This window comes from Pecten maximus, chromosome 13 (assembly GCF_902652985.1).
Source record: "Pecten maximus chromosome 13, xPecMax1.1, whole genome shotgun sequence".
Lineage (NCBI taxonomy): Eukaryota > Metazoa > Mollusca > Bivalvia > Pectinida > Pectinidae > Pecten > Pecten maximus.
The window spans coordinates 19,716,467-19,788,555 of NC_047027.1; the positions used below are offsets into that span (position 1 = coordinate 19,716,467).

Below are 72,089 nucleotides of genomic sequence, written 5' to 3' on the forward strand. Positions count from 1 at the left end.
CAGGTACAATGACAATATTTCTGAATGTTTTTTATTTTTTGTATGTTTATACAACAGAAATGTCATGTTCTCCTTCCCAAAAAGAGTTGATGTCATTTCCATGGTTACTTGGCATAAATAACACAGTAAACAGAATCTGTATCGGAAGATTCAGATTAAACAGAGAAGCCAAAAAAGTATAAAATACCTCAACACAGACTAGACTTGATACCAAATTTCGCCTGACAAAACAAATTTGTCAGAAGATAAAATTGGCCTAAAAGACCAGGCTTGGCTTGTGGCACCCTTTATCTGTCATATTAAATGGCCGTCTCTTTCTAAACGCAGACCATGTCCGTGAGCACATCACCGTAGACCATAGAAAATGATAATTTGGTGTATTCTCCATGTCTTGCTTAGTGACAATTACCACTGGTGGACAACCTACTTTATATTGTCACTGAAATGATAGATTGTCTCTGTCCCCGCTTGTCAAGACAACAGAGTACACGGAATCCTCATTAGTCTGGACACTTAGTTCTACATTAGTGGGGTCCAAACCAAAGTGTCCACACTAACAAGGTTCTACTGTACTATTACAAATCAAGTGTCCACACTAACAAGGTTCAACTGTACTATTACAAACCAAGTGTCCATACTAACAAGGTTCTACTGTACACAAACAAATCAAGTGTCCACACTAACAAGGTTCTACTGTACACACAAACCAAAGTGTCCTGACTAACAAGGTTCTACTGTACACACAAACCAGTGTCCAGACTGACAAGGTTCTACTGTACACACAAACCCCAGTGTCCACACTAACAAGGTTCTACTGTACACAAACAAACCAAAGTGTCCAGACTAACAAGGTTCCACTGTACACACAAACCAAAGTATCCACACTAACAAGGTTCCACTGTACACACAAACCAAAGTGTCCTGACTAACAAGGTTCTACTGTACACACAAACCAAAGTGTCCAGACTAACAAGGTTCTACTGTACACACAAACCAAAGTGTCAACACTAACAAGGTTCCACTGTACACACAAACCAAAGTGTCCACACTAACAAGGTTCTACTGTACACATAAACCAAAGTGTCCAGACTGACAAGGTTCTACTGTACACACAAACCACAGTGTCCAGACTGACAAGGTTCTACTGTACACACAAACCACAGTGTCCAGACTAACAAGGTTCCACTGTACACAAACAAACCAGTGTCCTGACTAACAAGGTTCTACTGTACACACAAACCACAGTGTCCAGACTAACAAGGTTCTACTGTACACACAAACCAAAGTGTCCACACTAACAAGGTTCTACTGTACACACAAACCCCAGTTTCCTGACTAACAAGGTTCTACTGTACACACAAACCAAAGTGTCCATACTAACAAGGTTCTACTGTACACACAAACCAAAGTGTCCAGACTAACAAGGTTCTACTGTACACACAAACCAGTGTCCAGACTGACAAGGTTCTACTGTACACACAAACCCCAGTGTCCACACTAACAAGGTTCTACTGTACACAAACAAACCAAAGTGTCCAGACTAACAAGGTTCCACTGTACACACAAACCAAAGTATCCACACTAACAAGGTTCCACTGTACACACAAACCAAAGTGTCCAGACTAACAAGGTTCTACTGTACACACAAACCAAAGTGTCCAGACTAACAAGGTTCTACTGTACACACAAACCAAAGTGTCCTGACTAACAAGGTTCTACTGTACACACAAACCAAAGTGTCCAGACTAACAAGGTTCTACTGTACACACAAACCAAAGTGTCCATACTAACAAGGTTCTACTGTACACACAAACCAAAGTGTCCACACTAACAAGGTTCCACTGTACACACAAACCAAAGTGTCCACACTAACAAGGTTCTACTGTACACACAAACCACAGTGTCCAGACTGACAAGGTTCTACTGTACACACAAACCACAGTGTCCAGACTAACAAGGTTCTACTGTACACAGAAACCAAAGTGTCCAGACTAACAAGGTTCCACTGTACACAAACAAACCAAAGTGTCCTGACTAACAAGGTTCTACTGTACACACAAACCACAGTGTCCAGACTAACAAGGTTCTACTGTACACACAAACCAAAGTGGCCACACTAACAAGGTTCTACTGTACACACAAACCACAGTGTCCAGACTAACAAGGTTCTACTGTACACACAAACCAAAGTGTCCATACTAACAAGGTTCTACTGTACACACAAACCAAAGTGTCCACACTAACAAGGTTCTACTGTACACACAAACCAAAGTGTCCATACTAACAAGGTTCTACTGTACACACAAACCCCAGTGTCCACACTAACAAGGTTCTTCTGTACACACAAACCAAAGTGTCCACACTAACAAGGTTCCACTGTAAACACAAACCAAAGTGTCCATACTAACAAGGTTCTACTGTACACACAAACCACAGTGTCCATACTAACAAGGTTCTTCTGTACACACAAACCAGTGTCCAGACTGACAAGGTTCTACTGTACACACAAACCACAGTGTCCAGACTGACAAGGTTCTACTGTACACACAAACCACAGTGTCCATACTAACAAGGTTCTACTGTACGCACAAACCAAAGTGTCCAGACTAACAAGGTTCTACTGTACACAAACAAACCAAAGTGTCCAGACTAACAAGGTTCTACTGTACACAAACAAACCAAAGTGTCCAGACTAACAAGGTTCTACTGTACAAACAAACCAACCTGTCCACACTAACAAGGTTCTACTGTACAATAAATGTAATGACAATCCAAATGCATTTCTCACACAATATTCACAGTATAGAAAGTTTCTTATACTTTTTTTAGTACCCATAATATAATATCACTTAAAACAAAACTTTGTGGTGATATTTGTTTTCATTGTTTTAAGGGCCAACCGTGAGAATTATGACGCAAGACATAATCCTAATTAATAGCCGATGGCTTTATATCACTTCATTAACCAAAAGGTATTAGTGGAAGAGAAACAAGAATACACAAATAACAATACAAAAATTGCATCCATGACATAAAATATGATTCAACAAAGTTAACTTGATACACTGGTGGCAAAATACAGCTAACTACAAGATAGCAAAGTGACTCTAGTCCTGTAATGAGAGTCATTACGCTACACATCAAGGCACTGTTCTAAGTGTGAAGATATCACTGTCAAACAGTCAACATTTTGTAAATGTCCTCAAATTATGGAGAGTATATAATTCTATTAGCCCAAAAAAGAGAGTGAAAAAGAAAAAAAAACACAGCTGCACTGCCAAAAACCACTCACTTTTGATGCCTATTTGAAAGTTAAAGAAAAGATATTTCTATTTTCAAATTATATTAACTGTTGAAATATACTGATTAACTTGACGGGTGTCAAGGAGATACCAACAGCCAGGGTCATATAAGGATGGGTGTCAAGGAGACACCAGCAACCAGACTAATTGCAGTGTAATTAAAACTGAAATTCAGATTCACAATAGATGATCAAATACAGTCTTAAGATTATAAAATTAGATTATTGTAATTTGGCATTGGTTGTATAGCTGCAACTGCAACTCTAAAAATTCCATCCTGATGTAAGTTACCCTAGTAAATTCTAGCCGCAATATACCTCTTGGAGAAGAGACCTTCAGCCCGATTGGTAGTCATCTAGAGGTCCTCAGTTTGATCATAAGTAAAGATTTATTTTGCATTCTCTGTTGCACTTAATGGCCATAACAATACAAAATAAAGGTATCTAAATTGTTCATGCTGATAATGCTCAAAAGAATTTGAATATAAACCTTCAAAAAATTCGTCATTTTTACCGTAGTTTGGTGATGTTGGGCGTTAAAAGCCCCTCGCAGTGACAGTGACCCCCCATTTCCTGTGCTACCCTATCTGTTACAGTATAGATTTATAAAACAAATGTCCAATCATCACACCGCACTTGTTGGGATGTTAGTAACATTGTCATAGCAACCGTTCAATTATCAGACTGGCATTACCACAAGAAACCTTACCAAAGATGAAAGGTCAAAGTATTCCAAAAGAAGGCTCAAACAAAGACTAGCCTCAAGGAATTCTTTCTTGGAAAGAGCACTGTGGTTAAAAAGAACACATATTTACGAAACCTTTGGGTCTTACAAACATTTGAATAACCTTGAGGCTTTATTTGTAGCAGAGTACATAGTTACACAGCATCGAGTCAGAGTGTAGTAATATAAGGCTCTGAACTCCCAACAAAACAGAAACGCCAAAGCATCTCTACCAGTAAGACAGAAATAATGTTATAGACAGATCACAGTGCCACCTGGTGTTAGAAATCTTAGATTAGGGACCACCTTCATAAAAACCAGGAGTCTCCAAAGTGCCACCTAGTGCTTATAGAGAAGAGGTTGGACTCAGGACTACTATCATACAGAACAGGGATATCCACAGCGCCACCTGGTGTTAGAGAGAAGAGGTTGGACTCAGGACCACTATCATACAGAACAGGGATATCCACAGCGCCACCTGGTGTTAGAGAGAAGAGGTTGGACTTGAGACCACTATCATACAGAACAGGGATATCCACAGCGCCACCTGGCGTTAGAGAGAAGAGGTTGGACTTGAGACCATCATCATACAGAACAGGGATATCCGCAGCGCCACCTGGTGTTAGAGAGAAGAGGTTGGACTTGAGACCACTATCATACAGAACAGGGATATCCACAGCGCCACCTGGTGTTAGAGAGAAGAGGTTGGAATTGAGACCATCATCATACAGAACAGGGATATCCACAGCGCCACCTGGTGTTAGAGAGAAGAGGTTGGACATGAGACCACTATCATACAGAACAGGGATATCCACAGCGCCACCTGGTGTTAGAGAGAAGAGGTTGGACTTGAGACCATCATCATACAGAACAGGGATATCCACAGCGCCACCTGGTGTTAGAGAGAAGAGGATGGACTTGAGAACATCATCATACAGAACAGGGATATCCACAGCGCCATCTAGAGTTGGAGAGAAATGGTAGGACCCAGTACCACTATCATACAGGGAAAAGTTATTAACTCAGGACCAAATGTTTAAGATCTAAGTATGATTTAGATAATAATAAGAGACAAAAGGTAATAAAGGAAAGAGAAGAAACTGATGAAAAAGGAAACGAGTGTTTGGATGATTAATGATGGTGATAGAACTATTATTAGATGATTATAAATGAAGAAATAATTAAGATCCTGACAGTGTAGAGGACTCTAGGGACAGTGAAATCGTCCCCAACCTTGGGACAGTGATATCGTCCCCAACCTTGGGACAGTGATATCGTCCCCAACCTTGGGACGGTGATATTGTCCCAACTCTAGGGACAGTAATACTGTCCCCATTCTAGGGACAGTGATATTGGGAGTTAATGATGCGGTCGGCCGTACATGTATCAGAGATGAAGCTATATCTTTTTGTGTCTGTGACCGTATAACCACAAGCTTATGGCAACAGATTTCTGCCTTCTCTGTCTTCCCTTCAAAGTAGCTCATCTCTGGATTAATTGCAATATACTGGCATGGCCAGTGCTAGGAAGGAGTAGGCCCGATTTGATTGGGCGACAAACAGAACTGCATTTGATTACAGACCAATGTAGGGCAATCACTACTTTACTGGTGTTTTATCCGATGAATGTTTGCTTGATAAGAGAGGTATGAATGGTTGTGATGGAAACACACAATTGGGAGAGGATTGAGGATGGGATAAAGTCTCGACAGATGAACGGGTCATGCTGGACCAGAGTGACCGGAGCGTGCTGACATTGCCACGTGAGGCGATAGATGACATTGTCAAGGTCACACATCCTTCATAGCAACGAATTATTCATTAGTGAGATTGACCCAAACTGTCTCCTACTCCGTCACTGTATATATCAAGTAGTCAGTTACTATTGATTCCAAAACACGCTAATTCTTCGTATACTGAAGGGCTAAGTCTCCGTATACTGAAGGGCTAACTCTTTGTATATTGATGGACTAATTGTTTGTATACTGAAGGGGGTTAAGTCTTTGTATATTGATGGACTAACTCTCTGTACATACTGAAGGGCTAAGTCTCCGTATACTGAAGGGCTAAGTCTCCGTATACTGAAGGGCTAAGTCTCCGTATACTGAAGGGCTAATTCTCCGTATACTGAAGGGCTAAGTCTCCGTATACTGAAGGGCTAAGTCTCCGTATATTGATTGGCTAAGTCTCCGTATACTGAAGGGCTAAGTCTCCGTACTGAAGGGCTACGTCTCCGTATATTGATGGGCTAATTCTCTGTATACTGAAGGGCTAAGTCTCCGTATACTGATGGGCTCATAATTCTCTGTATACTGAAGGGCTAAGTCTCCGTATACTGAAGGGCTAAGTCTCTGTATACTGAAGGGCTAAGTCTCCGTATATTGATGGGATCATAATTCTCTGTATACTGAAGGGCTAAATCTTTGTATATTCATGGGCTAATTCTCTGTATACTGACCCAACGAATTATATGCAAGTACTTACACACCAATTAACTAACCACTTTTTCTCCAAGAATGCCCATCAAATCTTTTCCATTTTTTTTAATTAGGGTAGGCAGCAGTTAGCTGTTCATACCATAATTGACCAAATGCTAATTTGGATGACCAGTTGATTGTTGAAATATAAATTGTATGATTGGGTTACTTCCCTTACATTAATATACATCCACATATTAGGGCTTCCAGTAAAACATCTACCCCACCCCCAGGACTCCAGGTTTGGTTAAGGGATTTTCCAGTAAAACATCTACCCCACCCCAGGAATCCAGGTGTGGTTAAGGGCTTCCAGTAAAACATCTACCCCACCCCAGGACTCCAGGTTTGGTTAAGGGATTTTCCAGTAAAACATCTACCCCACCCCAGGAATCCAGGTGTGGTTAAGGGCTTCCAGTAAAACATCTACCCAACCCCAGGACTCCAGGTTTGGTTAAGGGATTTTCCAGTAAAACATCTACCCCACCCCAGGAATCCAGGTGTGGTTAAGGGCTTCCAGTAAAACATCTACCAAACCCCAGGACTCCAGTAAAACATCTACCCCACCCCAGGATTCCAGGTTTGTTAAGGGCTTCCAGTAAAACATCTACCCCACCCCAGGACTCCAGGTTTGTTAAGAGCTTTTCCAGTAAAACATCTACCCCACCCCAGGACTCCAGGTTTGTTAAGGGCTTCCAGTAAAACATCTACCCCACCCCAGGACTCCAGGTCTGGTTAAGGGGTACCATCTATAGAATGTATTTAATAAATTACACAGGAAGGCAATTCAACCATGTATAGAAGTCATTTAATGTGGATTCCTGGGGTCAGGTAGATATTTTATTGGAATAGCCCTAATGAAGTATAGGTAAATCATGCAGGAAATTTCTGTTTGGACTGGACAATACTCATTACCCAAACTAACAATACATTTGCTTTGAAAACTAATCCCAATTTTTATTCCTTTGTCTGTGCTTATTTCGAGATTTGTCAAGCTACATGCAGTAGCTGTGCACCTGCAACATATTCAAAGGCTTCGACATATTTCCTTCCAAGGAAATTTTCCCAGTCGCTGGTCTAATTTATAAGTTAACTAACTATACACAACTGACTTTCTCCTGACTTAATTGATTAAAAGTGAAATTATCTCCTGACTTAATTGATTATAAGTGAAATCATATTTATGAATGAAAATCATATCCTGTCACATGTAATTATGGAACAAGAATCAATCTGATAATTAGAATGCATTTCATGTGTTAAGTATGTATTCTGTAATTTTGTGTACCATCTCTATGACAGTATCAATATATGCATCACAAGAAAAATACCAGGATTTCATCACCATAGAGACTGGGTTACCATAGTTGTCTCCCTTACACTGTTACAATGGTCTGTACTACCACAGAATCTAAAGAGGTTTGAAGCAATATTTAGAATCATGGCAGGATTTAGAGATGTAGACACTCCAGGGCAACACTTTTAATTAGAGAATTGGATTTTCATAAATGATGCTATTTCACTATACTCCCAGAATATTCACAGCAATTGGGCATTTAAAAAAAAAAAAATTGTAATTCTTAAAAATGATTTTCAAAAATGATGCTATTTCACTATACTGTATATGATATTGTTCAATGATTAAATTTTTAGAGTCAGCATTCATTTCTTGCCACTTTCATCCAATTAATGATGATTTCTATTTTTTCATTTCTTATATATTATAAAGGACATAATTTAGATTTAGCTGTAGGCTAATTTGATCTGACATAAACATATTTAATTACATCTCAAAATACTATAGAGGTACCATGGCCATATCTGCAGTTTTTTATCAATAAATATTGAATGGAAATGTGTAAATAGAGGTTACACAACGAGTGGTTGTTGGATATGGAATTTATTTCACACGAGTAAGTTATTTTTTAAAAGTTACAAAAGACACGAGCTTTAGCGAGTGTTTTTTGCAACTTTTAAAAAATAACTTACTCGTGTGAAATAAATTCCATATCCAACAATTTCGAGTCGTGTGACCTGTTTTCTACCACAATAATATCGGCTTGAATCAAAGGGAAACGTGGCCAAGTATAATTTCGCGTATGCAAATAAAGTGTACCGGTGACGTCCGGGACCCGGTGATGTGACGTCATTAGATTATTGATGACGTCAATAACAATTGCAGCTTGGGTCAAAGTTCACCGTGTTAGCCAATCGAAATGCGTACAGAGTTTATACCAAGTGTGGTATAAACAGATTGTTAATCAACAGCTGTAATGATTAACTGATGGTCTGAGAGTTGAATAACACGGCGTATTGTGGTAGAAAAACTATTTACGTACAATATTTTGGCATCATTATTAACTTCAATATTATGATATATTCCCTCAAGTGAATTATTTTGGCATACTGTAAAGCCAGTTGACTGTATTTGTTACCATGACAATTCATTAGCGACATTTTATTAGCGACAATTTATTTATCACCAGTGGACTCAAGAGTTCATGACCAGGTCACTTGTACAGGCAAGATTTCACACATCTCAATTAGAAAACAAAATTAGTAAAATCTCCTACAGCGCTTGTGCTGTTCCATAAGGTTTGCCGTTAGTGCAATTAGTTCAGTAAGTTCAATTAAAATGTGGTTATGGTAAACCTCAGATTAGTTCGAACATGCAGATAGATCGAACACACATTTTTTTCTAGAAAAACAATATTTTTTAGCTAGTAATAGTTCGAACTCTGGCTGTTTATAATTGACACTATTTCGGATAGTTCAAACTTCGAACTAAAGAATGTAAAGTAGGAGTTTTTTCGGCAAACTCCATTGAAAGATCGCGACGACCCGGCCCCGACAACCAGCCAAGAAAAAATGCAAATTTAGGCCCGACAATGTATAAATAACATTCAATGTTTGTTTTCGCGCTATATGGCAAACTAAGAAATCATCCCTGTATTTTCACCTATAACTAGTGTTAACTTAGCATTATGATTATTTAATTGTGACTGGACATCTCTTAAGTATTGCCAATCAAGGTGTTACCTGAAAACCTGCGACCTCACGCTAGGTAAGCAGGCCACGCGAGGTGTCGGTTGCAGTAAAGTTGAAAGGATCGGCTGCCCGATCGTGCTGAGTTACGTGAAAAGCATTCATATCCAGTCAAAACAATCGACAGGTATCCCAATTAGTGGTGGATAATTTTGCAGGTATCAAATATGTTTGGTAGATAATACGACTGGGCATATTTAAAAGCAGACATATTGATGTTAATTCTGACCTAATTCTATCAACATATATCGCCTATTTTTACAGTGGTGCTTTCGTAAACACAACAGGTTATGTAGACTATGCTTTTGATGTATTAAAGAGACCATTTGTTACAATAATATAGATAGTTTCTGATTCAGATAAAAAATATAACCATGCGAAGATTATACTGTACAAATGTTTTACTTTTGTGTCACAAATGAAACGTGTACTGTACTGTTTTGGGGCCTACTGTAGCTACGCATTGCCAGAGTGGCTTCAGGCAATAACCATCATAATTATCGCGAAATGAAGAACATTTAACGATCAATTAACATTGAATTAAATCAAATACTATCATTTTACTTACTTATAAATGTGCCATAATTCAGGCCGCCGTTGTTACGCATCAGATTTAGGATGGATGTGTTTGTGTCTAATGATTTTACTCTGCTGAGATTTTCGCCGATATCGACTCGGATAGTTCGAACTCGCGCTTATTTTCTGAAGCATAATTTCGAATAATTCGAACAGGTTCTTCAATATTTATTTTATTTTGTTTGAACTAACCGGAGGTTTACCGTATACCTTTAGAATCTGAATGATTCTGTAGAAAACCTACATTTTTGACGGACCTATCACTCAAATGTTGACTATCATGTGTTTTGTCAATATTAAACATGTGACAATTAACCTGATCAGGAAAATGATGAATGAAAATAATAATTTTATGTCAAAATTCAGTTGGACATCTCAAATTATTTACTTGATAGCATACTTGGTGCCTCCGGAAATAGTTCGTTGTAAACCCAATTGTTGTAATATCTGCTGTCATACTGATTTATTTGCGATTTAAGATTTTTTTTATTATTATTATTATTATATATTTGATTCATGTACATATATATTATTGAGCATGGTGACAAACATTCTTATCGACAAATTAGACAATCATGATAATGTGACATATGTATGGATATGTAGAAAATAAATTGTTTCTGCATATTTGTATACTGTTAATGTGTTGTTTTCCTATCTCTTTCACAGTTAGTCTGAAGTCTAACAATCACCATTGTAATGGGTTAAATTCCCGTTCAAGGGGGCCTACAATTGCTTGTACAATAGAATGATATCCAGTTATTATAACATTTTCTCTGGAAAGTGGAATATTATCCGACCCAAACAATGTAGACTAGCTTATCAACGAGAATCTCCCTCGTCCTAGCTTTTTGGACGGATGAGGAGGATTCTTGAGGTTGATCTATCGCTTAAAAGGAAGAGAATATTTCCAAACGTAAAGATTCTATGAAAGATATGTGCTGTGGTTCCTATACTAGCAAATACTAACCTAACCCAAAAAGCCGGAGGCTATCCGTAAAGAACAAAAATTCCATTAATTAAATTGCATATGCATGAAAATATTTTCTTCAAAGGTCACATATCTCACTCACCTTGGCTGTATTCAGAGGTCTTAGACAACAGGATTTCTGCCTTAGGCATGTGTTGAATTGTCATGGTAGCCAACAGGGTGTTCTTTATATATCTGTGACAAGCCTACAAATCAGATAAATAGTGTTGATATTAATAAAAACACCAATAAAAATTTCTCGATTCATGACGTAGCTTGATTATGCTGAATGGTTTTGACGCAAGTATCTACGTCATCATATATGTAGGAATAACAGTTCGAAAGTGTGAAAAACAATTAAACAAGTTCATTTAGGCAAAAGAAAAAAACAAATCCTTGGTTCTCTTAGACAATCTTGATGTAGTTCTACTATATTTGACATTTTATGTGTAATATGTGACGTTTTCATTCATCAAGAAATTCTGGGTGTAATTAAATGACATTTTCATTCATCAAGAAATTCTGGGTGTAATTATGTGACGTTCTCATTATTTAAGAAATTCTGGGTGTAATTATGCGACGATTTCATTAATCAAGAAATTCTGGGTGTATTCATTCATCAAGAAATTCTGGGTGTAATTATGTGACGTTCTCATTATTTAAGAAATTCTGGGTGTAATTATGTGACGTTTTCATTAATCAAGAAATTCTGGGTGTAATTATGTGACGTTCTCATTATTTAAGAAATTCTGGGTGTAATTATGTGACGTTCTCATTATTTAAGAAATTCTGGGTGTAATTATGTGACGTTTTCATTAATCAAGAAATTCTGGGTGTAATTATGTGATGTTTTCAATAATTAAGACATTCTTGGTGTACATAATTATGTTTGTTTTTGTTTTGTTTTTTGTTTTTTTTGTTTAAAGACATTTCTGGATTTTAGTATGACATAGTTATATACTATATAATTTATATTTGGATATCTAATAACATAATCAAACATAACATTTTGAATATGTGATGAAATACCTAGATGCCAATGTGGTCATGTTGTGTATATTTCTATTAAACACATCAACTGAATTTGACATTTCCTGTATTACTGAGTTTGGTATTTTAATTAAAAGTTAAAATCACACTTACATAAAACCGAAAAAAAGCTTTGTTCTGGTAAAAAATATTGTTTTTAAATGCTGCAGGTAAAAGTTGAATCAACTGTAAAATGATGAATAGCAAGAAATATTGAGTGTAACGGCATTATTTATAAATGAACAGAAAAAATTATAACCATCTTTTTTCCAAACATTAAATGTCTGTATTTATAAATAAACAAAAATATCAACAAGTGTTTCCAAATACCAAAAGCCTGAATTTATAATTGAACAGGAAAATATGAAACATATTTTTCCAAAAATTAAATTCCTACATTTATAAAAGAACAGAAAAAAAATATGGGGGGGGGGAATCGTGATAATGACAGTACAACAATGTAGATTACTTATTTTTTGTCAACATCTTTAAACAGTTCATTACCATATGTTTTAATTCATTACTTCAACGTTGCATATAATAAAAATTCAGTTGAGAGGCCTTCACTACCAAAACTGCAAATATATTGTAGAGTTATCTCCCCTTAGACCATCATGTCTGCTGTCTGCCACCACTTCAATGGCTTGGGAATATTCGGAGATATTTCAACAGGTTTGTAAGAAGACACCAAAATATTTATCATGCAGGACATAATTTAAGTAACCTAATACATGTTTACAATCTAAGGTAAATGCTTAGTATACCGCTAAATATTAAAATAGCACTTTCTCCAATTCTTCAAAGAATGCATATAATTATCATAAGAAAATCTAAAATTTTACTTCAGATATTCTTATCAATGAACATTTCAAAGTTATTAATCCTTCTAATCTATAGTCAGTTGATTCCTAATGATACTGTAGGTGAATGAGAAATTTTAAACACTATGAGGGTTGGATGTTATTTACGTAGACATATCCAGCACATTTCCTGGTCCCCTTTGTGTGGGGAGTCAGTGTTGGGTCAGTTTGACCCAGGCTTCACTAGTAAGTTACCACTACATAGCTGCCCTATGGCCTTTAGCTGATGAGTCCTCTATCACCAGTAGATCAATCTGACCACTTTACATTTACACACAAGGTCACAACGTAATGGGCCTGTATGATATCACTGTATAGACTGTAGACTGTATATATCTAAGATGTATGTTTTCAAATTTTTAACTTATGACTGCTTTTTATTTAAATCAGGATTCGAGAAATTAGAGATATTTATTTATCTGTTCACCTTATAATAGAGGATAACACATATTAATGAACCATTATGTTATCAAAGACAGTATATATAAGATGTCTTTCTTCCAAATTTTTAACTTTAACTTATAATCACTTTTATTCAAATCAGGATTTGAGAAATTAGAAATATACAGAAGACTTTCTTACTAACTACATTTTATTTGAATCCAGATACAAGAAATTAGAGAGATATTAATTAGTCTGACCACTTTATAATACAGAATAACACAGTGATGGATCTTTATGTTATCAAAGACTGTATATATTGAAGATGTCTTTCTTCTAAATTTTTTATTTTTAACTAATAATAACTTTTATTTAAATCCAGATTTGAGAAATTAGAGATATAAATTAATGTGACTAGAGGATGATACAGTAATGGACCTATATAATTATTACGATCAAAGGCTCTCTTCAACAAATATTATACATACCTATCATTACTTTCATGTAGGATTCAAGAAAACATTACTTGAAGCTGAATTTAATTTCTCTAATAGATATGTTTTACAGCTTTTTATCCAAAAAGGTTATGTAATTTTCATACCATTATTATTTCATTTTTTCCCTCACCTTCTCCCCATCAAAAAATAAAATGTTCTTGCTTATATCAGCATTCTTGTCATAAAACCTGTTTGTTTTAGAAAGGTTTAAATCATGTTTTTCATTTGATAAGATAATGTCAGATACAATGGCCAGATTTGTCTAATGTAAGGTACAGGATGAGGTTTGTGTCTGAGAACAAAGAGGTTATCCCACAGGGGGTCAAGACTCCCCACACCTTTGGCAAGCTTCTGACATCAACCCCTTGGGCTACATGGACTAGTCCACTTTTACTTGTGGGTGGTGACTAATGTACAACCCTTATATTGTTGGTGGACTTTGCTAGATCATTAGTGAATGGATCGGTCTAATCCAATTTAGGGAGTTAAGGGTGTTATTTTGCAATACCTATCTGTTATCTAATGGACTCTACCTAATAGGTCCAAATTTCAAAACACAGTTAACCTGGTCAGTGGTTTTTGTTGATGGAGTCTTGCAGATGATAACCAGTTACTAATCTAGAATTTTGCAGCAGATGGATGAAGTTTGAGTTTAATTTCAATTTAATTATCATTGTGAATTTTAATGTAATTTAAATCATACTCCATTTATCTAATGGACTGTATCTAAGACATAATCTGGGCAAATAATCTGAAGATGTGAATGCTGTTAAACACGAGTGTAGGACAAAAGCCCCCCCGGACATTAGCCCCCCCGGACATTAGCCCCTAGGACAAAAGCCCCTCCGGACGAAAGCCCCCCCGGACATTAGCCCCCCCGGACAAAAGCCCCTTCTTTATAAATTTAGCTGGTATACTTTATATAAATCTGTACTTTTGAAAAACAGAAACTATATATATATATATTGTTGTTTTTATCTCTGAAATTTGGAGAATAATTGTGTGGAAAATGAAGGTCCTTGGTTCAATGTCAGTGTAGCATTATATGTCTGTGGTTAAACATCATAATTGATTTTTTCAAACTTTATATTATTAAGTAAGCTAAAAATTTCAGGAAACTCTCCATGATGAACATATTGTTACTGATTACACATAATTTTTGACTTCCTAATTAATATACTGCAAATATTGATAATCAAAGAAATGTCTACAAAAGCAATAAACATTTGATCCCTATTTGCAGTGTCTCAAATTATAATATAATAAGTACATAATGTACCTAACCAAACATGTTGCTCTGTGTTGTAATAGTCTACATTTAATTTTAGGAATACAATGTAATTAAAATCAAAGAAACAATGAAGCCATTAATGGTATATTTCTTTCCAGGAGAAACAATATCAATGAAAAACCTACCAAACACCTGTGAAACAGCTTATTGTTTATGTAACAGTTCAAGTAGTTGTTTTTCGAACTGGTTGTTTACATTGCAGAAGCCACTGGTGACTGAAGTCACTTACATATATATGTAGCACTTAATATAACCACTGCTAAAACATATATTGTAATTTAAAAAAAAAATGAATAAATAAAAACATAAAAAATAAAAAAAAATAAATAAAAAAATTTTTTATGAAGGGGCTTTTGTCCACTTTTTGATTAGTGTGAAGGGGCTAATGTCCGGGGGGGCTTTTGTCCTAGGGGCTAATGTCCGGGGGGGCTAATGTCCGGGGGGGCTTTTGTCCGTACCTCGTTAAACACAAACTATTTGTCTTACTTATATATGGTAGTATGTGAATGCTTGATTTAAGACTGTTTATCGATTTATCGTATCAGTTATACTTGGTAAAATGATTTATTCACGACTGTATAGATTTATTCAAAACTGCATATAGATTTATCCTATTAATCATACGAGGTTATACATAAACGATTTATCTAAAACTGCATATAGATTTATCCTATTAATCATACGAGGTTATACATAAACAATTTATTTAAAACTGTATATAGATTTATCCTATCAATTATAGAGTAATATATAAAAAATTTTTATTCAAAACTGTATATAGATTTATCCTATTAATTATATAAAATAATAAATAAATCATTAATTTGGAACTCCATATATATTGATCCATTGCATTCATATGTTATTTTTTGGCTGGACATTCAAGTTCATGAACAGATGGTTTTTTTTTTGTTTTTTTTTCAGGTGAACGCTGAACCAATGTGTCAGAATGCATATGTTAGATTAGAGAAGAGCTGGTTCTGAACATGTGGATCTCACAGGTAAGTTCAAGAATGTTGGTCAAAAAATCAGTCTTAGCTGGACCTATCACATGAAAAATCTATCAATGATCTCATTTTGTCACGAGTACTTATATCAGAATTTGTTTGGAGTTTTTCCAGAAATGACAGCTTCCTCACCAGCCCTGTATCTCTTATGCGACATTCTTGCCGACGAAAAAAAGAAGACTTATTTTCAGTTTTCAATTTATAATAAATATACCTTTATTTTCAATTTTCTTGGGTTTTTTAGTATGTTTGTTTATCTTCAATTTACTATTTTTATCATAAAAGATACAAGTTTATTTGTTTTGTTTTTTTCTTTCTTAATTTTAGATCTAATAATACCAGAAGTTTAAACACAAAATATAAATTTGAAATTATCTCCCTTTGATCAGTCCAGCATCAGCCTCAATAGGGTTTTTTTTTCTGTTGGCCAATGAAGAAACTAGAAAGATGAATCTATGAGTTCTTTACAAGAAATGTTTGGAGTACTTTCAATTGTATACCTATGAAATAATTTGTTCGTGAAAGACTGCAATATAGAACTGAACATTTCAGTATTTACCATAAAAAATCATTTAAAACTTTCTTTTTTTACAGTATTTCCTTACATTAATATTTTTACTGAATCTATGTACATAAATTCTAAACAAAAACTCCTTTTTAAATACTAAAAAAAAACCTGTAAATATTCTGAATTCTAACTTGTCAACCTTCAGATTAATTGTCCGTTATATTATTTCATTTCATCAACATGAAATTTTCCTTTTTTCGATTACCAGCTACAGTATTTGTGAATATTGCCATTTTTGTATGCACATAATTTTTATTGCAAAACTGTTAATTAAATATTTCAGGTTAATGCAGTAGAATTTATCATAATTTTTTAACTTTAAAACAAAGGCTCAAATATATTGCTAATGTATCAACTAATTATCATCAAAAATGTTGTTGTTGAAAAATTGTAGCTGTTGATAAGATGTTAAACCATCATCACTAAATATGTTACAAATAGAATTATTTTTCTAATTAAAGGTTTTAAAATCCATTCTTTTTCAATACAGTTACAAAAATTTAAGTTATATTCAGTTAATCTTGTAGATCTTTAAAATCCTTTCAAAAACAAGTCTACACCCTGATAACAATATTCACCATTAAATCTCTTTAGATCCTTGAAATCTTGTGATATTTTAACAATCATAAATATAGCTTAAACGCTAACTGGTTTATCACCTACAGTACATCAACTTAACACCTAGGTATATCATTGTAGTTACTGGTTTATAGACTTAACACCTAGGTATATCATTGTAGTTACTGGTTTACCGACTTAACACCTAGGTATATCATTGTAGTTACTGGTTTACAGACTTAACACCTAGTTATATCATTGTAGTTACTGGTTTACCATCTACAGTACATCAACTTAACACCTAGTTATATCATTGTAGTTATCTACAGTAAATCGATTTAACACCTAACTATATCATTGTAGTAACTGGTTTACCGACTTAACACCTAGCTATATCATTGTAGTTATCTACAGTAAATCGATTTAACACCTAGCTATATCATTGTAGTTACTGGTTTACCGACTTAACACCTAGGTATATCATTGTAGTTACTGGTTTATAGACTTAACACCTAGGTATATCATTGTAGTTACTGGTTTACCGACTTAACACCTAGTTATATCATTGTAGTTATCTACAGTACATCGATTTAACACCTAGGTATATCATTGTAGTTACTGGTTTACCGACTTAACACCTAGCTATATCATTGTAGTTATCTACAGTACATCGATTTAACACCTAGGTATATCATTGTAGTTACTGGTTTACCGACTAACACCTAGGTATATCATTGTAGTTACTGGTTTACCGACTTAACACCTAGGTATGTCATTGTAGTAACTAGTTTACAGACTTAACACCTAGGTATATCATTGTAGTTACTGGTTTACCGACTTAACACCTAGGTATATCATTGTAGTTACTGGTTTATAGACTTAACACCTAGGTATATCATTGTAGTAACTGGTTTACCGACTTAACACCTAGGTATATCATTGTAGTTACTGGTTTACCGACTTAACACCTAGGTATATCATTGTAGTTACTGGTTTACCGACTTAACACCTAGGTATATCATTGTAGTTATCTACAGTACATCAATTTAACACCTAGGTATATCATTGTAGTTACTGGTTTACAGACTTAACACCTAGGTATATCATTGTAGTTACTGGTTTACTGACTTAACACCTAGGTATATCATTGTAGTTACTGGTTTTCCGACTTAACGCCTAGTTATATCATTGTAGTTACTGGTTTACCGACTTAACACCTAGGTATATCATTGTAGTTACTGGTTTTCCGACTTAACACCTAGTTATATCATTGTAGTTACTGGTTTACTGACTTAACACCTAGTTATATCATTGTAGTTACTGGTTTACCGACTTAACACCTAGTTATATCATTGTAGTTACTGGTTTACCGACTTAACACCTAGGTATATCATTGTAGTTACTGGTTTATAGACTTAACACCTAGGTATATCATTGTAGTTACTGGTTTACTGACTTAACACCTAGTTATATCATTGTAGTTACTGGTTTACCGACTTAACACCTAGTTATATCATTGTAGTTATCTACAGTAAATCGATTTAACACCTTACTATATCATTGTAGCTACTGGTTTACAGACTTAACACCTAGTTATATCATTGTAGTTACTGGTTTACCGACTTAACACCTAGGTATATCATTGTAGTTACTGGTTTTCCGACTTAACACCTAGTTATATCATTGTAGTTACTGGTTTACTGACTTAACACCTAGGTATATCATTGTAGTTACTGGTTTTCCGACTTAACACCTAGTTATATCATTGTAGTTACTGGTTTACTGACTTAACACCTAGGTATATCATTGTAGTTACTGGTTTTCCGACTTAACACCTAGCTATATCATTGTAGTTACTGGTTTACCGACTTAACACCTAGCTATATCATTGTAGTTACTGGTTTACAGACTTAACACCTAGCTATACCATTTTAGTTACTGGTTTACAGACTTAACACCTAGGTATATCATTGTAGTTACTGGTTTACAGACTTAACACCTAGGTATATCATTGTAGTTACTGGTTTACAGACTTAACACCTAGGTATATCATTGTAGTTACTGGTTTACCGACTTAACACCTAGGTATATCATTGTAGTTACTGGTTTACCGACTTAACACCTAGCTTTATCATTGTAGTTACCTACAGTACATAGACTCCATCTATTGCTAGGTTGTGCCTCACTGACTGTAGTCAGTATTATAGTTATACTGTGTTTGATAATACCCCAACCATCTATATTTAGACCCAGTGACCTTGACTTGATAATACCCCAACCATCTATATTTAGACCCAGTGACTTTGTCACTATAATACCCCACATTTATATATTTAGACCAAGTGACCTTGACCCTGAATCCTTCTCAAACCTGTTTTTTGATGGATAAACATATTGTACAAACATGTCAAATTAAATAAATTTTACACTAGATGGATTCTGAGATAATCTACAGAAATGAGTGTTTGGACAGATAATCGATAGATATCTCGGGCATCGATACAAAATTCTCATAAGGACCTCCTAATGTTGTGTTTGAGTAAGGAATAAAAGTTTGGACTGACAGACGGATGGACACGGATATTGTTATAGCACACACAGAGTTGGACCGACAGACGGATGGACACGGAGATTGTTATAGCACACACAGAGTTGGACCGACAGACGGATGGACACGGAGATTGTTATAGCACACACAGAGTTGAAATCAAGACAATATGTTATTGTTTTGATGGCCCATTATCTCATGAGGAGGGGGTATTCATGCTACCCATGTCAGTCCCATCTTGTCCTGTTCTGATTTAATGACATCATTAGAACCAAGGTCAACAAAGGTCAACAGATATGGTTCACACTTTGTCACTTTCTGTACGCAACACATTTTTGTCCTAGACATTTTCCAGTTAAACTTTTTTTTAAATGTGATATAAGATAAACTTGGTAATGTTTTGTTTTTTTTATTATTATTATCCTCCACTTGTGATTTCAGATATATCTAAGAAGAGCAATTTATCTTTCTGTAATGCATAAAACCCTACAACTGTTTCATAAGTTTGTGTAAACCTTGTCTGCTTCATTGGTAACGGAATGCAGTCACAGAGCGGATTATCTCCCCTTAGACTGTTTTGTATGGAGAGAAACTCCGTAAGACATATCCATCTATCACAACACTACTGATGATTTTGATGATATGAATAAGTAAAGCAAAATCTTCATAAACTACAAACTAGCCTTTTCAATAAAAGTCTTATAATATACAAAAAGATTAATATATCCAGTGATTTTTGGGACATGGACAATCAAGACCGGAGTTCATACTTTTCCAGTCAGACTCTAATTATTTATTACCCACATTATCTGTTAATATAAACTGCTAGAAAAAAGTCCTACAACAGTTACTGAAGTCTGATTTTCAGTAAAACCAATCTGCTTTCAGCTTAAATTTCTCTTACAGCGTATTTATAGTAAAATTAGGTATTTCTGTTAGATTCATGATTCATTCCATTTGAGCAGTATTTTCAGTGAAACATACAGCCAATGGAAGTTTTGTGTCTCGGGTACAACAGACACAGTAAATAATACAACAATGGATCAATCCACTCTACATTAATTAGGGTTAAATTAATTAGCCAAGAGGTTTCAGTCTCTTAATTACATACTAAGAATTTACAAATAAATGAATCATGCCTCGTAAAGTTTATTTGTTTACATGCATCTACAAATTAGATCTTATTTCACCTGTACCTAATAAGGTATTATTTTACCTGTATCTAATTAGATATTATTTTACTTTTATCTACAAATAAGATATTACTTTACCTGTATTTAGTTTTATTTTGCCTTCATTCTACTTTAATCTAAAAGCTATCTGTTCATCATAATTTAAATGCCTGAGGTGTATGTATAAGCTACCTGTGTATTTCAGTTCAAACGTTTTACTTTTTTTAGTAGATAATTTACCTGTGTATTTCAGTTAAAATGCTTTTCCTGTTTAGTAGATGATTTACCTGTAGTTTACCTGCGTATTTCAGTACAAATGTTTTACTTGTTTAGTAGATAATTTACCTGTATTTTACCTGCTTATTTCAGTACAAATGTTTTACTTGTTTAGTAGATAATTTACCTGTAGTTTACCTGTGTATTGCAGTACAAATGTTTTACCTGTTTAGTAGATAATGTACCTGTATTCCACCTGTGTATTTCAGTTCAAACATTTTAATTTTTTTAGTAGATAATTTACCTGTGAATTTCAGTTCAAACATTTTACCTGTTTAGTAGATAATTTACCTGTAGTTTACCTGTGTATTTCAGTACAAATGCTTTACCTGTTTAACATATATATCCATTGTGAATTCTACAGAATCCTATGCTGGTATCCAGAAGATGATGCACTGTGGAACTGACCAGTCAATCTGGTCAATAATAGGAAGCTATAATCCATAAGGAACCACAGATGATTTCAGGCCACTCTTAGGTACGCTGCCGTGTTCCATCATACTCTCCACACTTGTCCTTTTCTCCTTGTTATTTTGAACTCTCCATGTTTGACATTTCCCCCTGGTTTCCACGATTTTCTTTCCGAGAACATTTTCCATAGAAATGTAACAGAGAGATCAGTAATCCAAAACAGATGATTTTAAACATGAAATTTCAGCTGTCAAGAAGACCTGAAATTGAAGAATTAAAAAAATTGTAGAACTCGATATTATGACATCATCAGCTTTATAAACATACTTCATCATTTCAACAAGACATCGTTAGAATAATGTGTATCAGAATATCTTAACAGAATATTTATGTACTTGCATAATCGTAGATTTGAATGTTAATATTAATGACTTGGCATAATATTTGAATATTCCTGTAATGGCTTAAGCACATCTGAATATTCATGAACTGGCATGATCATATTTGAATAATTATGTAATTGTAACACATTACAACTGATATATGATGGACAGGTAGCTATATATAGATAAGATTTTATATTAAGAGCAGATATAACTCATACAGTTATTTAAAAAATGTATTTCTTCATAAAATCAAAGTACATATCCCAAGAATCTGACTATATTAGTTTTCAATACAATAGCTTGTTGTTCTCTGTTTTTACATTATAGAATTGCACACATTTTTTTCTTAGGTGTTGAACTAGACTTGAACATATCTATCTCCATTGCTGAAGAGCTGTCAAGCATTGAAAGGCCTTGGGAAATGGTTTTCTGCTAATTTGTTAATTATATATTTAGACATTTCTAAATGAAATCTCTGATCAAATGAATAGATTAATGGCCTATGTCATTTTGTCCCAATCAACTTGTCTCATATTGAATCGTAGTGGGACAAGAATCCAATTCAAGTAATAAGTTGATTGCTGTATCTGGGACACAGTTTTTTTTTTTATTATTCCATCAGAAAAAAAAAGTAGTCGTGAAATGGAGAGAAGCATATGCCTGATAGACGGTGCATTTCCCACGAATGAAGTGCGATTATCCATCAGCCCAAGGCAAAGAAACCGATAGATTTTGTTGGGGGGGAAGTTCATCAGTACTTTTGTGTACACCATTGTCATCTCGGTAATGGATGTCATGATAAGATTTAAGCAATTTACTCAGATCATTATCAACATCCTACATGGAACAGAAAATAATTTGATTCAGATATTTTTATGGCCAATTTAAAATTAACAAATAAGGACAAAGATTTCTACCTGTACTTTAATTTTGAATTCAACAAAAATTAGAAATCAACACCTGTGAGTTTTGGCTTGCTGTCACATGTGCCCGGTAACTACTAGCATATTTGTGCTTCCGGTTAAATCTTGTTGTATTGTTTTAAACCAAAGTCAAAAAGTAAAACTTAAATTCATCCGAAAAACATGACGAGAATTATAACATATAGGTCACTATCATGATTTACTAAAATCATTAAACTTACTGTCCATTCAAAACAGCAGTATCTTCTTTAACATATTAAATGTTGTTTGTTTTCTTTACAGAAACAAAGTTTAAATTTTAAATAAATAATAATTCATAAGATTCCCATTTTAATTCTTACTTATCTTAAATTTCAAAAATGTTTTATTTTTGGTTTTAGATTTTTTTTGTGTAGGTTACTAATTATAAAAAGACCATTTGTTTGTTTGAGGCGGGGGTCTCCTTGTAGTAGTTGGTGGCTACCTCACTATACGACATACAGTAGACCCATTGCAAGACATCCAGTGGAATAAGGGTAAAGTGTCTTGCCAAAGGACACACCCACATCCACACAGACAGGTTCGTATCTCAAGTTTTCTGAGAACCACGGTAAACTGGGTAAGGAGCCTCAACCCAAACACCTTTAGATCTTCACCTGAGGCTGAGAAGCCTGACCAATACAGGTTACTATGTCAACTGGTTAAGGAGCCTCAACCCACACACCTTTAGATCTTCACCTGAGGCTGAGAAGCCTGACCAATACATGTTACCATCGTTCTTTTTTTAAAAACCTTTTTCTATTAAAACTAATTCTGCATTGCTTCCATGTCCTTAATTGCCCTATAAGTATTAGGTGAATGGCTGTGTGATGACTTCATTTGATTTAATGACACAGTGTAATTAAAGTACATCTTAAATCTTTGTTCTTTTAATAATATGTTGCATTTTTGTGACAGATCAGCATGACTTTTCTCACTGGATTCAGCTGATTATCTCTTACAAATTAGCAGAGAATTAGAGAGATGAAGAAAGCTTTTTCCTCTTCACTACATTTGAGATGCTCTTTACATTGCTGAGGTCGTTAGTCAGAACATGGTACACATGCACGAACTCACTAAACATCACCAGTCAGAACATGGTACGCATGCACTAAGTCACCAAGCATCATGAACCAAGCAGATTTTCTGAACACTGTCATATATCTATGTTTCTACATACCAAACACTATGTTTGATAATTTCAATGACTGTATCAAATCGAGCTTGAAGTTACAAGGAAAAGGCTTTCTACACCTTTTGTACACCTTATTTGTATATAAAAAATAAGACTTGGCCACGTTTCCCTTTGACTCAAACCAATATTATTGTGGTAGAAACAGGTCACACGACTCGTGATTTTTGAATATGGAATTTATTTCACACTCGTAAGTTATTTTTTATAAGTTACGAAAGACACTCGCTAAAGCTCGTGTCTTTTGTAACTTAAAAAAACAAATTTAATCGAAGGCAATAAATTCCATATCCAACAACCACTCGTTGTGTAACCTCTATGTATAACCTTTGCCCGATGCCCTATTCTGTTGCATTTGTTTGCCTTAAAATTTGTTGAAATTAGAATTAAATTTCTATTTAGAAAGTGAGTCTACATCTATGTTATAAATGGGTGCAAGTTTCAGACTTCTTATGTACTGAAATAACTTTTTGTTCCAATACATATGGAGTTGTTTTTTGGGGGTTTTTTTTCTCAAAAAACTGCAAACCCGTGTGTTTTTGTTATCTTACAGGCTTCCAATCACTGACATCCGTCATCCTTGGAGTCAGACATCCAGTACAGTCACCAAAGGTTCGATGACATCACATGAGTCTGGGAAAAATCCGATCAACCTGCTTCTGGTATCATCGTTGGACCTACAATGCCCGCAATGGACATTCCAGTATTGACTGATCAACTTCAGAATTCAAAGTCTAGTCTGTGGATGAACAGGTGACCTGAAAGGAAAATAAGAACCGTTGTAATGATTTGAAAAGTATGACCGTATTAATCAATAACTGCTGTCGTTTAACTCTTTCTGTACATCATGTATGTTTCCAAACTTCATGTTCTTTCTGAATGTAGTTGTTAGACCCGATCCCAAAAGTTTAATCAAAAATACAAAGGTTAGTGTTATCATCTAGCTTTATTGAGAACTATATAACTAAATTATATCTATAAATCCCACTGAACACTATACAGTGTCCTTAACAGGGCTATCCAAAGTGAAAGTGTAGTTCTGTCGACCACAACGCACAACAGGGGAAGAGGGAGCACATTTTTCTGTAAACTCTAGTTGACAATGTAGAACAGGGAGCTCATTTTTCTGTAAACTATAATAGACAATGGCGAAGAGGGAGCTCATTTTTCTGTAAACTATAATAGACAATGGCGAAGAGGGAGCACATTTTTCTGTAAACTATAATAGACAATGTAGAACAGGGAGCACATTTTTCTGTAAACTATAGTTGACAATGTAGAACAGGGAGCACATTTTTCTGTAAACTATAGTAGACAATGTAGAACAGGGAGCACATTTTTCTGTAAACTATCATAGACAATGGTGAAGAGGGAGCACATTTTTCTGTAAACTCTAGTAGACAATGGCGAAGAGGGAGCACATTTTTCTGTAAACTATAATAGACAATTTAGAACAGGGATCACATTTTTCTGTAAACTATAATAGACAATGGCGAAGAGGGAGCACATTTTTCTGTAAACTATGATATACAATGTAGAACAGGGAGCTCATTTTTCTGTAAACTATGATATACAATGTAGAACAGGGAGCACATTTTTCTGTAAACTCTAGTAGACAATGGCGAAGAGGGAGCACATTTTTCTGTAAACTATAGTTGACAATGGTGAAGAGGGAGCACATTTTTCTGTAAACTATAATAGACAATGTAGAACAGGGAGCACATTTTTCTGTAAACTATAGTTGACAATGGTGAAGAGGGAGCACATTTTTCTGTAAACTATCATAGACAATGTAGAACAGGGAGCTCATTTTTCTGTAAACTCTAGTTGACAATGGTGAAGAGGGAGCACATTTTTCTGTAAACTCTAGTTGACAATGGTGAAGAGGGAGCACATGTTTCTGTAAACTCTAGTTGACAATGTAGAACAGGGAGCTCATTTTTCTGTAAACTATAATAGACAATGGCGAAGGGGGAGCTCATTTTTCTGTAAACTATCATAGACAATGTAGAACAGGGAGCACATTTTTCTGTCGACAACGTTACAGAAAGAGTTAAAGGGATATTTCACCCAAGTTGGAAACTGTCTAGCTGTTCAGTTCCTTTTCTGAGGAGAACCCCCACCATATGAAATAAGACTAAATATACAGCATAGGTTACTGAAGGATCACTGGATCGTAGATTTGAGGTGAGGTATTGGGTTAGTACACAAGTGTGTACATTGTTCACTTTATGATTTCTGCTGGGATCATAATCTCTTGCTTTTTTAGGCTTACTTCTTGTCGATTTCAAATGCCATAAATATTTCTTTAGGCTTACTTCTTGTCGATTTCAAATGCCATAAATATCTCTCATTGTTTGGCTATGTATTTTGGATGTCTGTAGAAATTTCAAAATTTATAATACATTATCATCAATATATATTGTTCTAAACAGACTGACTTGAAATTCATTGAATGTGACTCGAAACACATTACCTCCAACATGATGAGGAAGTTTCCATTTTATGACTAGAGGATTTTTTTTCAAAATGATGGCAATTTTTTCTGTAATCTATCACAGTAATACTGACAGGGTATGGTTTCTCATATAAACATCTTAATGTTTAAAATGTTTTAAATACATAATTGTCATTCATAAACTATTTTGTCCTTTGTACTGTTAAGGCATAAATGATTTTCCAGCGAATGAAATGTTTGAATGATAAGGTGTTACAAATGCAAGAAATTATTATGCCAGAAATAGGAACAAAATATTCACATATCTCTCACACCCAAAGTGTTCCGAATGCTACAGGTTATTACGCCAGAAATAGAAACTAAATATTCACATATTTTTCACACCCAAGGTGTTCCAAATGCAAGAGATTATTACGCCAGAAATAGGAACTAAATATTCACATATCTCTCACACCCAAGGTGTTCCGAATGCTACAGGTTATTACGCCAGAAATAAGAACTAAATATTCACATATCTCTCACACCCAAGGTGTTCCGAATGCTACAGGTTATTACGCCAGAAATAAGAACTAAATATTCACATATCTCTCACACCCAAGGTGTTCCGAATGCTACAGGTTATTACGCCAGAAATAAGAACTAAATATTCACATATCTCTCACACCCAAGGTGTTCTGAATGCTACAGGTTATTACGCCAGAAATAGGAACTAAATATTCACATACCTACCTTACCCCAACACCTCACTGGCTTTTGTCCACTTCCCTACCACTTTCTCTGCTTCCCCAACAAAGACGTTCCTTCTCCTGAATCATACCTGAATCACAAACAAGATTTAAGTGAAATTATTTAACAAGCTGGTGACAAATTTCTTCATCTATTAATTTATCACTGTTGTCGGCCTGTGTAACACCACACAAGGGTCTTATGTTAGAGGAAATGGGATAGGAGTGCTTAGACAACATTCTGGTCAAGGAGGAATTGAACCCTGGCCGTCTTGGTGGAAGACTTTATTTCAATCGACCAACCATAACAAAGACACCGTTGTGTATCATCATAATATTACATTAGATGTGTATTTCTCTGACTCATCGGTGCGTAGATTGTTGGACCTGCCTCACATTATTAGAACAAATCATTGCGGTGAGTCAGAATTTTAGTTATGAAGTGAAAATATAACACTTAGGTTTTTAGAAGAATATGACAAATGATTTTTGTTTCCCATGGCCCTATTTTCTTTTTGTTTCAATCGTTTAAAGCCAAAATCCATCAGACATATCCAGTGACTTTTTGTTAGTTTTTACAATACTTCTTCATATTGTTTTAATGTGGCATCTAGATAGCTCAGTCAGTTAGGAGCTTCCTCCTACATAACCTCAGGTAATAATAGTTCCAACACTCGCTACTAATGGCAGCTTTTGTTTCTCTGGAAGCTGAGAAACAGGCTGGTCCGTGCTGACATGGTTGTGTCCTTGGACAAGACAATTTACCCTGATTGTTCTAGGTAACATACAATGGACCTCCTTTAAGTTGTTAAGTGAGGTAGCCACCAGCTACTACAAATCAAGTCAAGCATTGCTAATGTCAAGTATTTATGGTACAGTGACGCAATACAACTACGCCAATCACAAACCTAATTCCATGTGAAATTTAAAAAAAAAATAATTTAAAGGCAATATTTTTCCTTTGGCTAGTATTAAAACAAAAGATTATAATACTGTTTTTGGTATTGATAATAATGACTACCACAGTAATTCTGCCCACAATGTCATTGAACAAAAAAACTGATACAAGTGGAGCCAACCGGTCTTCCTAACATGAAATATTAACTTAAATTCAAATACAAAAGATACATTTGTTATCGTATTAGGAATCCTGAACCTAGCGTTACCACTTGTTGCAGTTTTTGAAGAATCTTTTTTATTATTATTTTTCCAGAATTTTTTTCACAGAATGTTACTATGAAGCTTTTACCCTTTTTTCTTAAAATGATACAGACTCAGTTCTTCCAAAACCTATCTTGAAGTATCAATGTTAATTTGAAAAGTTGAGATCGGCTGGAGTCTATTATTTCTATAAGTCATGAAAACTGATGAGCTAAATAAATGTCTAAAATTTAGTCATATGCATATGAACTAAGAATAAAAATTATATTCCAGTTATTTACTTTTAATACAATAAAACTATTTAATATCATCGCCTGGTAAATTCATTGTAACGACGTAAATTCGATAAACTTCAAAATTTTGAAAAAATTATAACTTCCTTGTTATTCAATTTAGTAATATAAATACAACATGACTTTATAAAGTCATAAACTAACATGCATGCATGTATTATTTTTTAAAAATCAGAAATACATCGTGCGTTAACATTTCAAAATGGCGATACAACTACAAAAGCCAACACGATGCATACGCGAGCAGTGTCTGCATAATTATCTCCGAACGTCATCCGTTAAATTATTCAAAAAGCCATGTGACTTCTTCCTGTATTTTCATTGGATGTTATGCAAGAGCCCGCAACTTGAGCAAGCAAGCAATAATAGGAGCCGCAACAGAACCTTAAAGCTTATTATAGAAACAGTTGCAAAATGATTTTTTATCACATTATATAGTTTTAAATAACAAGAAAAATTACGTTCTAGATTCGGGTAAACTTCAACAAATAGAAGGAATTTGCACTCAGGAGTTTGTAAAAGGCGAAACGCATTGTACGAAGACAGAATAAAACACCAAAACTCCGCTGAGAAACTTGACGAAATTTAGAAATAAAATAATTTCAAAAGAAACATTTATTGAAAAATTTGTATGCATAAAAAAATGTAGATCTGCATTCTATCAAAAATAATCGGTAAAAATATACGGAAACGTGAACATTTTCATGCTCATCGAAAAAGGTTGGAATATTTTTTCAATGAAAATTGTGCCTAGTCATGTATAGACCGAAAATTATGTTTAAGTTTAGAAAAATATTCTGTCTGTTGGAAATGAATTCAATCTGAAATATTTCAATACTGTTAATTCTCTGCACATATTACCTTGCAGCACATGTAAAATGCTGGAACCGTACTGGGGAGCGAAGTTGTGCAGCAGGGGCGATCGATAAACGGCAAACATGGTCAAAGATGCACCTTGAAAATCTCCAAACAGGGTATATGTTCATCTTTCAGTCGGGTCTACAAGACGAAAAAAATATCTGAAAATGACAGAAAATTAAAGGTAAAGAAGTATTAAAATTTCCAAGTCCAAAATCTGGCAGACATTGAGAAATTTGTAAAAAAAAAAAAAAAAAGTTAAGAAAAGCCGACTACATGAAAAGGGTGTAAATGTGTGGGTGGTGCATGTGTTTGTCTGTACCCGACAACCTTGCTGTGTTTTCTGGTTCATTTCTCTGTCTGGTTAGTACAAAGCCTTACATGTAGTGTGTCTGCATTCTTTAACACCACTGCATCGACCTGCGATCACATATCATTTGGCTTATAACTCAATGACGCAATGTAAAAATTTGTATTCTGAATCCGATATTGTTAGGAATGTTTTGTTAACATTATTCCGATGAAGAAATATCTTAAAAATATTGACCACTGACCTTGGGAATGTTAGTATGTTGTATATGTGACCGCCGCCAAAGCATGCAGGTGTCATGGCGGCCAACATCCTCTGTAGGGTAAGCAGTGTTCCCGCCAAAATTCCGGAGAAGGGAGCATGCCTTTGTCCTTCCAGGTAAAATCCAGGCTTGAGCTGGAAAAACAAACATAAAAAGTGAAAGCTGGATTGCTGGAAGTTGATGTCTTGTATGTTGAGCCGGGGATCAATGGATGCCGGTTATAATGATAATGTAGGCCTATCCTGTATCGTCTCTCATTCTACATTTCCAGACACACGTCCAAAAAAATTCCACCCAGAACCAATGCTTTTTGTCTAGGACACGTCCTAAACTGCGATAGACAACAAGGAAGAGTACCCCGGACACCATGTCTTGGCCAGGCGTCCAAACCTGAAGCTGTCTGATCAGAACTGAACATGTACACTAGAAATGTCGTCGAGGAAGACTACAGGAACAAAGATGGCGGAGGTGAGGGCGCGAAAATGACATCCTATGACAACGCACCCCGAGACAACGCACCTCACGGGAACGCACTCAAGTAATAGAGACAATTTCTAAACTTTATACACTTCGTGGTGAATGACGGGTTTTTAACAAGACCATACGAGGTTGTATATCTTGTATAGCCGAGATATCATACTATAGAATAGACACTACCATTATGAAATGAGCTCAATCCTTGTCGAATGCATCATTTTTTAGGAAAAATCTTCCTCGTATTCATTATGTATATTTTGTAAAAATGTGTTATGCAATATTTTCTAGAAACCAAGACTCAGTATTAATGTGAAAATTTCCCTTACCATTCAATGCAAAGTTTCCAAGCGCACACATTTCCGAGAGCCCAGTGTTTCCTGTAAATCCTTAGGACTACATCCTAGTGGTTACAAAACTCTGGGAAAACTAAAAGTCTTGTACCGATAACTGCATTTTTGATGAATTCGGGTAGCGTTGCGCACGCGCAAACGATTCTTTCAATATTTTCAAGAAACCCAAAGAACTTTTAGGGAAATCAAACTTGAAAAACTTTTTAGAAGTCGAAATATCCAACGCGTTCAATTTTTAAGTTAAGAAGTAAAAGATTTCCTTGAAGAAACAATCCCGAAATCATATCATATGATGTGAAATCCATGTGTTTGTTGAAATACGTCTGCGCATGCGGGGCCTCCCTTGTTGTTTGTGCATGTACGACCCACAAGATCTTCAACACGAGAACACCATCCCTGTTTTTTCACTTCCAAAATTATTCAAATGAGATCGGAAAATTTTCCACGCAAGTTTAAAACAAGTATCGGCCATATTTGATTTCTTGCACATGTGTATATAGATACTTGTGAAAACTCCTTCCTGGTAAATGAGAACAGGTACAATGTGTCACCGATGGTCTGTCCATTCCTTCTACATTCCTTACGACACACAAACTAAAGCTTAAATTCAATCACGCATGCGCATGCATCCCTCTTACGTTTGTAAATGTTGCAAGTAATGTCGTTGTTGTATAGCTAGTGAACTCCGTCTGCCTATACCGAGAGGGAAGGTATCGCTATGTGATGTGCATGCGCGGCGTCACCAAAAACCAGACAAAAATTCACCTTCATATATATGTGTGTGTATATATATATAAAAATGGCCATAATCATTTACACAATCAGCAGAGTCATGAAATACCTTCAAGAACCGATCCTCAAAATTAAAATCCGTGTGCAAAGCACTGAATGTCTCCTTGATACATCCATGTTTCGGGAGAAATCCGATCATTAGGTATTCATGTATCGGTCCTGTGTTGGCAGCCATATTGCCGGTTGGACTAACACATGTTTTGTCTAGGTTCTGTACAAATCGTGTAAAATTCCTGTCCAGAAAAGTTTAGGTAATCGATCCGTGAATTATCCATCTGTAGAAGGACACTTGTGTAACCAACCTGCACCGAAATATCCGAGAGAGACACTACATGAGTGCATCCCAACATTTCTCTCGCACCAATATGGCGACCCGCCTCTGTTCCCTCCTAATGACACGAGGTGTACATGGCGGGAATTGTTGATAGTTGTATATACAGAAGACAAAAGTTGAAATTGAAGAATTTGGCATACATTATCACATATGTGCAGCATGCACTGCCCGAGAGTAGTAATATGGATATATGCTAATCAGTTTTTGTGTGATGGATATGTACGTACAGGGAAGGTCACCGCGACAACCAAGGTAAGCCCCATCTCTCACAGCCCCTGGCCGCGCTTTCTCTGCCATATAGACATAATACGGGGACAAATGCATCATGGCCCATGTATGCACAAATCTCCAATGCACCCTTGTAGTTTTAACAAACAGAAGCGAGAAAATACCAAGTTCATATGCATGGTTACTAGTCATATGAACAACCATATTCAAATCTTTTCTATTCAAACACGCAAAAAAATTATCTACAATACACCTTGCAAGAGGGTGACCCAGACACGCCAAATGTTTAAATTGAGTCTGCATTTTCCCAGATTTTTTTTATCTTTGTATAGAGGTGTACATAAGTGTGCGTCTGGTTGTTGGCCGGTCGACAGCTGAGCACATGTTACATGGCTATGTGTCCCGCCACACTCCACTTCACACTGCCTGCTACTAAAGCTATAGGTAAAAAGTGCACACAACGTGCAGACGACAGATTACACAATGACATGGTGTGCACACACTTGCTAGTTACCTGATAGACATACCATGACATTCAGCCTTGAACCGCTTCCGCAGACAGACAGAACCCACCAGACAACGCTACCAACCTCCTCCCAGAACCGGTGTATTCTGAACAAACCTCCCTCCCAGTCCTCTTCCCCTACCACTGCATGCGTGCAGCAGAGTCCACAATACACTACACAAGATGGTCGTAGGAACATCCGTAGCTACGCCGGCAAACGTGGGGCATGCACCAAAATATTCCTCATGTGACAAAGGCATCAACATGCCCGCGGTAACAAAATGTGCATAATGGTCGCACCCTGTGCATATGACAGTGGCGCTGATGTACCCATATTTTGGCGGGATAAGATGCGCAGAACATGTGCTTTCTTATCCAGACACTAAGTGCGCGCATGCGCTTTTTAACATTTCTTACCTTGTTTTTTTTAAATTTTCTACATCTTTTTTTTTCTCATTTTCAATAGCTGTATATAGACCAGGTGTTAATGAACTAGAGCAACAACCTGTTCGATCAGTGAAACTTTCGATTGACTTTCAACAACCTTACCCCCTTCTAATCTTCAAACAGAACAATATCTGTGGCGGCCATTTTGCTGAGCTCAACCTGAAACGCGATCGGTGGTTGTGGTTGTTCGTCACGTCGTACAAATTCCACATTGAGTCACATAACTCCACATTTGCACAGCGGTTAAAATGATATGCATCCAAAAACTTGTACACAAAAGTTTCCCACAGACGCCTTTGTTATGAAAGTGCAGCACTTCGTAATACAAGCACACCAAGTATTTCTGCTTCTGACACATAAATGCCCTCGACCAGCCTAGGAAGAATTCAATATGTCCTGTGTATACTACATACATGTAGTCTTCCAAACGATTATCGCGCACACTGCTCGCTGCATAGTCTTACTAAATCTCACTCCGAAAAAAACTTTTAATGACTCAAAAGATTGAACAATACTGCAAAGAGCACATGTGTATAACCCAGAGACTTATGACTACAGGCAGTTTGTATCGAGAGAAGACGCTAATAGCCAGAGAGCTCAGAAAACAAGGGGAACAACTCATGTCGGCCTAGACAAAAATCTGTCCTGTCCCTGTACAGGAAACAAGAACAGTCATCCCATCAGCTACACAAACAGTATAACTACCAGTCCTTTCAAACAACTTGTGAGGTTTTTACCACAAGGAAAGTATTTTTAGCCTGACTGTCTACAATATGTGGTAACAGATGTACTATATAAATGCAAAAATGTCTGCACCTTAGAAATTGTCCCCCCAAACACACTACATACGGTTAAGTAGAGCACCGTGTTAAGATTATTATGTCATAGTTAACTTCACTGCTATCTCAACTCTAGTTAAAACACCTTCACACACACAACACACACACACAAGCGATCTGCATGTCACATTACACCCAAATATATTCTACCACGCTATGTAGCCAAGCCGCAACCATGGACTGCATACATACATACCATGTGACTCAATAGTCAACCCCAGTGTAAAATTGCTCAACCATATGTGAGGTAATCACACCGAAATTAGGCCAATTCAAAATTTAAATTTGATGGTCGTCTGTTAGCTACCTGTGTGTTTACAGCCAACGGTAGCACTGACAGAGTGTACAAGTAGTTATGTACCGTATCTAGTGCACAGCATTTGAATATAAGACAGTGTTAGTCTGTACCGGCGCCCCAGACGTGGTGAGTCAGGTCCCCCACCCCGGTAACCTTACCAGCAAACACCTACTAGGTTCTCAGGTCAGTGTGCATATCATTAGATTGTGCACACATATCACTGCACTAGGTACCGCCACACAGACGCACATAGCCCATTGAATTAGAATCCCTCACCGCTATTGGTGGAATGGTGACGGTCACACCCAGAGTGTGCAGACTGTAAAATAAGATGATCCGTTGTCTGGCGAGTGGTAGCGATGCACTATGAATTAACACACTTGTAAACCACAGACTGTGACTGCCGTTGAGGTAGGATCTACTCTCATTCACCTTGCATTTGTAGCCATTCTTCTCTGGCTATACAAGCTTCTGTGCTGATGGATTTCGCCATTTTTTCCTACCGTCTGCCTGGATGTGTTGTATAGTGTCTCCCTATCTCCCTCGTCAGTACTGGATCATAACAAATTGACCTCCAAACAGGAGAGTTCAACGGCAGATTTTGCTAACGGTTTTTTGGCGCGAAGGTGTGGTGGCGCGCGAAAGTTCAAAAACTGTGCACATTGCATATTTTTGAGATGGTTGTACATAGGAACACCAATTCTGTACACCATTATGGAGTGTATTAACAGTATCAAACTTTACAGACAAGTGAAGTTTTTGGAGACATTCCGGGCCGCCACTTTACAGTTGTGTAACACTGTGGAACAGTAGCTGTCTGGGTTATGGTGATGCACTTGAATAGTCTACACACAGGAAATTTTGCTTTCACGCTCAGGTTCATCTCAAGTTGTCCGGGAACATACAAAGCTTTGTTTTGATGTTTCAGAGGCCAGTGCTTATGTATGTAGTGCGAAGTTTACATAACGGTTTCAATGTGTACCTGTTACCATTGTCTATCCCGGATATAGATTAACAAAATGTAACCATTTACATATGTTACCGAAACAAATATTTAAGTTTCATCTGCACTTAAGAAATCTTTAATTTAAACTTTTTTTTAAATCAAAGTTTCATGATTAATTGTTGGTTTTTTTTGTTGTTGTTGTTTTTTTGTTTAGAAGTTAACAGTGAAATAATCTAATGTTCCAATTTTTCATAAACTGTAGAAAGCAATGTTGAAATATAAACAGATAATGATTTTAAGCTTCAGTACAGTCATAATGTTTTTAATGCGGTTATTTATCTTCTACACTATATAAAGAAACAAAATAGGTGATTTATCAAATTTTTATTATACTCATTTTATCAAATATTTAACCCCTGCAAAGCTTGTGTTTTGTGTGATATTCTGTTCAATTTTTGTGTGCTAAAGTTCCTAATGATGTGAGATTCTGTTCAATGTTTGTGCGCTAAAGTTCTTGATGTGAGATTTTTTGTTCAATTTTTATGTGTTAAAGTTGTTTTTGATGTGAGATTTTGTTCAATTTTTATGTGCTGAAGTTGTTTGATGTGAGATTCTGTTCAATTTTTATGTGCTTAAGTTGTTTGATGTGAGATTCTGTTCAATTTTTATGTGCTAAAATTGTTTCTGAAGCAAGATTTTGTTCAATTCTTATGTGCTCAAGCTCCCGATGATGTGAGATTCTGTTAATTTTTTGTGTGCTTAAGTTTATTTTTTATGACACAACAAGATAAACTTTTTTACTTGATGATTTTTTCTATAAAAAATGTGATAAAGTTTTAAAGATGATAAATTTCCATGTGAATTGTGATGTATTTAAACCGTTTACTCCATTTTCCTAGCTATACAATCAGTTCCTTCAAATATTAAAACTTTTAAAAGTTTGTAGACTGGAAAAAAAGTTTCTCAATGAACCAAACTCAGTGATTGAGTGATTAGGCTTAGCCTCTTTGCCTATTCTATTTGTGTATCAACTTGAATACAATTTGCTGAATTGAATTTCAATAAAATAAAATGTTCATTCTTTAAACATTTGCTGATGTTTACTGGTGTTTTACATACTGTTAATCCAAGATATTCATGCAGGATTTTACACTGAAAAGGGTATCAAATCTATTGATTCGAGCAAAATATTTTCCTGTATTGGTGAACACATTTTGTAAGATAAATACTATACAGAGGTAGCAACCATTGCAGGCTGTATTCTCAGTTAAACCACTAAATTTAGTCTGTCACAGGTATTATAGAGTATATGTATTTCAGGTGTTTTATATATATATATATATATATATATATAATAATAATAGAGTTTATATAACTTAGCAACACAAATGACATATATATATATATATATGACATAACATTCACGACATAGCACGCGCTGCCATCACATCAAATCAACCCGCGATGTTATTTTGTTAAACCTTTTAGTTATATTATTTATTTATTTATCTATTTATTTATTTATTTATTCATTTACTTTACCATCTGTACACCACCTAAGATGTTTCCTAATTAATCATAATAGGCCCTCCGCGAATTAATTATCGGCGAGGGGGATCTTTTTTACAACATTACAATATTTATTGTTGTTTATACCCACTATATTTGTGTAACTGTTCCATGTTCTATGTCTATAGGTGATCATTTGTAATTCACCTGTGTCTTGATAAATGGGCAGATTGCCTCGAAAATTCGACAATTTACTTGTCTGTACTGTCGTTATTACTACTTGACATATATAAAGTTTATATATATATAAATAATAATAATAATAGCGATAAACTCAATGTTTAATTCAACCTCTGTTAGCTGTACCATATAATTACATGAGTGGTTTGGTGACTAAACTAAAACACATGATCATTTACACATAATATTAAATCTAACTAGACATAGGCCTCTCTTATTAAGCTACAGACTATTTTGAGCAACAATTACCAAAGTTATAAAGAAGCTGAAATGTCTAAACCCCATCAATCCTATTTTATATATATCTTTCATTCATAGAGATTTCAAACCTTCATAATATTAAGTCATGCGGTATTCCAGTATAACTAATTTATACATAGAAAAAAATATATACATGTACTGAAAAGACTTTCAAAAGCTAATATGCCTCATAATATCACTTTAAAAAAATGTGTTTAAAATATGATTATACCGGTTATACAAGTACTGACTGAAATTTATGTTTTATTTATCAAGATACTGCAGAATTTAATAAATAGATTAAAGGATTAAAAAGTATTATACATAAATCTGCAATTAATAATACTTTTCATAGTGTATCGGTACAAATTGTTGTTATTTTCACTATTTCCACGATTCTTTATGTAGTATTATTGATAAATCAATCGTCCATTCAGAAATGCTGTAAGAACTCTTGAGAAGAAAATTATCTGAAAATGATCAACTACCCGGATTCATTGTTTACCAAGCAGACAGGCTGTGTTGGATGTGTGGAATTTTAAATCTGCATAATTTATTAATTCTCTCCCCTGTCTAGACAGTGTTAATTATGCAAGCTTTGGAGAGACAGGCCTGCTTTATCTGCCATTGGATAATAACTTTAAAAATAGAAATTCTTCCACATTACCCTGGTTTGTTGTGTGATTTTATTTAAATAAAATCAATATTTATACACATCACAAGAGAAGGCGATTTCATTTCATTTTTATACAAAAATCATCTATATATGTATTTTTTTTTTATCAAATATTAACTTACTGAACATTGTCTATTTCAATTAATTTTGAAAAATGAAATATTCAGTTTTAATACTATTCATGATTTCAGGTTAATGATTTCAGGTTAATATCAATCGATGCATATCCAGAATACCTGCCTGGAGTCATCACAGGAAATAGCAGTTGGCCTTGACTTTATTAAATATTAATCTGTACTTAATTGACTCTGAATTCCAGAAACTTACTGATCCAAATACCTGGTAATGAATCAAATGTAAACTAAAATTTCCTGTTTCTTGACAATCAACTAAAACAAGTTTCGACCTCGTTTCAAAACTGTCTGGACAGGTATTAAATACTTTAAAATCTTTTCTTTTAATCATAGAAGTTTTATTATTTATTAATTGATTAATTTCCGTTAAATAAGTTGTTTAATAATTACCTTTAAAATGACGTAAGTAACACAAACATATCTTAATCAGTATAACAGGAAATATGCTGAAGACCAGATGTGAAAATCAAAAAACATTTCAACTTTATTTTTTTAATTTCAGATTACAATACCTATAATTATAATATAAAACATTTTTTTATTATAAACTTTCCTTGTTTTCAACATTGCTATGAAACCATGAATACTAGCACAACTATGTTGTTGTATGTATTATTGTTATATTATTATTGCATGAGCTAACCACGAAAGTTTGTAACCACAAAATCATTTCAAAGCTCCAAACCACGAAAGAAAGTACACACAAACATTTCATATTATACAGAATAGATGTCGTTACAAGTGTTTTGGATCTTTATGTGAAATCTACATTTTCTTGTCAACATGATGAATATTGATGTCTAGATTTAATATATAATTTTTAGCTAAGTTAGATATCCTCAACATAATAATATGATGTTGATGATGTTTTAATTTCTAATATCCTAGAACCTTATCAGGTGTTGAATATCCAGAACTCATTACCTTTATTTTGGTAAATAATAAAAATTTGTGCAAATTTTTTTAAATTTCATTTTTTTCCCTTCATCTTTCTAGTTAAACAAATTTCACAATTCTTCTTTGTTAGATTAAAAATTAAAATTTGAATTTATAACTGAAGTCACATGAGAAAGAGTAGGGTGAAAATATTTTGAAATTTAATACGAACAAATATTTAAAATATGTCAGAATTTTAATTCTTTATTAATGCTCTTTTCTGAAATAGAAATTTAAAGTGAAGTAAGTATCTAGAAGTCTTCAAGAGCATGCAATCCTCGATACAGAAATTAGGAATAAAACTAAATACAGACTTCAGCATTCTTAATTAAGACTTAGAATTATCACATTTGCTAGTTTGTTGGGAAATGAGAAAGTACATACTTGTAGGCAGCAGAGACATCTTCTCCAGTCACCTACAGACACCGCAGTTTGCAGATTTACTATAATTTATTCGAGACGGGGAGACGGTAGATTAAATCAAGAGAGAATCACAAGTTAAGAGTCATCTGCCCCTAGCTTCCTTGAGCAACATTATCGATGTGACATCTCTTGCACATTTTTGTAAGACTATCTTTCTTTTGCTTGTTTTAGAAAACAATATCTAAGATTGAACTGTATAAGTTTTTAAAAGAATAATATTTTAACAAATAGGGGAAAAAAAAGATCATAAAGAAATCAATGCTATGATGCATAAAACTGACAAATACTTTTAAGAGCTTGTGTTTGTTTTTTATCTAACCTTGAGAATAGTTACTAAAGCATGTGAATCAAGACATCTCAAATGATAGATCAGATACCAGCTTTTTTTTATAAAGACAAAAAATATGTCAAGGCTGTTCTTTATTTCTATTTAACAGATTTCTTGTGTTCTTTTTTGTAATTATTCCTTTTTCTATTAAACAGATCAATCAAAGGTAATAAAATGGAAGTGCTGCCTTGCATGACTCGAGCCAATTTGCAAAATAAAAGCATTTTCCTAATGACTTGAGTATTCAGACAGAAATATAGGAGTATAAGACGGTATTTCTATGATAGAAGTGAAAGATTTTACAATGTTATGATAATGATAGAGTATGTAACAATAATGACTGAGCATTCTGATGGTAACGATAATAATCGAGTATTCAGACGGTAAGAATAATAATCGAGTATTCAGACGGTAAGAATAATAATCCAGTATTCAGACTGTAACAATAATAATCGAGTATTCAGACGGTAAGAATAATAATCGAGTATTCAGACAGTAACAATAATAATCGAGTATTCAGACGGTAACAATAATAATCGAGTATTCAGACTGTAACAATAATAATCGAGTATTCAGACGGTAACAATAATAATCGAGTATTCAGACTGTAACAATAATAATCGAGTATTCAGACGGTAACAATAATAATCGAGTATTCAGACGGTAAGAATAATAATCCAGTATTCAGACTGTAACAATAATAATCGAGTATTCAGACTGTAACAATAATAATCCAGTATTCAGACAGTAACAATAATAATCGAGTATTCAGACTAACGATAATAATCGAGTATTCAGACTAACAATAATGATCCAGTATTCAGACTGTAACAATAATAATCGAGTATTCAGACTAACGATAATAATCGAGTATTCAGACTAACAATAATGATCGAGTATTCAGGTGATAATGATAATGATAGATTATTTAACGATAATAATAGAGTATTCAGACGGTAACAATAATAATCGAGTATTCAGACTAACGATAATAATCGAGTATTCGGGTGATAAAGATAATGATAGATTATTTAACGATAATAATCGAGTATTCAGACGGTAACAATAATAATCGAGTATTCAGACGGTAACGATAATAATCGAGTGTACAGACTAACAATAATAATCGAGCATTCAGACTAACAATAATAATCAAGTATTCAGGTGATAATGATAATGATAGAGTATTCAGACGGTAACGATAATAATCGAGTATTCAGAGATATTATTACTATGATAAAAGTAGAAGAATTTACACTGCAATGCCTTATAACACAATATTTATGCATTGAGAAGAGATGATAACCTCAACATACTGAAGTGTTACCAAATAGTGTCAACTTCGTTTGACTTGTTTGGCATTGATGTATCATACAACATCACTCCTGTAAAGGTACAATACATGATCATCCTTGATGTTAATATGACTAAAAATCTCCAGGAAATACTTTTTGTGGAAACTGTTTAGTGAGAAATATCTCACTTTCAAATAATTTATCAAGTAGAATTTCAATGTTATATGTTACAAAATTTAGTTAAAAGAGAACATTTATATCATGAAACTTTTACATGTTACATAGAAAAAGATCTACTTCAATTTTGCCTTTTGGACATAACTCAACATATCAATAAAAATATTAACATTGGCCTAGTAAGGGCAGACAGTAAATGTTTGAGTAATTTATAGAATTAACATAAGTTGAACTGTATTTTTAGTTGACAACCTGCCTAATCCAACAACTTAGTATTCTGACAACCTGCCTTATCCAACAACTTAGTATTCTGACAACCTCTATGGTCCGACACCTTAATATTCTGACCTGTTTAATCTAACAACTTAATATTCTGACAACCTCTATGGTCCAACACCTTAATATCCTAACAACCTGTTTAATCTAACAACTTAATATTCTGACAACCTCTATGGTCCGACACCTTAATATTCTGACAACCTGTTTAATCCAACAACTTAATATTCTGACAACCTCTATGGTCCGACACCTTAATATTCCGACCTCTGATCAGACACCTTTTTATTCTGAACTCTCTTGTATGACACCTTTAGATCCTGTCTGGTCTGACAAATTTATATTCAGACTTTTCTGGTGTGACACCTTAATATTATATTGTTTTTACAAATAACTGAATTATATTTTATTACTGAAGTTAAAATAAATATGTGTTTGCTGCCATTCCTTTTTGCTGTCAGAATATTGTACATTAACAGCAAGTTTAATGCAGACTATTTGTGCTCAAAATTATTCAAATATAATCTTTTTCAAGGTCTTTTGTAGGTAGAAACATAAAAAAAAAAAAAAAGGATTATTTGGATACATTTTGCATTGAGTGTCATCTCCTTTAATATTTTGCATCACATTTACCATCTCAAAAATTGTGCTAAGTTGATAAACCTCTTCACTGAAAATGATATTTACAAAAGAATTTCACAAGTCTGAAACTCTTCTTTTAAAGGAGGTGCACTCACAGTTGAGTAGGATACATCCTTAAGATAAAAGTATGACTGTCAAGTCACTTTGTTTGTTTGCTGGTTTAATACCCTGTGAACAGCCAGGGTCATTTTGACCTAGGCGGGGTATCCTTGTAGTAGTTGGTGACTACTTCACAGGCCTGTCACACATGCCATCTAGGGTAAAGTTTCTTGCCCAAGGACACAACCATGACAGCACAGACTGGGATGTTTCTCAGCTTCCAGAGAAACACAAACTGACATAGGTAGGGGACTTTGAACCAAGCACCTCGGATCTTCACCTGAGATTATTTGGCCGGTACTTTAACCGACTGAACTATCGCAGCCCCTGATAGGGCAGAGAGTCACTGATGCTGTGTTGTATTGTAGTATATCATAAGTCTACAAACTGACTTCCACCTATAGCGCAAATAGAAGTGATATCCATTGATATTTATATCCAGCTTGTTCTTTTAATGTTAGAGTGACACAAAAAATGAGATATCTTAACGACTCCTTCTCTACCTGGTCGTGTAATCATGATGTAAGAAATTAAAGGGTCATAAAATGACTGGAATCCAGACACAGACTAGAGTATAACATATCAGACTGTGAGAGCAGCCCTCCCCCAGAAACACACTGAAAAACATATGTGGACTCGACCATCTCAGGTTCCTTTACACTGGTGACATTCAACATAACTTACTGGAGACATATCCTAATGACCTGTCTTATCCGACACCTGAGTGCTATAAAAACTTGTGTAATCCAACATCTGGTAATTCTAATAGAAATGCATGAAAAATGTTCCAATCTGACACCTGATAACTAAATAACCTCTTTGATCTGACAACTTTATATTCCAAGAACTTCTCTGGTTAACACCTTAATATTCTGACAACTTCTCTGGTCAGATACCTTAATATTCTGACAGTCTGTCTAATCCGACACCTTTATATTCTCACAACCTCTATGGCCAGACACCTTAATATTCTGACAACCTGTCTAATCCGACATCTTTATATTCTGACAACCTCTATGGTCAGACACCTTAATATTCTGAACTCTCTTGTCTGACACCTTTAGATCCTGCCTGGTCGGACAAATTTATATTAAGATTTTCTGTTCAGACACCTTACTATTCTGAAAACCTGCCTAATCTGATAACTTGATATTCTGACAACATCTATGGTCTGACACATTTATATTTCGACAACGTTTCTGATCAGACACATTTATATTCCGATCTCTCTGGTCAAAACCTTTATATTCTGACAATCTCTTTGGTCAAACACCTTTATATTCCGACATTCTGTCTGATCTGTCAAATTCATATTCAGACCTTAGTGTTGCGACACTTTAATATTTCAACAACCTCTCTGATTCAACACAATTCTATTCTTACATATCTGATTTGACACATTGATATTCTGACAACCTCTCTTATCCAACACCTTTATATTCTGACATCCTCTCTTGTCTAACATCTTGAATATAACAATAACTTGTCAACAGCATTTTATAAACACTGGAGTTCTAGACCACCTAGATATTCGAACATGTCTAATTTGATATCTGTATATTAAAAACAGTCTACCTAATATTGTAGCTGGATAATACAATAATCTATCAATATAACGAAACAAGTGGACAATGACAACAGAATAATAAATCTGTTATTTATAGCTTTCTATGCACACACCAGCCAATGCCTTCCACTAGCTGAAATACTAGCCATTTTAATGCTTTTTGGTAGTTTTTCTAAATGTTAAGCCATACAGCATTATACCAATAACTGGCTGGACCTTGAGAACTTCCGATGACATTTAATCAGGGACTAGCGTACCTGACATGAGGGAATCCCTGTGCATAGTATGTGACAGATAGTCTTAAGACTGTAGCACACACGTTAGTGTGCATTACCAAACAACCTCTGCAATTCTGAATTATAGATTTTTCCCTTTCGACAATTACCGTAGATTATTGAAACAAATGAATGGAGTTCTCTCCCTTCCTCTAGAACTTGGGAGACAAATCTAACATTTACTCAAGAGAATTCTATAAATGGTCCTTAGTAAATCAATAAGCTGTATCAAACCCAACACCTTGATTGGTATTATTTTCTATATTTGATATCTAAATTATTATTAGAAAGGAAGATCTTACATTTCATTCTTTCAATTCATTATGACTATCTGATTATCATTTTGTGGAATGAATAAATACAAGTTTTCAGTAAATTAACACATAGCTCCAGATGTTTTAGTGAAGGTTAGCAAATCTGCCTTGTCATAAACAAACCGTCTCCCCAGGTTTCCAATATAGGTTTGGAGCCCCCCCCCCCCCCCAATGTCCTCCTAGGCTCAAAGATATTGGAAATCCCCTACCCCAGTTCCTGAATACCCTTAGTCCGAATAAGGGCTCTACAACAAAACCTCTCTATCCCCCACCCCCTCTCCCCAGGGCTCCACATTAAAACCCCTCACCCTGGGGCTCCACAATAAAACCTCTCAACCCGGGGCTTCACAATTAAACCTCTAACCATGGGGCTCCACAATAAAACTTCACAACCCAGGGCTCCACATTTGAAACCTCCTCACCCCGGGGCTCCACAATAAAACCTCTCACCCCGGGGCTCCACACTAAAACCCCTCACCGTGGGGTTCTACACTAAACTCCACACCCTAGGGATCCTGGTAAAGCATTTAGCTAGGCAATCAATATCAGCCTTAGTTTGAGCAGCCATAATCAGCACGTGGAGTTGTATCCTTCTTTTACAGTGTTACTCTCGGAGGACTGATGTGAGTTAATATCATAACTGGCTAGCGATGTACTAACACAATAAGCCCATCACCCTTGGTCAAATCGAATAACTTGTCTGGAACAACAACCAGGTATAATATGAACTATAGCTCTGATAAACACAACTTCCAAAGCGAGTGTTCGTATAATTTGTCAAAATGGCTCAAGAACAAATTTCATTTCAGTGATAATGATAATAACTTTAATATCAAATTTCAATACCTACACCCATCTTTTCCTCAATTTTCTCCATCAGAAAGATTTTAACAAATTGCTTTCTGTCCGCCATAGATATACAGTCAAACTTTGCTGTTTTGAACTCAAGATAATCTCTAACTCGGATAATCTCTTACTCAAATAATATATTACTCAAATAATCTCTAACCCGGATAATCTCTTACTCAGATAATCTCTAACTCAGATAATCTCTTACTCAGATAATCTCTAACTGAGATAATCTCCAACTCAGATAATCTCTAACTGAAATGATCTCTTACTCAGATAATCTCTTACTCAGATAATCTCTAACTGAGATAATCTCTTACTCAGATAATCTCTCAGATAATCTCTTACTCAGATAATCTCTTACTCAGATAATCTCTTACTCAGATAATCTCTTACTCAGATAATCTCTAACTCGGACAATCTCTTACTCAGATAATCTCTAACTGAAATGATCTCTAACTCGGATAATCTCTTACTCAGATAATCTCTAACTCGGATAATCTCTTACTCAGATAATCTCTGAGATAATATCCAACTCTGAAGACCCTGCTTAATCTGAAATAAAACTTTCAGCTCCAGAAGTAAAATTCTATGTAAGATATACTCGTATATCTCAAACCCTCAGGATATCTTGGAATTTTTTCCATGACCTGATTGACTTCGAAAAAACAAGATTCCACTGTATATGCAAATAGATGGGAATGATTGAAGCGGACAAAAAAGATTTACTTTCACAAAGATATTAATTGAATTATCCACACTAGGACATATTCTGTCATGAATAACAAAGTTAATGATCACTTTGTAAATGTTGCTTTTGTGTGAATATATATCCGTGTCTTGAAATGTGCCGTGTCACAGTCCTCAAGAGGTCCGGGCTGGATTTCTGAGAAGTTGTACTTAAACAGTCAGAGTAAAGAAATATATCTTTCTTCACAAGAATCCCCTCCCTATCTTCAAAGTAACGTTCAATTTAACAGTTATATTCATAAAGATCTCCTTGTTCTAGTGTCTCAATAACTTGTGGTTGTGTCATATTTACTCCTCTGGACCGACGTTTCACGCTTTGTCAGCTTGACATCAGACTTTATCCTATCTACAATCATTAATACGCTTTACTACAAGAATAATATTGATGAAATTTTACATAGAATATTGTTTTGAAGAAACTTTTCTGAATTAGAATCCAGTGTTGGGTGAAAATTTCTTCCATAGCTGTATAATATAGACAGCCCTTCACCAACTGACTAGACAGGAAAGTTGGCATATTCTTAACTAATATTGTAATAGTGGGTTGGCCATTATGGATCAATGATCCGTAACACAGCACGACAGGATGAGTATCCGAAACATAGCAAAAGGTTCCTAGTATCATGCGAAGGGGTGTCACCAAAAGGCATCAAAAGTTCGTGTGAGGACAGAAATACTCTCAAAATGTTCGAAGTTATGGCTGGAAAAGTATACACAAGGACCAAATCCTTTCATGACAGTTGATTATAACATGTCATTTTGACTGTGCGATTCCTGATTTACATATTTTCTCCAGCACTATACCAGCTTCAAATCGAGGCACTGCAGAAAGAGACGTACAGCCAATATCATCTACTGTTCAAAGTACCTGTTCTTTCATGACGATAGTGTTCAAGGAAGAATGGATTAAAATTATTAAGAAATATTCAATATGAGAAATGGTGACACAGAGTTGAAGGAATAGGACCCTTATTTGAAGGAATGACGACCAAGAGCTGAAGGAACGTGAAGGAATAGTTAGCTGGAGTTGAAGGAATGGTGACCCTAAGTTGAAGGAATTGTGACCCTTATTTGAAAGAATGGTGGCCTTGAGTTGTAGAAATAGTCGGCCAGAGTTGAAGGAATGGTTATCCTTAGTTGAAGGAATGGTTACCTTGCATTGAAGGAATGGTCAGCTGGAGTTGAAGGAATGGCAACCTTTATTTGAAAGAATGGCTAATCTCAATTGAAGGAATGGTTATCCTTAGTTGAAGGAATGGTTATCCTTAGTTGAACGAATGGTTATCCTTAGTTGAAGGAATGGTTATCCTTAGTTGAACGAATGGTTATCCTTAGTTGAAGGAATGGTTATCCTTAGTTGAAGGAATGGTTATCCTTAGTTGAAGGAATGGTTACTTAGTTGAACGAATGGTTACTTAGTTGAACGAATGGTTACTTTGAGTTGAAGGAATGGAGTTGAAGAAATGGCAACCCTGATTTGAAAGAATAATGACCTCGAGTTGAAGGAATGGTTACCCTCCATTTAAGGAATGGTTATCCTGAGATGAAGGAATAGCACACTAAGTTGTAGGAATGATTACTATTATGACCCCAAGTTAAAGGAACAGACTGATTTGACCCTCGAGTTAAAGGAACACTGACCGATATAACCCCAAGTTAAAGGAACACTGACCGATTTGACCCTCGAGTTAAAGGAACACTGACTGATTTGACCCTCGAGTTAAAGGAACACTGACCGATTTGACCCCAAGTTGAAGGAACATATACTTATTTGATGCGGAGTTGAATGATAAATGAAAATTGAAGGAACAAAAAATTGAAGAAATAATATCTGATATAATAAATATTCACATTACCTTGTTATGGTCTTCACGTATCTTTGTTCTCTCTCGATTCTGAAAAAATTAACAAATCAATACTAAATCAAACTAATTTTTATGTTTCACAAGAGTTTTAGAACATGTTTCATATCATACAAGATAATATTGAGTGATTATCGAATGACTGTTTGATTTTTCCCTGATTTGTTAAAGATTATTTAAATTTTGTTTTAGGGCACTTGTCCATCAATGATACAACTGGTTTACAAAGTAGACTTTTGACATTATTTAGATTTTCACAATATCCAGATAATATACCACAGGTGTCTACTGAACCTGATAAATGGGTTTCATTCAGACAGGTAGGATTATTTTTTAAGATGTTAATCAGACAGGTAGGATTATTTTTTAAGATGTTCATTATCCACATAATGTTACCCTTTTCTCTAGGTCATTTATCACAGGTACAACCAAACCTGCCTTAGCGGCCACCTGAATTAAGTGACTCCCTCTCATATGTGACCATATTTTCCCTCCAAATGTTATTAGCTACCTGTACCACAGACCACCTGTCATGCGAGACATGTTTTTATTGTCTCCCTTGGAAGGTCACATATGACAGGCTTTACTGTATATTACAGGTGGTAAAAATGTTTCATGTCAGACATACATATTTTTGTGTCGAAATGAATCATAAATATTGTGCCAGACACCTGTATTATAAAGTCCAATTCATTTTCCACATTTGGGGTCAAAATTAGCTTGTCATATCAATTAAACATTAATCAAATCATTAACTACAATCTTTATCTTCTTTCCTGAAGTTTCAGACATCTAATAACAATATATTTGAAGTCATTATTTGTCAATTTTTAAGTTTAAAGTTTCTTTTTTTAAGTTTTTGAAATATTCTTTATATAATGAATTCAAACATAAAATATCATTTTAGATGAAGAATATCTTAACAACATTTTCTTGTTTACAATTCTTTTGATAAATTTGCATTAGCCTTCAGTCAGTTTGATTAAGTATTACAGTGTTGTTCTTGTTAAGCCATCAAATTACATTTGTAATTATAATAGTGCTAATGAAGAGTTTGAATTGAATTCCATATAGAATTGATCCCTATTAAGTAAATAGAACTGTGAAGAAAAAAAATGTACTTGTACAACACTCATGGTTGACTAAAACTTTTTTTTCCTTTTTTTTTTATTATTACTATTTTTGTTTGTTTGTTTTTGTTCAATTTTATTTTTTTTTCATTTTTTTTCACATCACCAAGAAAACTAATGATAAAATAATGCAGATCTTCAATGATATATCTCCAGTACTTTTATATATTCGATCATCTAAATCCTTCATTGTTAATATTCATTTTGAAATATGAATGCAGCTTTTCAATTAGACATATTTTTTACTTCTATGCAGCTAATTAAACTTTGATTCAATATTATTACAGGATACATGGTTTTCATTTAAATCAAATCATCTAAGAAAAAAAAAATATATCGGTTTTTTTTTTCAATGGTATTTTGACAGATGTTATAAACATATTTCATGTTTAAAAAATCATCACATGTCCAATGAATTATGAAAATGAAGTATCCTTTGTGATATAATAAAAGAAATCATTCTTAATATCAAATCACAATGACATCAAACTATTCAACAGGAGTTAAGTAACAAGTGTCATATATTGCTTAAGTGTTTTATAAACCAGCTGTTTAATAAATCTGTGTTCCACTTAAGATGTGACAATATACCATGTCATTTTCAAACAAGGCTGATGGCAGTGATCTTAAAATTGTTACATTTAGAATTAGAGTAATACTTTACAGAAAGGCTTAGCTTATACTAGGTAAAATATATTACCATATTTATAGCCCCTGCCTACAAATAAGCCTTCTTTTTCATTTTTGCAAATTTACATATATATGGTAAAGTGGCTCACAAATAAGCCCTTCTCAATTTGTAATACTATAAACTTCTACACTTGGGGACAGAGCTTATTTCAGGATTAATATTGTATTAACCTTCTACATTAGGGAAGGTGGGCTTATTTGAGGACAAATATGGTACAAAACTTTTACACTAGGAGAGGGGCTTGTTTTTGGACAAGTACAGTAGGTAGAACAGGTAAATAAATTTAAGATGAATCTAAATTTAGGGTGATATTTCACTCACAGACTGATGTTCTGGCAAAATATGTTACACTTAAAATCTGGTACACAAGGACTTAAGAAAATTTTTACTGCCAAGACTTAATATATTAAAAAAAAAATTGAATTTAAATCTGAATTTCAAATATTGAATTTTCACTCAAATATTGTTGTGTGTAAAATTTGTTACATTAATTCTTAATCTTTAGAGTGATTTATTAAAAGAATTGGGTTTGGTAAAATATCTTAAATCAATCTGAATTTCAGATTTGTGCCAGGTAAAATATATTATATCTGAATTTAAGTAAAACTTTACAATCAGACTAGTGTCATGTTAATAATATTTCATTATAAATTGGAATTTAGACTAAAATTTAAACAGAGACTAAGGGTTAGTGCAAAATATGTTCCGCTCAGATTGTGCGAGTAGAGTCAAGTAAAACCACCAAGACCTATCAGACAGACATAACGTTTAACATTAAGAGTGTCAGTTGTTCAGTGTCCTAACGTTTAACAATAAGAGTTTCAGTTGTTCAGTGTCCCTGTGTAAGACTATCACTAAAAAGGCACAGCTTACACAAATACATATATTTGCATTATCGGCGAATCTCCAGGTCGCACCACCTCATGGTGACTCATCCTCATAGAAATTTCCCTTTTTTTTTTTTTGGTGCATAGTGCGTAAAATTTGCATGGACAGAAGTGGTTTGAAATTTAAATTACTGAAATGAGAATTTTAAATATTGCCAAGCTACAAATATCCACGAATCAGGAAAGAGGAGATACACAAATTTGTGCTTATTTTTTTTTCAGCGTCACTGCAAATGAAAATCGAAACTCGGTAGGAGTGATGGGCAGCCATTTCCACGATACGATAAAATATCAAAGGGAAATCACTCTGTTTTACTGCAACTTCCATCTTGTTTCTAACTGCAATCAGGGTATGATGTTATATTTTATGAAGTGTTGTCTAATCAAATGTAAATGAATGTTTAAATGAAAATATTTGGTCAATATACAAGTCAATGTATATATAAATCTAGACAACTTCCCCATTTCGTGATGTGCAGTGGAGTGTCTGCACTAAGGTTAAATAAAGGTCATTTTCTGAAATATCAGATATGGTCGACTTCCTCAATTCCCACTTGCTTACAAGGTCAAATGTAGGTCCAAATTTTGAGATATTAACCTGGTATTTCTATATTTAGAAACACTGCATTATTATGGCATTCCTGTTATCAAGATAAATCTAATGCAATTCTGCCCTTTTGCAAAAAAAAAAAAAAAAAGGACCTGTGTATCGGTTAATATATTGTTATACCATCCTGGTAGAATCCAACTTATTAACCAGTTCATATTTGATTCAACAGGGTTGGCATATCACCATATTGACCTCACCAAAGGTCAATGCTTGCATGATAACTGTATCAAAAGTCTTAAGAGATATCTTCATTACATAGAGGGTATTCAATAATATAAAGATTTTATAACAGACGTATTCACTATAAAGAGGTTTTCATATAAAAAGATCAATTAAACATCAGATGTATTGACCATAAGGAGATCTTGCACAGTCATTTTCATTAAAAGAAGCTTTTTTAAGAAATTTTCATAACAAAAATATACTTGCTGTAAAGTGGTTTTCATTACAAAGAGGTATTCTCTATAAAGAGGTTTCATTTTAAAGCAATATTTTCTAAAAAGAGGTTTTCAATATATAGCGGTTTCAAATCTTGGTCTGGGATATCAACCTAAGACTTTATTTGACCTCTGAACTTGTGTGAAGTACATAACTATACATTTTATCTTCAACCAAACATTACCACTCAACACTACAGCATGTGTGATGAATTTGGTTATGATGATCTAGCAGATCTAGACCTCCAGGTACGCAACACTGAGGCTTGCCTGGCGTACTGGAGTTCACCTGAGGTAAATAAGACACCTTAGAGAGTCAAATGAACAGCTTCATGTCAAATTTATTTTTTTACAAATTCAACTTTCCTTTAAATCATTCATTACTCCATGACACTACAATTTGATTATTGATTTTACTTTTATTGAAAACCCATTTTTAGGATTTATTTTTTTAAATCTGTCAATTAAAATTTTAAAAGAAACTAGTTAAAAAATTATTTGTGAAGAAACCATGCTTTGTAAGTTTGGTAAGGGAGACATTATCAGGCGCAGACATCGAGGACTGAGGACTGGTGGTCGTAACAGCCTATATAAAACAGGTATGCCATTGGGCCTCATGGCGTAATCTTTACCAACTGTTAACACTGACACAACAGGTAAACCGCCTTTTCATTTAATCATATAGATGAGACCCATATTCAAGGCCATCCAGGCTAAGCTAATGAAACTGTTCGGTTTTCAGGACAGGTAACCTTTACTTAGGTGAGTGATACTGAAAGAGACAAAATCTCTGTATGTAAGCACTTGTTCAGAAAAAGGCCAGGCCAACCGCAGTGTTGTGAACATGATGTCACCTGTCCAGTTTTGATCGACAGGTACATTATCACCACGGCTCACTGAATTCTACAATCAACAATTACAGCTCTGTTGAAGCAGATCTTCAGTGAAATACTAAACCCCTTTTGTAGGGTATAAAACTCCCAAGATTTAAAATGGTGATAATGGATGGTATTTACTATTGATCACTCAAGGTGAATAAAGAAATCAACATTAATTTTATATTGAAGATCTATGAAGCATTTAGTAGTCAAACTTTACTCATTAATCAATTTTTACTTTAATAAATTAATAATTGATAATTAAAGCTTTTCTTTTTTATGGTTACTTCCCTTGTCAAGGTATTCATCTTTCATTTTGATGCTGTGCATTTCCAAAATATCAACATAAATCTTATACATCTGAAGCAGTAAACAAGTTAGTTTTTTATTGGATTTTGGATTTTTTTTCTCAAAATAGGATAAAAAAATCTTCCTTATTCTCAGGAGGAAGAAAGTCAAATTCTGCCCACAAATTGACAAAACTTCTGTATTTTAGATTATTTTCTTAAATAAAACAGAGCATATAAAGCGCTGCTATGTATGTATTCCAAAAACCCTATACATCAAATTCTACCTGATTAGACAAGAGAGAGTACAAATCAAATTATCACAGCAAAATCATTTAGATCATGGTTTTTAATGGGTCTGCCACTGTACGTGATCCCAAGGGGGTAAATGGGGAGCCAAATTTGAGCTTGGTTAATTGTGAAATAACTACTCATTTTAAGAGAGGTTTTTTGACAATATATAGGCAGTTGTCTGACCTTGGTCATGAGGGACCCTTGTTAACTGTTCAATACGGGGGTCATAACCAATAAGGACGTTTCATATATCTACAGGTAAGCTTTAATATCGTTTCTCAGCTTTCAGAATTAAACAAAAACCTTGAAATACTCAGTTTTCATGAATGAACAGTGGACATAAAAAATGTTATCAAAATATATTTAGACTAAATGTATATTTCGTTCTTTCTTCATTCTTTATAATTTTTATTTGCATTTTTGAACAAGTGCTTTGATTTGAAGTTCTACAAGATGACAAGGCTCAGACCAAAAAGGAATATTCTTTCCAAAATATCCATATTTTACATGTTTAATTGTTTTATCTAGCATTTTTGTTTTGTTTCATACATTATTATTATTATATATATATTATTGGGCATTGTTTTGCTATCTTTTTTAAGACCACATGTTGATTTGAAGCTCTACAAGATAACAAGTCTATGTAACGGTAATGGTGTAGTATTTAATACCATCTAAGGGACATACATTTGTCTAGTGTTAGAGGCTTCTAAAGTTTAATTGGTGCCTGGATCTATAGGAGATATCACATGTCTTTTATAAGAATATAAAGGCCGTGTGTCCCCTGATCATCACAAAACTGTCCTGGTCGAGAAATTATGTCCATCATTGCCATTTCTTTAGAGTAGTCGTAATAAGCAATCTACTATATTATCTGCGAAAAGTCCTTGAAGTGTTTTTTACCCTACATCATCAATCTTACAATGGCAGACCAGCATATTCCCCCAGGTGAAGGTCAACGATGGACAGTTCCAGAAGTTGGAGCTGATCAAATTTCACTCATATTAGAACCAATAAAGTAAATCTGAGAATAGTGGCAATCTAATTATTTTCAGGCAAGGTCAGCTTAAGTCTCCAGAAAGAACAAGTTGATTTATTGCAAACATTCAGTGATATTCAGATATTTTCTCAGAATGAAAATATTAGAAGAATTAAGTCATTAATCTAAAGTATTGTTTTCCTATTCTACATTTTGTGAATTCTATTCTTGATCATTTCAAAATGAAGCAATTAATCTTCTTCTTGTCATAGACTGAAAAAATTTAACATAATGTTGTATTACTGTGAAAGAATTGTTGACCAGACAATTTACCTCAATAAGACAGTTGATCATTGTGATGGTATGGAAAACAAAATATCTGGAATTTTAGGGATTAATTAATCTTCAGCTCACTTCCTGTATATGTCATCTCCAAACAGCAGGCAACTAAAGCCAACCTGTTACATCCTCAAGTTACAACTGACACCAGTGACAACTGTCTGTAACATCCACAAGTTACAACTGACACCAGTGACAACTGACAACTGTCTGTTACATCCACAAGTTACAACTGACACCAGTGACAACTGTCTGTAACATCCACAAGTTACAACTGACAACAGTGACAACTGACAACTGTCTGTTATATGCACAAGTTATAACTGACAACTCTCTGTAATATCCACAAGTGACAACTGACAACTGTCTGTAACATCCACTAGTTATAACTGACAACTGTCTGTAACATCCACAAGTTATAACTGACAACTCTCTGTAATATCCACAAGTTATAACTGACAACTGTCTAATATTAACTACTTATAACTGAAAACTATCTGTAAAATCCACAAGTTATAACTGACAACTGTCTGTAACATCCACAAGTTATAACTGACAACTGTCTGTAACATCCACTAGTTATAACTGACAACTATCTGTAACATCCACAAGTTATAACTGACAACTATCTGTAACATCCACTAGTTATGACTGACAACTATCTGTAACATCCACAAGTTATATCTGACAACTGTCTGTAATATCCACTAGTTATAACTGACAACTGTCTGTAACATCCACAAGTTATAACTGACAACTGTCAGTAACATCCACAAGTTATAACTGACAACTATCTGTAACATCCACTAGTTATGACTGACAACTATCTGTAACATCCACAAGTTATAACTGACAACTGTCTGTAATATCCACAAGTTATAACTGACAACTGTCTGTAATATCCACTAGTTATAACTGACAACTATCTGTAACATCCACTAGTTATGACTGACAACTGTCTGTAACATCCACTAGTTATAACTGACAACTGTCTGTAACATCCACTAGTTATAACTGACAACTGTCTGTAACATCCACTAGTTATGACTGACAACTATCTGTAACATCCACTAGTTATGACTGACAACTATCTGTAACATCCACTAGTTATGACTGACAACTATCTGTAACATCCACCAGTGACAACTGACAACTGTCTGTAACATCCACAAGTTATAACTGACAACTATCTGTAACATCCACTAGTTATGACTGACAACTATCTGTAACATCCACAAGTTATATCTGACAACTGTCTGTAATATCCACTAGTTATAACTGACAACTGTCTGTAACATCCACAAGTTATAACTGACAACTGTCAGTAACATCCACAAGTTATAACTGACAACTATCTGTAACATCCACTAGTTATGACTGACAACTATCTGTAACATCCACAAGTTATAACTGACAACTGTCTGTAATATCCACAAGTTATAACTGACAACTGTCTGTAATATCCACTAGTTATAACTGACAACTATCTGTAACATCCACTAGTTATGACTGACAACTGTCTGTAACATCCACTAGTTATAACTGACAACTGTCTGTAACATCCACTAGTTATAACTGACAACTGTCTGTAACATCCACTAGTTATGACTGACAACTATCTGTAACATCCACTAGTTATGACTGACAACTATCTGTAACATCCACTAGTTATGACTGACAACTATCTGTAACATCCACCAGTGACAACTGACAACTGTCTGTAACATCCACAAGTTATAACTGACAACTGTCTGTAACATCCACAAGTTATAACTGACAACTGTCTGTAACATCCACTAGTTATAACTGACAACTGTCTGTAATATCCACAAGTTATAACTGACAACTGTCTGTAATATCCACTAGTTATAACTGACAACTATCTGTAACATCCACAAGTTATAACTGACAACTGTCTGTAACATCCACAAGTTATAACTGACAACTGTCTGTAACATCCACTAGTTATAACTGACAACTGTCTTAAATATTAACTACTTATAACTGAGCTGTCTAAAACTTCCGCCATGGGAAATTTAAACATTACAACAAACATACCCAAAAAAGTCTAAAATCAGATTTTTAGATCAATTTTCTCATGTCTGTAAGTAACAAATGACTACTGGATTAACTGTTCTGGAAGCTTCCTCTTCCAAATGTGATGGCTGTCTGCATGACTTGAAAAATCCGAAATGAAAAGTCAGCTTACTACAAAATATGACAAAGTAGGTTCCATGATTAGAAATATTAGTCATATTTCAGATTTTCTAACTTGATTTGCAAATAACAAAAGGAATTTTTTTTTTTTATCCAAAAACCAAAGCGTTAAATTTTCATGGCCGTGGTTGATATGGCCAACACCTAGCAGACACTGCATAGGGAGGCAGTAGTACAATGTTACTGTGACTCCAGTGTGTCCCTGTCACAGCAGAATGCATTCACCCACAACAGCCCTCATCAAAATTGTATAACTCGACAGGTCATAATGCATTCGGCTAGTCTTTCCCAGGCCCTGCCTGATCTTTAAGGGGCCGAGTTCCGTAACCATAGGAGATGGGCTCATCTCACTTTTTACGTCATTTAAAGGGAGTCATTCTATAGATTGTATCTAAATCGCTGTAAGAGTCTTTGATACCAATGTCTTTGGGGTAATATTCATGAAGATAACTTTTTTTGTTGAAATTTGATATCAGGATTTCTTATAAAAATCAGACTAAATCAAGAATATTTAGAGAGAGAAAAACAATGTTTCAAAAATAACAGAATTTGTAAAGAACTGAATGAGATAGAACGCAAAACAACAGGAAAACACCACAAAACATAAACAAGTCTCAAACCATCAGATCAACATTTCTACACAAAGTCTAAAACCGTCAGATCAACAGTCCTACACAAAGTCTAAAACCGTCAGATCGACATTCCTACACAAAGTCTCAAACCATCAGATCAACATTTCTACACAAAGTCTAAAACCGTCAGATCAACAGTCCTACACAAAGTCTAAAACCGTCAGATCAACATTCCTACACAAAGACTCAAAACATCAGATCAACAGTCCTACACAAAGTCTAAAACCGTCAGATCAACATTCCTACACAAAGTTTCAAACCATCAGATCAACATTCCTACACAAAGTCTAAAACCATCAGATCAACATTCCTACACAAAGTTTCGAACCATCAGATCAACATTCTTACCCAAAATCTAAAAACATCAGATCAACATTCCTACAAAAAAGGCTAAAAACATCAGACCAACATTCCTACACAAAGTCTAAAACCATCAGATCAACATTCCTACACAAAGTCTCAAACCAACAGATCAACATTCCTACACAAAGTCTCAAACCATCAGATCAACATTCCTACACAAAGTCTCAAACCATCAGATCAACATTCCTACACAAAGTCTAAAACCATCAGATCAACATTCCTACACAAAGTCTCAAACCATCAGATCAACATTCCTACACAAAGTTTCAAACCTTCAGATCAACATTCCTACACAAAGTCTAAAACCATCAGATCAACATTCCTACACAAAGTTTCAAACCTTCAGATCGACATTCCTACACAAAGTTTCAAACCACCAGATCAACATTCCTACACACAGTCTCAAACCACCAGATCAACATTCCTACACAAAGTCTAAAAACATCAGATCAACATTCCTACACAAAGTCTCAAACCACCAGATCAACATTCCTACACAAAGTCTAAAACCATCAGATCAACATTCCTACACAAAGTTTCAAACCATCAGATCAACATTACTACACAAAGCATCAAATCACCCGCAAAATACATGAACACTAATTGCATGCAAATATAAGTTCATTTAGTTTGCAGGAAAATATTTTTGAGATACTGAATTCAATATAAAAATACTTAACACTTCCACAGATGCATTTAAAGATTATACTTAAACTTATCTTAGTACTAAATACAAACCCTTCAAAGAGACATTTTACTTGTTAAAAAGACTAGGAGTGAAAAGCTATATATTTGGTCTTTGTTTGACAGACGATTATAACCAGCTGGACCGACTAAAATTTAACCAATTATTGAATTATAGAACTGAATTAATGCCAAAATGATTAGAAAGGTATTTCAACACTAACATAAATTTCTAAGTTTGTTTGCTGGGATTATTTGCCCCATGAATAGCCAGGGTCATTTTGAGGCAGTGTAAACATCATTGTAGTAGTTGGTGACTACCTCATTGAATACCATAAGAGAGCCTCGTAGCATGCCATCCACAGCAATTAGGGTGAAGTGTCTTGCCCAAGTCACACACACAACAGCACAGACTGACTGACCCCTTTCTCAGCTTCCTAGATAGAAACCTGCGAGGGGTCTTACTGTAGGAGGAAGTGCGAGGGGTCTTACTGTGGGAGGAAACCGGAGTACCTAGGGAAAATCCATGTGGTTTTTAAAACAAAATTCCATAAATTTGTTATGATGTAGGTGCTTAAATATGATTTTAAAATACAAATATTGTCAAAACCAGTTTACAAAACAAGTTTTGATCTTTTTTATGTTAACCAAGCTTGATAATATCTTTTTAACATATAACTTGACTACAATCTAATGAATCTATAATTCAAAGGTAGATTTGGGTGGTTTGTATGCTAGAGTATACATGGATACTGTGAGGGCAATGTATGTCAGGTGTCCAAGTACAGTACTAGGTAGTAAAGAAAACAAGAGATAGGGAGTCCTCACACAGCTGTGTATGTTGTGAGAACTCACCATATATACATTACACAATGAAAATATGGGTGCAATTTTGTTTCATATATATATTTCCAGGTTACATTCTAACTTGTGTCTGCATACATTTCACAGGAGGGGGCCTGGGAGGGGGAGAGTCAAACATTAGCTTATCAGAACCCGTCTGGAGCAGAGGAATGCTACCGTCTGGTCTTAAAAATAGAACATCATATTTTCAATGAAATTTCTTGCAAGGTAGCATTTCTTAAAGCTAGGTTGATGGATATAAAATCAGATATGAATAAAAAAAGATAATTCAGTCAAAATCATGTCTGGTAAACTAAGGAGGAACATAGACAAAACATAGGATTTCAGCACGACATTTTCCCCTTGGTACCCCCAACAGAAGATGGTGTGAGTGCATATGGACCAATGGTAATGCTAGCATTAATATGATGTCCAGGTGGGTGATAAGAGTTCCAGACAGACTGCTGAAGTGGGAGGGGGATTCCATATAGCCCCACTCCCAACACAGACAGGGGGATTCCTGTGTTACCTCACTCCAACACAGACAGGGGGATTCCTGTGTTACCTCACTCCAACACAGACAGGGGGATTCCTGTGTTACCTCACTCCAACACAGACAGGGGGATTCCTGTGTTACCTCACTCCAACACAGACAGGGGGATTCCTGTGTTACCTCACTCCAACACAGACAGGGGGATTCCTGTGTTACCTCACTCCAACACAGACAGGGGGATTCCTGTGTTACCTCACTTACTCCAACACAGACAGGGGGATTCCTGTGTTACCTCACTCCAACACAGACAGGGGGATTCCTGTGTTACCTCACTCCAACACAGACAGGGGGATTCCTGTGTTACCTCACTCCAACACAGACAGGGGGATTCCTGTGTTACCTCACTCCAACACAGACAGGGGGATTCCTGTGTTACCTCACTCCAACACAGACAGGGGGATTCCTGTGTTACTTCACTCCAACACAGACAGAGGGATTCCTGTGTTACCTCACTTACTCCAACACAGACAGGGGGATTCCTGCGTTACCTCACTCCCACGCAGACAGGGGGATTCCTGTGTTACCTCACTTACTCCAACACAGACAGGGGGATTCCTGTGTTACCTCACTTACTCCAACACAGACAGGGGGATTCCATATAACCCCACTCCCAACACAGACAGGGGAATTCCTGTGTTACCTCACTCACTCCAACACAGACAGGGGGATTCCTGCGTTACCTCACTCACTCCAACACAGACAGGGGGATTCCTGTGTTACCTCACTCACTCCAACACAGACAGGGGGATTCCTGTGTTACCTCACTTACTCCAACACAGACAGGGGGATTCCAGACAGGGGGATTCCTGTGTTACCTCACTCCCAACACAGACAGGAGGCTTCCTGTGTTACCTCACTCATTTTAAATTTAAGGACCAAGCACTAGTGTAGTATATATGTGGAAATTCGGAACAGTTTCAATCTTCATCAGAACCATCTCAGGATCTTGAGAAGTTTTACAAAGAGGTTTTCAAAATGGCTGGCATATATTGTACCAGCCATCTTGGATGCCTAATCCTGCTGTGGAAAATAAACTGGTTTACAAATAAGTCCTCCACAAACTTTCATACAAACATTTTACACTAGGGGATGTGGCTTATATGAGGATAAATAAAGGAGGCTTATTCAAGGATAAATATGGTACTTGATTTTTACACTAGGGGAGGAGGCTTATTCAAGGATAAATATGGTACTTGATTGTTACACTAGGGGAGGAGGCTTATTCAAGGATAAATATGGTACTTGATTTTTACACTAGGGGAGGAGGCTTATTCAAGGATAAATATGGTACTTGATTTTTACACTAGGGGTGGAGGCTTATTCAAGGATAAATATGGTACTTGATTTTTACACTGGGGGAGGAGGCTTATTCAAGGATAAATATGGTACTTGATTTTTACACTAAGGGAGAAGGCTTATTCAAGGATAAATATGGTACTTGATTTTTACACTGGGGGAGGAGGCTTATTTGAGGATAAATATGGTACTTGATTTTTACACTAGGGGAGGAGGCTTATTCAAGGATAAATATGGTACTTGATTTTTAAACTAGGGGTGGAGGCTTATTCAAGGATAAATATGGTACTTGATTTTTACACTAGGGGAGGAGGCTTATTCAAGGATAAATATGGTACTTGATTTTTAAACTAGGGGTGGAGGCTTATTCAAGGATAAATATGGCACTTGATTGTTACACTAGGGGAGGAGGCTTATTCAAGGATAAATATGGTACTTGATTTTTACACTAGGGGTGGAGGCTTATTCAAGGATAAATATGGTTCTTAACTTTTACACTAGGGAGGAGGCTACCAATATGGTAGTCCCTGTATCCAGACAGAATCTCCTATAGTAGAAAACACTGTAAACACCTTAGCACTATTATCAAAGGGGATGCACATTCCACTGATTGGTAGGACTCCCTGACCTCTGACCTTTGCCAGTTACCTCATTATTTGAGAAGTACTGCATTTAATGTAGGTTTTATCCCACTATACACAAAAGAGAATTCTAGTTGTCAAAATAGAAGCCAGGACTTCACATACATACTGGAATAGCTACAGAGGTGTCTGGAGTAATTAGCTATCTGAGCTAAGTAGTGTTTTATTTTCATACTGTTTTTAATTTTCTACATAATAATATTCAATAACTTGGATGTACATACCGACATTATCATGAAGCTAGCCCAATAACAGGAGAGAGCCTTACATCTGTCTAGCCGACTGTTTAGTCTACGTTTATCACCAATTCAAATTGAAAGCACCTGTTCCATATAACTGCACAAAATATGTACACTTGAATGAAATGGGTGTTGAATTCAATCATCTAACCACAAAATTCATCTTATGGTTTTTTTTTTATCAAGCACCTGTTACAACTAATACAAAAACATGTTTCTCTTGAATTACTATAAAATCAAATTAATCCTGAATTTTATTTTCTAACCACAAACATTTAACCAACTTAGATTAAGATTTATTATGCAAACTATTACTATCAGAAACTGGAAACGTCCGACTTTATAACTGAAGCTATGATGACTATTCCATTGAGGGTATTTTTGAAATATTTCAAAGGCTGTTCTCAGATAAAAAATTACTTAACTCCCAAGTCTCATTATTTGTGATGTGTTCCAGTTTCAGTGCTAATAAAAAGGCATTATGTTTACCTAAATTAGGAATTGTATTCATTATATTCAATATTCTGACATGATTGCATAGAAAAGAAGAAAAGGCTGAAAGGGGGGCTGGGGACCTCCCCCAGCAGGTTTACAAGGGGCAGAAGTGAAAATCCAAATTTCACAAAAAGTGGAATTCTGCTTTAAAGTGCTTCATTGAATAGAAGTAAAATATTTGGAGTCCCTCCTTATGTTATGCATTATTTCTTACAAGGAGGAAAAAATCATTAAAATATCAATTTTATAACTTCTGTAGAAAAACACAAACCATACATATCTCTAAATTACCTCTTGCCCACGAATAAGCATCCTTCTACATTTTTTTGCTAATAATCAATTTTGAAATAAAATTTTAATCTTTATGTGGTTCACAAATAAACCCTGTCCAAATTCGATGCTAAACTTTAACACCAGGGGAGGGAGCTTATTATTTTAGGATAAATATGTTACTAAACTTTAGCAAAAGGGGAGGCTTATTTGAGGACAAATACAGTACTAAAGTTTTACACCTGGGTAGAGGGCTTATTTGAGGATAAATACAACACTAAAGGGGAGAGGGCTTATTTGAGGATAAATACAATACTAAAGGGGAGAGGGCTTATTTGAGGATAAACACAGTACTAAAGGGGAGTGGGCTTATTTGAGGACAAACAGTACTAAAGAGGAGAGGGCTTATTTGAGGATAAACACAGTACTAAAGGGGAGAGGGCTTATTTGAGGATAAATACAGTACTAAAGGGGAGAGGGCTTATTTGAGGATAAACGCAGTACTAAAGGGGAGAGGGCTTATTTGAGGATAAACACAGTACTAAAGGGGAGAGGGCTTATTTGCCCCATGAATAGCCAGGGTCAAAACTTAATTTTTTCAAGCAGTCCAAAAATAATGTGTCATTTCGAAAGAATTAGGGTAGGTGTGTAGTTGAAATATTTTTTGATGAAGACATGTTTGAAATTTCATTAGTTAAACAGGAATGTTTATTATAACTTCATCAGTGCTAATTTTTTAAAAGCAGCTTCAATAAAAAGTGGAACAAAAACTGGGGTCTGTAGGATGACGGGAAATGAACATCTTTTTTGAGGCGTATTTAGAGTTTGACCTTTAGTTATCAATAAGAACTGTAAAGACGTGTGTGAATTCATAACAATTTTTTGAAGTTGTACAACTGTACAGAGACCAGCTTGTTTTGACCTGGGAGGAATGGGATGTAACGGAAACTAGCTCAGACTTCGCTGTATCCCATGAGAAACACTTCACAACACATTGTAGACCATCAGATATTAATATTAATAAGAACTAGCCATTGTAATGGTTACTATCAATAAAGATTAACACTGTAGACACACTGGCCAGCTTCATGGGAACACTCCGAGTGGCCATGCTTACTAATGATTCCTATTTTCAACCAATTCTACTTTTCACCATCTTTGAAAATGAAATAAAACAAGAATTACTCATAATTAAAATATCTTATGTCTCCCCATCCTGTTTTGCAAGTAAAGTAGTTGAAAGCAAATTCCAAAATCCATTACAATTTTTTATTTTTTTTTTTCTTAAATCAAAACGTCCACATTTATATAGTATGAGAGCACCTTGTATACAAATATACAAGTGAAAATATTGATGCATTGCAATACAAGTAGCAAATTTCACAAAATCATTAATTCTAAGTAAGAAGAAAAATTTGAAAGTGAAATTACCAGCGAAAAATTAATGTTTCAATTATGTTTCAAATGTTTGGTTCAACTGAAAATTTGAATGCCAAGCAAGGCTCATTGCTTACATGAATAAAAATTCTTATTTGGAAATCAAATGATTGCTTGTCAGTCAAGTTTTGGTAAAGTTGAAATCAATAATGGTCAACAAAATGTCTGGCCTGTCAATAAAAACATGTTTGGCAGTATGGAATTCTTTTGTTTAGCATTATGCCACAAATATTGCTGTGAAAAAAAGAGAGAAAAATCACTGCTTTATGGTCAACAAACAATAATCATTCTTCCACCTCACGAAAGGGTAAGGGCAGAGTGTCATAGGCATGTAACCCTATTGAGTTATAATACACCACCTCAGGGATAAACTGGGAAAGGCTGAGTGGTCTGTGCCTGACATATCAAATTATTCCCTCACACTTGAGGATAATTCAGAAGCCATATAAAGTTAGCTAAGGCCTAGAGTTGATCGTGTCCAGTATATCACATATAAAGTACAGCCAAACTTGCTCAAGAGGTCACCTCTATAAACAGGTCACCTCTATAAACAGGTCACCTCTCTGAACAGGTCACCTCTCTGAACAGGTCATCTCCAACAGTCAAATCTGATTAATTTGAATTTCGAATTGTTTGACATCTTATCAACAACTTTTGTCATTAAAGGACAGATTCTCTTGTGTACGAGATACAGAAGTAGTAATGTATGTGTTTTGTTAAGCTGTAGCATGTTCATGCTTGTCTCCATGTGATAGTGCAAAGTTGTTGTCGACTTTATAGTGCTACCTTACTGAAGCTTGCTGCCCAAGACATCCAGCAGGACACCCCACCCGGTCACATTATACTGACAACGGGCAAACCAGTCATCCTATGCCAAAAACCTAGAGCCTTATGCAGGACAACGGGCAAACCAGTCATCCTATGCCAAAAACCTAGAGCCTTATGCAGGAGTAAAAACTATCATTTTCAAAGACTGGTATGTCTCTGCCAAGGGACAAAGCCCAAAGCCTTCCTCATAGGGACAAACGCTCAACTAAAGGTTAAAAACGGGACATTAGAAAGATTAGAAAGGATAATATCCCAAACTTAGTCACCTCTAATGATCATACAACGAGTGCAGCAGGTAAAATTCTTATACCCTACCTGTAAGCAAAAAGGCAGCTCTGCTATTTATTGTAATTCAAACCACTATCTACCTACAATTGTCAATTGTCACCATAGCTCATGTCACCAACAAATATCACCACAGTTCTAGTCACCAACAAATACCACCACAGTTCTAGTCACTGTTCTAGTCACCAACAAATATCACCACAGTTCTAGTCACCAACAAATACCACCACAGTTCTAGTCACTGTTCTAGTCACCAACAAATACCACCACAGTTCTAGTCACTGTTCTAGTCACCAACAAATATCACCACAGTTCTAGTCACCAACAAATACCACCACAGTTCTAGTCACCAACAAATACCACCACAGTTCTAGTCACTGTTCTAGTCACCAACAAATATCACCACAGTTCTAGTCACCAACAAATATCACCACAGTTCTAGTCACCAACAAATATCACCAGTTCTAGTCACCAACAAATGTCACCAGTTTTTCTATATATACTCAGGTGTAAGTTAAGACTTGCCACCTACTGTCAGAAAAGCTTGTAAATCAGGAAATAAATCAGAGGTAAATCATTCAACAACAAACAGCCAATGATAGCTCAATTAGCCTGTATATCAGGGCTGACAGTTCAGATCAGGTATCTCAACAACTGTATCATATCATGAAAAGTCTCCTCAGCTCAGATTTCAGTTCCCCAAACCTCTTAATCTTTTAGAAACTTTATTTCAAAACAACACCTACATGATATAAACTAAATTAAAAATATCATTAATTTACTTTTAGCTTAAGAAAATAAAATATTGTTGAAACACTTTTCTTAAGGGAGCCTGAAGTTATTAACACTGGTAGACAGCCGTGAAGTCCAGTGTGAAGTTGAGCCCATGAAGCTGACAAAAGTGGGTGCCCTGGACCATGTAATTATGACTGAGAGGTCTGGAGGGCAGGAGCAAGACCTCTCCATTATCACCACGGGACCTCTAGTGTTATAGGTCCCAGCACAGGTCACTTAGTCAGCTATCTCCTTACAAATCACCAACAACCTCAAGTGGCTGGTCCATCAAACATAAGTGGGCCGGACTTTTAAAAAGTGGACGGACAGGGGATCATAGGTTACGGATAGACTGATCCTTGGTCAACTGCTGGCTAAACCAAGACATTACAGTATTGGTATCTTCATCAGTCAGGGAGACAATTTGTTTTAGAGTGCAACGTCCTGACAATGTCCATTAAAACAAAGACTGAAGTTGAGTCAGAGTCAACTACTGTTTTAAAACAATGCTTTCCAGTATCCTTACAAAAATTCTAAGAATATTTTAATGATCTTTCTCAATCATGGAAAATACTTGTGTTGTATTAATAGAATGTCCAGACAGTGTCCTGAGATATTCAAAGAATCTTATCTCACAGAATTAAAGGATTTAACACAATTAAATGCTTGATAAAGGCAACAATTATATAACCTGATATCAGAAAGAGGCTACAAATATGTAACTTGATATCAGAAAGAGGCTACAAATATGTAACTTGATACCAGAAAGAGGCTACAAATATATAACTTGATACCAGAAAGAGGCTACAAATATGTAACTTGATACCAGAAACAGGCTACAAATATATAACTTGATACCAGAAACAGGCTACAAATACATAACTTGATACCAGAAAGAGGCTACAAATATATATCTTGATACCAGAAAGAGGGCTACAAATATATAACTTGATACCAGAAAGAGGAGGGCTACAAATATATAACTTGATACCAGAAAGAGGCTACAAATATGTAACTTGATATCAGAAAGAGGCTACAAATATGTAACTTGATACCAGAAAGAGGCTACAAATATATAACTTGATACCAGAAAGAGGCTACAAATATGTAACTTGATACCAGAAAGAGGCTACAAATATGTAACTTGATACCAGAAAGAGGCTACAAATATATCACTTGATACCAGAAAGAGTCTACAAATATGTAACTTGATACCAGAAAGAGTCTACAAATATATAACTTGATACCAGAAAGAGGCTACAAATATATAACTTGATACTAGAAAGAGGCTACAAATATATAACTTGATACCAGAAAGAGGCTACAAATATATAACTTGATACCAGAAAGAAGCTACAAATATATATCTTGATACCAGAAAGAGGCTACAAATATATCACTTGATACCAGAAAGAGTCTACAAATATGTAACTTGATACCAGAAAGAGGAGGGCTACAAATATATAACTTGATACCAGAAAGAGGCTACAAATATATAACTTGATACCAGAAAGAGGCTACAAATATATAACTTGATACCAGAAAGAGGCTACAAATATATATCTTGATACCAGAAAGAGGCTACAAATATATAACTCAAGACACTTCAAAATGTGAACAATTGATTATATTAACAGCCTTTCAGTACATTTAATATATACTACAAAGAACCAACCTTGGATTTGATGCAGAGACTAAATGAGAAGAAATGTAGTATATACTGGAAACACTAAAATTGGAAATATCCAGATTTCACAACAGATAAACTTTGATCCTAATACAAAATATATCCCTAATAAAACATTAATGGAAGCTAAACACTCTTATCCACTTCTCCAATTCAGAAAATTATACCCAGATATTATACAAAGGATCATTCCTATCAAGATTGTGAAGTTTATATGATACATTTAAGACCTTTTAAACAAAAATATTATCTTGTGAAACACATATCCCAACTTCAATCTTTTCTAAATGAATTTTAGTAATTTTTTCTGTAAGATAGGCATTTCTTGCAAATGAGGAAAAAATTGTTCTTTGAACTAAATTTTTTTAAATGGTTCCGAGTTAATCTGAATGGTATTTCAACCCTTCCAACATATGGCAATTTGCTATACATTCTTTTAATTAATGGCCAAGATAATACTACTATTAAGATTAAGCGACAGATATACCAAGCTGTGCAGGGGAAAGGGATGCTGCATTCAAAAAGGGGAGGTAAATAAATAACATAACCAGTAACATAAACATCTACTGAATATTGCTGATTTTATGTATACAACCTAGACTTTTCTAGAAATATTAATTTTAGTTTACTCAAATAAATTTGATCCTATCAATATTTCATTTTTACATATGGCACCAGTCTCCCATTGCCTCAATATTAATCTGGACTACATCTATGAGCGGACTGATGAAGTCTAAGATCATATGACATGATTGTTACGTCATTTTCATCAACTTCATGGAAATGCTTCACTATGCGCTAAGAATGCATCAAACGCTGCTAAGATAATAATTATGAACAGTTGCGTTACTATAATGTATATTTTGTTGCCGTTGATCATTGTAGTTATTGTCACTATAAGAATGCAGGATTTCTGAAGTGTGTAGTTTAAGTCCCCCCCCCCCCCCCCCCCCCAAAAAAAAAACAAACTTCTAGAATGACGGTCAAGGACAGGTATGGATTTTTTATCATTATATATAACATTTTATATGAATTCAACCACACTGTTTGCCCTAGACAAATTAGAAAAAAATTAGGAAATAACATTATAATCATTTCTTAAAAGAATAATTATATATCTTTCTTTACTAAAAGTTCAACTCTAATCAAGCAAAATTTATCCTGAATAAAGATTGATTTCTGTCTCAATATAACCATATATATTAAACCTCTCTTATCTGACAACCTGTTGGATTCAACAAATAGGTTGGATAACACTATTACAAGATACAGAGTTAACAAGACATGGATGTACTTCTGAATTTTTGTGTAAAATGATTTTGAATACCCAGGGGTCATGTTCATGTGGTTTTAGAAGTTTATAGATGCATGATACAATTATGGCTAAGAATGTTCTCAAAATTTTCACAAAAAAAATCTCCAGTGACACTGCTAATATCAGCTCTGCCCACCAGCAAACCTCACGAATGCTCCTAATCGCACACCATAAAATTGCTTTTCTATAAATAGCCTCAATTTTGTTTAGTCATACGCGGAAGAGTGATGGCAATTATGGGAAATAAAGCACCAGTAGAATCCACCCATTTTTATTCTCATTGGATCGTGATTGTAAATGACGTTTTCATACCTTGTTACACTCCAATCCTCCTGTGTCATTCTCCTGGACATTTGTGGTCAACAGCTCAGACAGGCTCAAAGGTTAACTCAGTCTGAAAGCAGTAATCAAATTAGATAAAAATACTTTGGAAATTTAGAGCCTATTTTTTATACAATGATCTTATCTGTTTAACTGAAGTCATTTGTCATATCCTTTCCAGTAAGTCAGACATCTCATGGGCAACACCACAGGTATCTAGACATATTTCATTAACATACATGCTTATATTGATACCCACACTTCAGATATGGAGTTATATGTAGATTATTTTGTTACTGAAGACACGATACCTGTCAGATGTGATACCTGTTACACTTGACAACTGTCAGGTGCAATACCTGTTACACTTGACACCTGTCACATGTGATATCTGCTATATATGACACCTGTCAGGTGCGATAACTGTTACATAGGACACCTGTCAAGTGCGATACCTGTTACATAGGACACCTGTCAGGTGCGATACCTGTTACATATGACACCTGTCAGGTGCGATACCTGTTACATAGGACTCCTGTCAGGTGCGATACCTGTTACATATGACACCTGTCAGGTGCGATACCTGTTACATAGGACACCTGTCAGGTGCGATACCTGTTACACATGACACCTGTCAGGTGCGATACCTGCTACATAGGACACCTGTCAGGTGCGATACCTGTTACATATGACACCTGTCAGGTGCGCAACCTGCTACATATGACACCTGTCAGGTGCGATACCTGTTACATAGGACACCTGTCAGGTGCGATACCTGTTACATAGGACACCTGTCAGGTGCGATACCTGTTACACATGACACCTGTCAGGTGCGATACCTGCTACATAGGACACCTGTCAGGTGCGATACCTGTTACATATGACACCTGTCAGGTGCGCAACCTGCTACATATGACACCTGTCAGGTGCGACACCTGGTTTTATATGACATGTGTCATATGTGACACCCGTTATGTGTGACATGCCATGCATGACACCTATCATATGCGACACCTGATTTATGCGACAACAATCATAGGTTGACTATTTTTATGTGTATACTGCTAAGATACATCAATTAGGCCAAATTACACCTGACTTCATCAGACATCAGGTAAACCCTGTAAATATACAACAGATGTTCTGCTGGTCGGGTGACTTTATGGAATCTACATCCGTTGTGTAATCTGTAATTTACTGTATTTCCATATTTTCTTGTTTTTTATAGAGCAGTTCAATGTATTAAGTTTGCTTTCCTTTTATAAATTTCTAGACAATCCACATCTGTGAATTAAATATTCCTCGTATAAATAATCAAGTTTTTTGTCAGCTTTCGTCAAGTCTTTTAGATAAACTTCTCCCCACAAATTACCTAAGCCTTGTCAGCTGTCATACATCAAATTCCAGAACACCAGCAATTTTGTAAAACAGGTTCAAATATAAATGATTTCAAAAACCTCTATTAAATTATTTAAATTAGTGTCAGTTTTGTGAAATATCACATTACATTTTCAATGGAGGGTGTGAAGTTCCTCCCTGTCTGTATATTAAATGTGATGTTATGTTTATACATTAAAACCAACCAATTGTTTCTCCTCCAACGATCCCTCATGTTGGCCCTAGCCATGAAGCCCCCTCCCCTTACCAGTCATTGACTCAGTTACTATTATTAGAAAGCAACCAAACTGGAAATTTAATTTGATTTTATGGAATAAACCTGCAGAAACATGGATTAGTGAGTGGTTTGTTTGTTGGACATGTAGGAGCAGGAATTTAGAGGTCAAAGGAGTGCCATGTCACAGGTGATGAATACTGCAACTTGTGGATTTCAAGCACCAAGTGGGGGACATGCGTACATCACTCACAACAGCAGCCAGCAAATTTAGAAAGCACTGTCAGCTTAACAGGATTTACTCACACTTTTCAACATTGAACTGATCAGCATTTAAATAAACAAGCTGTTTAACATGGTAATGGTTGGGGGGTGGGGGGTGTTAATAGCGGGAGGGATGCAGGGGCAAGGGGTAGATTGGGCAATAGGTAGAAGAGAAAAAGGAGGGAGATGGAGCATGGAACAAGGGGTAGAAAAAAAGAAAATAGGTGGATGGTCCTGAAAAAAGAAGGGAGGAAAGGGTCCAGAAAAATAGGGGAAATGGGGAAAAGGCCAGAAAAATAGTTTGGGGGAGGAAGGGGCAGAAAATTTGGGAATAAGAAAAATAGGGGCAGATAATCCATTAAATGACAAGCTAGCATCATTTTACGGAAAAGAAAAAGTTATAGGTGACAAAGTTAGTAGGTATAGACTTATATTAGATACTGTAAAATTTACTTAACAGTGATTAATCTGAAATATTTTCATACCAGCAATCGGAAGAAATCTATTTTCCTTTCATGATCCCTGGTCAGGATTTCAGCAGATCCGTACTGATGTTCAAGAAACCATCCAAAACTATGCTATGAAACTAGGTAAGACATCTCGTCAGGAAATGACCTTCGGAGGAAGACAGTTTTAAGACTTCCCCTAAATAATTTTTACACAAATCTACTGTAATCAGTGTATCAGACCAATTTTTAATCAGACGTGTACGGGATCCAA

The 72,089-nt window shown here is 35.2% G+C and overlaps 1 long non-coding RNA gene across 5 annotated transcripts; it reads left to right on the forward strand.

The window, feature by feature from the left end:
- The first annotated feature begins 12,727 nt into the window (after positions 1 to 12,727).
- On the forward strand, positions 12,728 to 36,580 carry LOC117340313. Of its 5 annotated transcripts, XR_004535427.1 has the most exons (7): positions 12,728 to 12,790; positions 16,072 to 16,148; positions 21,641 to 21,754; positions 23,392 to 23,555; positions 24,760 to 24,959; positions 29,712 to 29,885; positions 30,545 to 36,580. It is a non-coding gene; the product is annotated as an uncharacterized LOC117340313 (long non-coding RNA). The 5 variants fall into 5 exon arrangements; XR_004535430.1 differs by lacking the exon at positions 23,392 to 23,555 and having other exon boundaries at positions 24,760 to 25,002; XR_004535426.1 differs by lacking the exon at positions 23,392 to 23,555.
- Positions 36,581 to 72,089: the final 35,509 nt, after the last annotated feature.